Here is a 72,089-nt window from a genome sequence, read left to right as displayed (position 1 = left end):
ATTTATACCTGCCCATCTAGACCGAAGTCTACTCTGGGCAGCTAACAATAGTAGATAAAATGCAAACAATATAATAAAAGAAAAAACAACAGTAGTAATATAGTTCAAGATAGGAAAAACATTCAAGTGATGACAGGAGCGAAAGCCTGCCTAAAGAGCCAGGTCTTAAATTTGTTCTTAAAAACACCCAGCGAGGGAGCCAGACAGATCTCTGGGGGCAGACTGTTCCAAATGCGAGGGGCCACTGCCGAGGAGGCCTGGTTTCTTGTTCTTTCTCTCTGGGCCTCCCTTGGCATTAGGCCCCTCAGCCACCCTTCCTGGCTAGAATGAGTGATTCCGGCAGATCTAGGTGGGAGGAGGCGTTCTCCTACATATCAAGGTCCTAAACCATCATTAATACTTTGAAATCCATGCGGAAATGAACAGGCAGCCAATGCAAGGCAGCCAAAATGGGGGAAAATATGCTGATATTTTCTCACCCCAGTGAGAAGTCCGGCTGCTGCATTCTGCACCATTTGAAGCTTCTGCATCAATCTCAAAAGTAACCCCATGTAGAGTGTGTTACAGTAGTCTAAACTTGAGACTAGAAGTACATGGACCAGAGTGGTAAGCACCCCAACATCAAGATAGGGACACAGCTGGGCAATACGCCACAATAGGAGGAGCGGACCACTGACGCTACCTGGGTTTCCATGGTGATGGCTCCCCAAGCTGCGAACCTCACTCTTCATGGTGAGAGTCACTCCTCCAAAAAGAGGGCTTTCCCCAAACCACAGCTGGAGGGGCCACCTACCCTCAAGACCTCCATCTTGTCTGGTTCAACCTCAGTCCATTCTCCTCTGTCCGTTGCAATACAGCCTCCAAGCAGTGCTGAAGGGACGGAATGGCATCCACTGTGGTTGGAGAAAAGGAGATATAGAGCTGGGTGTCATCTGTATAATGATGGCACGAAGCCCCACACCCCCTGATGACCCCACCCAGCAGCCTCTTATAGATATTAAACAGCATTGGGGAGATAATCGAGCCCTGCAGAACCCCACAATTGAGATTCCATGGAGCTGAAACACACTCCCCAAGATGAGGACAGTCCTCCAAGAAGGATCAGAGCCAGGCAAGTGCCAGGCCACTGATTCCCAACTCGGAGAGCCTCCCCAGGAGGATACCGTGGTCGATGGTATCAAAGGCGGCTGAGATATCGAGGAGGACCAACAAAGACATTTTGTCCCTGTCGGCCTCCCTCAGCAGGTCATCAAGCAGGGCAACCAATGCCGTTTTCATACTGTGGCACGGTCTGAAGCCCAACTGGAATGAATCCAGAGCATTGGTTTCATCCAAAAGAGCATGGAGCTGGCCAGCCACCACCTTCTCTAGCACTTTGCTGAGGAAAGAAACATTGGTGAAGGGCATATAATTGCAAATGCTGCCTGCCGCCAAACTTGGTTTCTTCCTTATGGGCCTAATGAGTGTCTCCTTGAGAGCAAGGGGAACTTTGCCCTCCTGGAGAGATGCATTAATTATTGCCATGGCCCATTCGGTTGTTATAGGCCTGGCTGCTTTGGTTAGCCGGGCAAGGGTCAAGGGAGGAGGTGGTGACATGACAGCTGTCAAGTGCTTTGTCCACCATAGCTGGCATCACAGGCTGAAAGAGATTGAGTCTCATCAGGCAAGGTGGAGCGCTGGACATCTCTGCTCGATCTACTGTGTTCATTGAGCTCCTGGCAGATGGCCTGCACTTTAGATTTAAAAATGCTGCAAATTGGTGAGGTGAAATACTAGTAGGAGGCCTATCACTTAGACCAATTCCAGATAGATTGCAGACTATACAGAAAAGTTCCGCCTGTTGATTTGAAGCTTCACTTATCTGGACAGCAAAGTGAGCTCGGCTGGCAGTCCTCACTTTAGTTAGTCATGATCCTGACAGCTTTCCGATTATATTCCATCAGGTTCCATCTCCAATTGCACTCTAGCCTTCTCCTGTTTTGCTTCATATCTCGCAAATCCTGCTTAAACCAGGGTGCTGGGTGAGCTCTGCAACAGAGAGCGCATTTAGGAGCTATTGTGTTAACAGCCCTGGTGGCAGCAGCAAGCCAGCCATTGATCAGAGCCTCGACAGGAGTGTTTGGTAAAACCACCAAAGTTGGAATAACTCCATATGGAGGTCACCAGATGACCTTAGATAATGTTTTGTACCTGACCTACCTCCTAGACAGAAAAAAAAGTCAACAGCTGATGAGCAAAGTGTGGTGCAAGCAAAATAGGAAGAGAGAAAACAAGTTAAATGGTTTTTGGAATGTGCATCTGAAAAGGCTATGCATTCTGATGTGAATTTGAACAGGTATTGCCAACTGATATGTTTCTAAAGGCCAGGGACGTGGTGCTGCTGCGGGCTAAACCGCAGAAGCCTGTGCTGCAGAGTCAAAAGACCAAGCAGTCATAAGATTGAATCCACGCAACGGAGTGAGCTCCCGTCACTTGTCCCAGCTCCCACCAACCTAGCGGTTCAAAAGCATGTAAATGCGAGTAGATCAATAGGAACCACTTTGGTGGGAAGGTAACAGCGTTCCATGTCTAAGTCGCACTGGCCATGTGACCACGGAAGATTGTCTTCGGACAAACGCTGGCTCTATGGCTTGGAAACGGGGATGAGCACCGCCCCCTAGAGTTGAACACGACTGGACAAAAATTGTCAAGGGGAACCTTTACCTTTACCTTTACCTTTACTTTATGTTTCTAAAGAGCACTCAGAAAATTCTTCCTGAGTTAGGTCATCCCAACTCAGTGATGTACACTTACAAGTTATTTTTACATCCTGAGACACTGGATGACTCTTTTATTTTCCCTTGCCTAGTTCTTTGTATTGTGTGGAAATTGTCTCTGCACAAAAACAGTGCCTTTTTCTCCATTTCATGAAGCAAAGAACGTGCATACACCAAATGTAGACCTTCCTCCCCACAGTGTTTCTAATCATTAAAAGTCCGTGCAGCCATGCATTTTTCATCATCATTCTGTTCAATTTGTCTCATTTATGGTAAGATATTGTTTGTATTATTTGCATCCGTCACAGAATTTAGTTACAATTTTTTTCCTGCCAAAATCAGTCTCATACACCTTTGTTGTCAGGAGCACCATGAAACACCTTGCTCTCTCATGGGGTGAGAACAATACTTTTGCATTTCTTTGTCTTCATAAGTGATCATGAGACATGTACTGAATAGAAATGGGCATGACTTAAGTAACCCTGGATGATGAAATTAATTGGTGTGACACCAGAGGTGCTGCATGTTCCTTCTCCACACCTTACGGCCAGGAGCCCCACTCACAAGCCTCCGTGTGCCATGTGGATCATCCTGTGTTGATGGCTGCCCAGTCCAGGAAGATGCTCAGGCTTCCCTTCCCAGCCTCCTCCAGCAGCCAACCACTCAGATGAGGAGGTGAGATGGGGATTCTCCTTCCACAGCCATTGAGTAGTTGGCTCCCAGAGGAGTTGGGGAGGGGAATCCCAAGCTCCTTCCTGGACTTGGGCAGCTGGCAACAGAGGGAGACTTGGGTGGTGCACAGAGACTTGTGAGTAGGGCAGCTGGCCTGGAGGGTGGGGTGAGGGAACATGTGTTATCTGACAAATGTCATCACCACAGGCCAGCTTAAGTCATGTCCATCTCTAGTGATAAATTTCATAGCTATTGACCACCATAACTAGTACATGAAGGTAGTGACTAGATACTTTTGCTTGTGCAGCTGCTTTGCCAAGGAAGAAACTATCAAGGAGCAGGCGTGTGTATGCATTGTTATGTAAGTACTGTACTGTTCCCAGATTTTCCATAGATATCTGAGACTATGTAAAAGCAAACTGCAGGAATAATGGAGCAGGTTTTGCACAGATGGATGGACAATGTAATTGAAGCTACCAACATGAATTTGACCAAACTCCAGGAGGCAGTGGAAGACAGGAGGGCCTGGCATGCTCTGGTCCATGGGGTCATGAAGAGCTGGACACGACTTAAGAACTAAACAACAACAAAATGTGAAGTCAGCCTGTACTTCAGCCAGACTCTTTGTGCTAAAAGGTTATGATTTTTTTAAATATTATGGCTTGTAGCTTATGATATATTTATTAATTTATACTATTTTCATTTTTTAAAGGTGCAGACAAAATGGTGTACATCTGCTTGCCTATTTAACAAAAATAGTATTTCCATCCTATTATTGTTTCTTCCTCCTCCTCTTCTTCTTCTTTGTCTCCTTAAATTAACTGAAATGACCTGCAAGGTTATTGCTATCTGCTGAATAGATCGGAGAGTGGAGGTAGAGCACTACAATCTACTTTAATCCCATTATAGCCATGTCACTCCTAGGCCTTTGCTGTGATTAGACAATTAGATACCAATGGCTTTCTAATGGATTTACTACAAGGCATTAGCTGATGAAAACCCTGCAGTTTTAGCCTCCTGACTTTAATGGGGGGGGGCAAGAAACACTGTCACAGGAATTTGTTAATCTAATAGCCTTCATAACAATGTTAGGATTGGCTAGAAATTAAGGAGTTGGCATGACCAAGGTTAGCATTTTCCATTAGTCAGTGTTGTATCAGTTCTAAAATACATTTCATCAGCTAATATATGGATATATGATTCTATATGATCTCACGGGTCTTAGAAATATCTAGCCTTTGCATGAACCCCTAAAAAAATGGTATTCAGGGGTGCTCTGAGTCGAACATTGTCCCAAGGAATTTTGATATGTCAGTAATTTATGAATTTTTCAGATTTGATTTTGCCGCTGTAGATATATTTTGTTAATCATTTCTGGACACACTTGGCTGTGCAGTCAAGAGTTGTCAAATCTCAGGTTTTCATCAAGGGACTTCAGTGCTGTCCCTTCCCATAGGGAAAACAATCTCAAAGCAAAAGGTGTTCACAAAGAAGAGTTTGACTTTTGTTATGAGGTGGCTTTAAATTGTAGGCCTAGATCTTCAACCATTCTTTGCTGGCAGCAGGTCTCACTGGGTCAACCTTAAGTTGTTTTTATCTGTGTTTCAGTTGTGCAACATCAGCAGAGCAAAAAGCAAGAAAGAAGTGATGATGGCATATTCTGTGTTGCAGCACCACAGACAGCTCTCAGGGATCACACCGCCCCAACTATGGCTTAAATTGAACTGAATGAACTAAGACCTCTTATATTGCTGATCCTGGAAGAAGGAAAGAGGTGACTGTGTCAGGATTTGGTTCTGTTTAAGAACAGGGAGTTAAATTTTAATATTGTAAATGTAGTGCAGAGACACGAGTGTAGTAGAGCGAATGCCAATGTAATGACTTACAGCATGCAGGTGAAACAGGATGATGTACTGCTTGATTGTAAATAAGACCAGCTGTGAATGGGAAAATGGGATTGGCTGTCCTTAGTATAAATCTAGCTGAGATAGTACAGACATTACCATTCAGTTGTAAGTCTGGTGGTCATATACTTTCCATGTCTATGCTCTGAATGTTACTATGCCAAAGGTTCCTTACTCTGTATATATGTAAATATGTTATGCCATAATCAATATAATATATTCTAAGTATCAAGAACTCTCTCATGTTCTTTCTCCACACATCTTAATCTCTAAGTCACACTATCTCTCAGTCTCCTGCTTCTGCTAGCGTTATAGTGGGATTTAAACAGACTCTAGGAACTTTTCTAGAGGCCTGTGTTTTGTTTACACTCCAGAGTTCTGGCCCCATGCCGACAGACTGGGCGATGGTGGTTGCTGAATCAGCAATTTGGACTGTCAGCCCTCTTCTTGCATGCACAGTGCAAGAAAAGTGCAGAATCTCACCTTCACATAGTTGTGAGCTTGGAGAGATAGGGCCTAGCAGAACCCGTCTCGGAATATCAAAATTTCCCTTTAAAAGTATGTGCCTGTATGAACATAAGAAAAGCCTGGCAGGCTTTCCAGAATATAAGAGAAAGACTCAGAACAAAGACTCAGAAGAAAGAAGAGTGGCTGCCATTTTCCTTTTCATCTGGACACCAGTAGTGCTAAACTAGAAAGCAAAGATAGTTTCAAGGCACTTCTGGGGAAGGCAGCTATAGTGCTGGGGATCCCCATTGGCTTGGTGGCTGGGAGAAGAGGCTCCAGCTGGCCAGAAGGCTGAAGTTTGTGTACCTATTAGTGTGTGATTGGAACTCTAGATTGGGAACAGATATGAGAGAGAAATGAAAAGAAAGATGCTGAAAAATCCCCACTCATGCATCCTGAAGTGAGGATGGGGAAGGCATGCTGTCAGACACACATATCTTGTTGCAAGAGAGAGGACAAAAGAGAAGAGGTGAATCAGTTGACACTAGACGTTGGAGTAACATGCCTTTTTCATTTGTGTTTGCTCTGGGAGGGTGTTTTACTTCTTCAGGAGAAAGGGCACTGCTTTAAGTTCTATAACTCAATTGTACACGACAAATCATTCTTACACACCTGAAAATGAATCAAGAGTGGCTCACAATGCCTTACTTCATTGCATTGGAGAATGTTTCATTGCATTGCTTCCTTCCCCCCCCCCCAAAAAAAAGTCAAGCAATGATTTACATCACTAGCATGTACGTTATTTCCTAGCAGAATCTCTGAGAGTCTTTGGTGGCAGAGGAACCTTGGGTGGTAGGGACCAGAGGCACATAAATGGCTCAGATAAGCTGCATGCAGCTTACAGCTGCCCCTCCCCCATGTAGCCTACATAACATAGGGCTTAATAGTATATTTGTGCAACATATTTTCCATGCAAATCTTGGCATATAGACTATTTAGACTCACTGTTTCAGTCCAGAGATATCTCTCTGGTGAAGGTAGCACTGAGGCCAACTTAAGTGTTTGACTTCATAAGGGAGTCTGGGGAAAGCTGACCTTGAAGCCAAACATAAAATAAGGATGCTGAAGCTTTTATTGAACTAATGTCTGTAGGTTGAGTTGATCCATAAACAGTCCTCACCTTGCCTGCTTTATCTTTCTTCCTCTCTAGGTCAAACATGGCAATAATTCTCTCTACTAAACTAAAATACAAAAGAGCTATGCTGACTGATTCATTGTTTATTTCTTTTGTGATATTTTATGGATAATAGTTGCAACAGTGACTTCAGCCATGAAAACAAAAGGACAGACTGGCAATTGATACCTCACAGCTTATAATTTTTTTGTCTATGTCATTCACACTTAGGACTATTAATCAAAAGATCTCACTTCTTTAGAGAAAGAGAAAAGTTTTGTACACGATATTTGGCAAGAATCCAAGGGACATTAAAAAGAGTTCCTTGACTTCTATAAGTCCAGTGTGTTCCTGATGATGAAGAAAATACTTTTACAGATGCTGTTGGTTAGAGAAGGGTTTTTTTTTTGTTAACCCTCCTCTCCTATCATCATTCCTATGTGGGGTAGGCCCCTCAGCATCCCCCAGCTCTCCTTTCATCATTCCTATCCAGCACGAACACTGTTCTTCTTCCACCACATTCTCTTGTCATTTTTACTTCCAGAAGCAAACCCATGTCTTCTCCAACTTCTGTTGTTGCAAGTCCTGTTCTTCTCCCCCAGTTCTATCATTTCTTCTCTCCCCTGGCCCCAAATTCCCAGGCTGCTCTTTCTCCTCCCTCATCTTGCCTCACTAGGTTGTTTAACAATAGAAATCTGAAGGGGAAATCCAAAACAAAAACACACTGAAAGATTCAGGTGTTTGGAGGTTTGCAGAAAGGCCTGGTACACATAAGGCCTCCAAAATGAAAGAGGAGCCCCTCTGAAAGGCCCCAATATGAAATCAAACCAGAAGTTTTCCCTTGAACATCCCTGGGATGGCTAGGAAGAACACAATATTCTGCAGACAAAATGTTTTCTATATTTGCAGTCCACCTGTGACAGCTCTGTGCATTGGAAAGAAAAGTGTCGGTCATCACTTCCTAAAATGGGAACCAAACAACAGTTACAAGACAAACTATCAATCATACATAGTGATATTATAGACTGCTCTTTGTCACACCTGGGGATGGAAAGATTACTTGTTGGATTCTTCCCCCCCCCCATTGATCTATGCTCACGATACAATTATATGCCTCAACAAGGAGTTTAAACACTCTGCCAGATTCCTGGGCTTCAGACTGAACCAACACAAAAAGACTAGACTCCCAAGATCTTTGCAACTTGTGCATAAACAGCTCTATAGTGCTTTCTCTCTTTGAGAAAGAAAGCATATGCACACAGATCGTCTGATTGTTAAGAAGGATGCAAATAACCCATCCACTGTTTCAGATTCTTAAATAAAGCAGCAATTACTGTAGGTTTGGGTAATTTAACTGATGATTCATACAATTCATTTCTCACAAAATGGTCTATTTTGCGGCAAAAACAGAGGGCATCTATTTGTGGAAAATGGTCAGTTTTGGACAGAACATCTTTGTCAAGACCCCCTGTAAAATTTAACCATCTTTGCAAGAAGGAAAAGAATGCCATAGTTCTTCGTCTCCACATTAAAGGAGGAGACAAATGAGCACTTACATGCCTAATTGGGTTAGAGCAGTTGTCCACCCAGTACAGCAACATCATCTGTTCTAAGTAGCATCACCTCTGTCCATATTCTCACACCAAGGTATTTCTTTTACATCAACTACTCTTTCACCCTTTCTAACTGGAAAAGGCTGAGGACTGAACCTGGGACTTCTTGTGTACAAAGCATGTCCTTTACCCAATGAGTACGGCAATTCTTTATTTGTATCTTGCATCAAGAATCTCTCTTTTAAAAAAAATCAGGAGAGGGAAAAGAGAGTTCATAAGCTGAGCAAGCCTAATGTTTGTTGCAGAGAAATCTAACATTAGAGTTTCAGTGTCAGTGAAGTAAAGGCCATAAAAAAACCCTTGCAACTGCTATGAGTTGGATCTTCCAAGCATGGAACATGCTCTCAGTCCTTAGAGATGGTTATTCAGTTTCTCAAGGACAAGAGGATTGCAGCTTTATTCTGTGACAGTAAAGTCAGTTTCATGATAAAACATGAATAGTATGTAGATAGGGCTTGGAAGAACACTTTTTTTGTCTATAGCTCCTACTGATTATGCAGTTGTAGTCCAAAATCTAACTTTTCCAAATCTGAAGGCATCCTTCAGTCTCGAGAGACTATGGTAACATGCTCTGAATCAAGGAGTGTCCTCTCCAGAGCATGAAGCCTGGGTAAGGTAATATGGAGGATAGGCTATTACCCAAGCAGCAGATCCCCCCTCTCCACATTGCTGAAATGGTCCAATGGAAAGGCAAGAGCCAATACAACTGGTTCCAGCAATGTCGCAGGAGTTGGCAGAACGACACATGCTGCCTTCGGGACTCCAGCTCCAGATTTTGCCTTGAGGTTAACTCCTGAAACCTTTTCCATCAGTGGATATAGCCACAAGGCAGTGGAGGTTTGAAATTGGAGTTTTCCTTCTCCTAGATGGGCTGCCTTCCATGGCTGACAAGCCCCACCTACCCGGCAACTTTTCCAAATAGTGCATAGACATTACACTGAGATGCCAGCAATGAAAAACAATGTTTTGATTTGGATGGGAAACAAATTTTGTACATCGTAATTTCTAAAGGATTTGCATTTCTGCTTAAATCCCTCTACCTGTTGTGGGTGCCTACGAGACAGTGTTGTTTTACCACCAAACTGTGCCTCACCCTTAGAAACCTAGAGGCTCAAAACTTTCTGTAGGTCCTGATGTTAGATCCAATGCAATGGGGTGAGGTGGGGTGTTGGAGCCTAGGCAGATAGAGTGAGGTTCCCTGGACCCCTTGTCTATTGCACAAAATGTATGTCCTTATGCTATGCTCCCTGATTTGTGAGGTTGGGTATAGAAAATAAAGGAACTTAATGCTTAGAAACATGCACAAGAACAACAACAAAAATGTTTGTTTTATTTTGGTAAAATTACTCAAAAAATACCCAGAGGCAAACAAGTCTAACTCCAGCCCACACACGCACACAGAAGAAAACAAAACAGTCCCCCAAACTCACCAAAATATAAGCCTTTGACAGAACAAATACATAGTAAATTAAGCTAATAAAAAATTAAAAATCAAACAAGCAGGAGAGGATCACCACACAAACATACATGTGTGCATGCACACACACATATACACACAGAAAGAGAGAGAGAGAGAGAGAGAGAGAGGAAGAGAGGAAGAGAATTTCTTCCCCAAAAGCAAACTCTCTCTCTCTCTCTCTCTCTCTCTCTCTCTCTCTCTCTCTCTCTCACACACACACACACACACACACACACACACACACACACACACACACACACACACACACACACACACACACACACACACACACACACACACACACACACACACACACAAAATACTTTCTCTCTTCCCTTCCTCTTTGGGTCAAGCAACCAGTACAAATAATCCAAGGAAGGAAAGGACCAAGGGAGGGAGGGTCCTTGAAATAATAAGTGGGGGACAGGTTGATAATGCCTGGTGGTGCCAGCAACAACAATCCAAAGAAATATGTGCACCCATGAAACTCTACAAAGCCTGGTTACAGAGTTTTTTTTAAAGGCTAGCCACAAAATTAAAATACACCTGCTTCCTGGGAGGAAAGCAATGATAAACCTCGACAGCATCTTAAAAAGCAGAGACCTCACCTTGCCGACAAAGGTCATCATAGTCAAAGCTATGGTTTTTCCAGTAGTGATGTATGGAAGTGAGAGCTGTGTGACATTCGCTCCTCATGCCCCTTGCTTGACCGTCAAGATTCAGAGCACAGGAAGGCAAACAATCCCCTCTTTTACTCTGCTGCCACCAAGTGATCACTAAATCACCATTACTTCAGGAAGATGAAGATGAAGATTCAGGTCCGCACTTCAAAGTCTTTTAAATATAACTTTTGTTTATTGATTACAGAAATTGATAGTGATTCATGAATATCTTCTTTAGGTAAATTTATTTTTAACAATAATCTTCTATTTGATAATACACTCCTAACTCTAATCACACCTCAGATTTATCCAAACTCCATACTGTATCCCCTTCTCCACTCTCTCACTCTACTCATACTCTGACTACCTCTGACTGTCTAACTAACTCCCTCTCTCCGCCTCTCAGCAACATGAATATGCATGAACAATTAACAAAATAAAACATGAACCATTGACATCATAAAGGGGAACGCTACAGTCATCATAGTCAAAGCTATGGTTTTTCCAGTAGTGATGTATGGAAGTGAGAACTGGACCATAAAGAAGGCTGACCACCAAAGAAATAATGCTTTTGAATTGTGGTGCTGGAGGAGACTCGAGAATCCCCTGGACTGCAAGGAGAACAAACCTATCCATTTTGAAGGAAATCAACCCTGAGTGCTCACTGGAAGGACAGATCCTGAAGCTGAGGCTCCAATACTTTGGCTATCTCATGAGAAGACTCCTTGGAAAAGACCCTGATGTTGGGAAAGTGTGAAGGCAAGAGGAGAAAGGGACGACAGAGGACAAGATGGTTGGACAGTGTCATCAAAGCTACCAACATGAATTTGACCCAGTGGAAGACAGGAGGGCCTGTCGTGCTCTGGTCCATGGGGTCACAACGAGTTGGACACGACTTAACGACTAAACAAGAACTGCATTTCAGGGTATTAAATATTACAGTTTTCCCATGGAACTGAAAACAGAACACACCACTCTACTTGCATTTAGTGGCTCACTGACAATATACTCCAGGCTACACTTGACTGTGCTTAGACAACTTACCCGTCCCACCCCATTTAGGCACCATTGTCTGAATCACAGAAGCTTCTGGCAACCATAGAAGCCATTCCATTAAGCCATCTATTAGAAATAGATCATAACAAATTAATTTAAATTGGAAATATATTGCAAAGACTTAGCTCTTCACAGAGCCATGATATAGTATGTGTTTGTGATAAAGTATCACCTATCCTGTGCTGTTCTCCTCATTTCAATAGGAATTCTTTGTCTTTTAAAGTGTTTATGCTAATCATTGCATAATGTAAAATCACTCCAGACTTGCAATTATCAAACTACAAAATGTTGCTTTACAGCAAACTGTACACAGATAATGCAGAAATGATTAATCTCAGTAGTATTGTTCATTTGTTGCTATGGAAATACTGTTCCTCCACAAAGCTCTTAGTAAACATTATGTTGGGGATGAAGCCAATGACAAAGACACCCAAGGACAGCTGGAAAATTGAGGGATGCATTATTTATTTTGCTTTTATAGATATATAGATTTTAAGCAAATTAATACAAACACATTGTGGATACCAAAATATATGTGACAAATCTGATTTCATGTAATTGCCAGTGATTATACGCAGATAGGGGACAGCTAAAACTTTGCTTGCCCCTATTTCTCCAGCAAGATTAGGATTTAAATTTAGAGCAGTCTGTGTTGCAACAATCACACTCACTACCAAGCTACATTGACCTTTCCACTATTTAAGTGGGAAGAGTAACACAGTAGAAAAAATTAGATAAAATAAAAGTGTCTATAAACTAAGCAATCTCTAATGCAGAAATATCAAATAAATTTTTTTTGTGGAATAATCTCTTTGTTTTGTATGTCTGCCACTGGATCTCTAGTATTTTAAATAAGGAGACAGAAATGTTCACACCCACACAAAGGGTTTTAAAAGGGATTTTTAAAGCACTTATGGCTTGTGCTACACTGACTCTCTGATTTACCTGCATTTTAATACACATGCCCAAGCACTCGAGGAAACCCTTCCAGGTCCAGCTAATGTAAATGTACCTGAACGATGGGAACACTTCAAGAACACTGTCTACAACACCGCCTTGTCCACCTTTGGCAAGAAGACCAGAAAGATGGCTGACTGGTTCGAAGCCCATTCGGAGGAGTTAATGCCAGCCATTGAGGATAAGAGAAGAGTTCTAACAGCATACAAAACCTGTCCTAGTGAGTACAACCTGCAAGCTCTTCGAGCCGCTTGTAGCCAAGTCCAACAGGCTGCCAGGAGATGCTCCAATGACTATTGGCTTCAGCTCTGCTCTCAGATACAGATAGCAGCGGACACAGGTAACATCAAAGGAATGTATGATGGTATCAAGCAGGCCTTAGGTCCATTACAGAAGAAATCTGCTCCCTTGAAGTCTGCTACAGGTGTGATCATCCAGGACCGAGCACAGCAGATGGAATGCTGGGTGCAGCACTACTCCGAGCTATATTCCAGAAAGAATGTAGTAACCGAAGAAGCATTAAATAACATTGAGTGCCTGCCTGTCTTGGAAGAGCTGGACAGTGAACCAACCCTAGCAGAAATAAATGTGGCCTTGGATTCCCTCACCTCCGGCAAGGCACCTGGAAGGGACAACATCCTGGTTGAAGTGCTGAAATGCGGTAAGGAGATCATCATCACCGAACTGTATGAAATCTTTTGTCTCTGCTGGAGGGAAGGTGGAGTACCACAGGACATGAAGGATGCAAACATTGTCACATTGTACAAGAACAAAGGTGACAGGGTTGACTGCAATAACTACCGTGGTATCTCTCTTCTTAGCGTTGTAGGGAAGTTGCTTGCCCGTGTTGTGCTGAAGAGGCTCCAGGTGCTTCCAGACAGAGTCTATCCAGAATCACAGTGTGGATTTCGAGCTAATAGATCCACCACTGACATGGTATTCTCCCTCCGACAGTTACAGGAGAAATGCAGGGAACAACAACAGCCACTCTTAGTGGCCTTCATAGACCTTACAAAAGCATTTGACTTGGTTAGCAGGGATGGCCTTTTCAAAATACTTCCCAGGATTGGATGTCCACCTCGTCTCCTTAACATCATCAGGTCCTTCCACGATGGAATGAAAGGCACTGTAGTTTTTGACGGCTCAACATCAGATCCCTTTGACATCCGAAGCGGAGTGAAACAGGGCTGTGTCCTTGCACCAACGCTTTTTGGGATCTTTTTTTGCTGTCATGCTGAAGCATGCCTTTGGAACTGCAACAGAAGGTGTCTATCTCCGGACTAGATCAGATGGAAAGCTCTTTAATCTCTCTAGATTAAGAGCAAAGACCAAAGTCCAACTGAAATGCATGCGGGACTTCCTCTTTGCAGACGATGCAGCCATTGTTGCCCACTCTGCTGAAGAACTCCAACAACTCATGAATTGTTTCAGCAAGGCCTGCCAAGACTTTGGACTAACAATCAGCCTGAAGAAAACACAAGTCATGGGCCAGGGTGTGGACTCACCTCCCTCTATCACCATCTCCACACAAGAATTGGAAGTTGTTCATGACTTTGTGTACCTTGGCTCAACCATCTCTGACACCCTCTCTCTAGATGTCGAGCTGGATAAACGCATTGGGAAAGCAGCTACCATGTTCTCTAGACTCACAAAGAGAGTATGGCTCAATAAGAAACTGACAACACATACCAAGATCCAGGTCTATAGAGCCTGTGTCCTGAGCACACTCCTGTACTGCAGTGAGTCCTGGACACTTTGTGCCCGGCAGGAGAGGAAGCTGAACACCTTCCATATGCGTTGCCTCCGACGGATTTTTGGTATCACCTGGCAGGACAGAGTTCCAAATAGAGTAGTCCTAGAACGAGCTGGAATTTTCAGCATGCATACATTACTGAAACAGCGACGTCTACGCTGGCTTGGGCACGTTGTGAGAATGGCTGATGGTCGGATTCCAAAGGATCTCCTATATGGAGAATTAGTGCAGGGAAATCGCCCCAGAGGGAGACCACAGCTGCGATACAAGGATATCTGCAAGCGGGATCTGAAGGCCTTAGGAATAGACCTCAACAGATGGGAAACTCTGACATCTGATCGTTCAGCCTGGAGGCAGGCGGTACATCACGGCCTCTCCCAATTTGAAGAGACCCTTGTCCAGCAGGCCGAGGCAAAGAGGAAGTCACAAAGGAAGCAAAACCAGGGAGCTGGACAGGGGACAGATTGGATTTGTCTTCAGTGTGGAAGAGATTGTCACTCTCGAATTGGCATCTTCAGCCACACTAGACGCTGTTCCAAGTCCTCCATACAGAGCACGCTACCATAGTCTTTCGAGACTGAAGGATGCCTACAGTACACATGGCATCCGAGTCTGACAAAATTTTAAAATGGCCTTTGGTTGACTCTGAATCTACTCTGAACTGCAACACTAGGGCAGTATTTAATTGATTATATTGAGAGTTTCCACCATTGCTAGATGAAACCAAAATACAGCAGCCATATTGCTAACTGGGACTGATTACAGAGAGCATGTAACCCACCCACCCCACAACTGTTACAGCAGCTGATTGCCAATCCATTTCTGAGCACAGTTCAAAGTACTGGTTTTAACCGATAAAGCCCTAAATGGCTTGGGTCCTAACTATTTCAAAGACTGTGGCTCCCTTTATGAACCTAACTGGGTGTTAAGATCAGCAGGGGAGACCTTTCTCTCAGTTGCACCACCTTCACAGGTGCGTTTGGTGGGGGCACGGGAGAGGACCTTCTCTGTCACTCTGACTCTGAAACTCCCTCCCATGATAGACCAGGCTGGCTCCATCTTTGCTGTCCTTCTGCAGGCAGGTGAAGACTTTCTTTTCAGGAAGCCTTTCTCTTATTGACTTTCTGAAAGAGATCTTTAAATGGATTCTTATGCCTTGAGTTGTTTTGAATGTGTTTTTGCTTAGTATGTTATTTGTTTGGTTCTTTTTAAAATATTTGTATACCTTTTTTTAGCTTTTAAGTATTGTCATAATGACATAAGCTGCCTTGGGTCCTTTTTAAGAAGTAAACTGGATAAACTATTTAATTTTTTTATTATTTAATAAGATATTCCTAACACAAAGTGGACATCTATCTATCTATCTATCTATCTATCTATCTATCTATCTATCTATCTATCTATCTATCTATCTATCTATCTATCTATCTATCTATCTATCTATCTATCTATCTATCTATCTATCTATCTATCTATCTATCTATCTATCTATCTATCTATCTATCTATCTATCTATCTATCTACCTACCTACCTACCTACCTACCTACCTACCTACCTACCTACCTACCTACCTACCTACCTACCTACCTACCTACCTACCTACCTACCTATCTATCTATCTATCTATCTATCTATCTATCTATCTATCTATCTATCTATCTATCTATCTATCTATCTATCTATCTATCTATCTATCTCTACAGGATTTTTAGCTACGCCATTACCAGTGGTCTCTGAGTGGCATACAACAATATTAAATTTTTTAAAACATTAAAACCATTAAAAATAGGCAATATTATAATAATACTCTATATTAAAACAGCCATTAAAACATTAATACAGTAAATCCTGCTGCTCATATGGCCAGCTAAAGGATACTATTAAATTAAAATGCTGGCTAAACAGAAAGGTCTTTGCCTGGCACCAAAAAGCCAAAAATGTTGGAGCCAGGTGGATCTCTGTAGGGAGGGCATTCCAAAGTTGGGGGGGCAACAGCTGAGAAGGCCCTTTTTCAGCATGCCATCCCCTTCAATTTAACTTGACAAAAGACAACAGTATTTGTTCCTTCCTAATCATGGTATGCATATTGTTCATATTTAAATAACCACCCGGCATTAAAAACAAGTGGCTTTAAATGTTTATTTATAATGTACTTATTCCCAAGAAACTCCCTGAGGAACACAGCATCATGTTTCTTTAGTTCTCCACAGTTAATGGCAGATGGTAGAACTGAAGAAGCTGATTGGATAGCTCAGTAGTTTAGGTATCTGCAGAGTCAGAGGTTGGGAATTCCATTTCCCACTGTGACTCCTGAGAGAAGAGCCAGCTCATATAGCCACAGGCAAGCCGCACAGTCCCAGGATGCCCCCAGGAGATGAGAATGATAAGCCACTTCTGAGTACTCTCTACCAAGAAAACTCTGGAAAGGGTTGGCATAAGTCATTAATAGCACACAATTAGAATTAAAAGTTTAATTAGAATTTGAGAAGTTTTAACACTGGATATTTTCCACAGTGATTTGTTCTCTTTTCACTTTATTCAAATGAACATTCTACTCCAACTGTCATCTCAATGTAATTTTCTTCCCCTCCTCTCTAGATATGGGGGGGGGGGGAGTGGGGCTGCATCCCTCTCAAGCATCAGGTGCACAGGAGCTGCAGAAAGGAAGGGAGATTCCCCTCTCCCAGTTTCTACTGGCAGAAGGCATTCCATCTGCAGAACCACTCCTTTGGATTCTGGTCTATGCTTTTTTACTATCTGTAAGAAAATACTTACTTTTTTCCCCAGAAATAACCCATTAAATACTAACAAATCTTTCAGATCCACTTCTTAAAATGTTCACTGTGTTAACCTTGTTAGATACACCATCCAATATAATCCAGTTTGAGAAACATTTGTGATTCAAGATTTCTGAAACTCATTCCTCATGTTATAGTACTCTGAGATGCTACAAACTAGATAAATAACCTTACTAGACAAATCCAGTTTGCCATTTCAGTGTATAATTATGTTGCCATTCCATTTTTTTGAAATTGTAATAGATTGTAAGTTATCACATTTTTATTGAAAGAGGACAGTATATATAGATCTAGTTTAGAATATTTACCTTGTTTTCTTGTTATAAACAGTAAAGAGAGACATACTAGTGACATCTTGGAACACAACTCATTTGGCTACATCATTATGGAAATGTTGGTCATAAGCTCTTAATTACAAGTTCCATATGGACAGGATGGAAATTCATGATTTTTGCAAGACATCAATGATGCTCCATCACATATATTACTCTATAGAGAGAATCTGTAGTGTGTTGGAATAAACAGGAAAAAAAAAGGGAGAGAGAATTGGAGGATAACTTGGCACTTAGATTTCATATTTAACATGCAAGAAGACTTTTCAGGGCAAAAGCGATTGTTGCTTGAGGCAAAAGTAGCAGCTGCCAGTGTGTTCAGCTAAATTAAAACCTTTTTACAGGCTGAGAAAAATCCCTGCTAGTCTTAAAAGCTGAAATATTGAAAATGCTCTTCCATTGGTTGATGAATTAATAGCAGTTGTGACCTGCCTTAGGCTGCTCAACCACAAGAATCACAGGGCTAGCGATCACTTGCTATTTGCACTTCTCAGCTGCTATAAGCAGGAAAAAGAGAGCAATCAGATATTTCTAAAAGGTACATCGTTTTATAAGAACATTTCTCCCGCAATATCACATTATTGCTACATTATAGGCACCTTGGATAACACATCAGCATTTATAGAGAAAGCCAAACGCCCTCGTAGGATATTTTAGAATATCGGAAGTCAAATCAAAGAAAAATGAGGACAGTACCAATGCACCTGCAGAAAATGGGCTCCTCTTAAGAGTGGTGATCTGAAGCAAGGTCAGGAACAGATTTCTCCAAAAAGGTTAATGGGTACTTCCACCAAGATGTGGCTGCTTGGGTTGTAATTTGCTTTCCCCATTTTGTAAAAGATTAATAGAAATGAAGTGAAAAAACTGCCCAAAGGCTTCAGGTTATCTTTCTCCAAATATCTGCTGCAGGCAACAAAAGATCTAGGACTCCTGAAGATGATCTATAGATTTTGTGTGAATAACGAAGCAAAGAGTAAGTGGGTTGACTTAGGAATGGTGTGCACAACTTGCTTCCCTCTGGATGCTGCTGGACTACAGGTCCCATCATCCTGAAATGGCAGAGTCTGTGGCGAGGGATGAGATGGGGAATTGGCAGACCACAAATATGTGGAAGCCCACAAGTATGGCCATAGTATTACAGAATTTAGACGCTATACGCTGTTCCAAGTCCTCCATACAGAGCATGTTACCATAGTCTCTCGAGACTGAACCTAACCTAACCTACAGAATTTAGAAAATATATTGATCCACTTTTCTGTTCAAATGGTCCCAGCCACAGAATGGACATTTTAACATACTGGAACTGCATGGCTGGCGTTTGCCCTCCCGATTCTGGAGGATGTGAGGCAAGCTCCAGTCACGTGTTAAAAGAGGGAGGGCGAGCGGCTATTTAAAGGTACGCTCACCCCCGATGCACCCTCTTTCTTGTCCAGGCACCCACCCACCCACCCTCTTTCTAGTGTGGTTTTTGGTCTCCTTTAAGGGGCCGGATAGGAATTTTTGACCTTTATCCTTATTGGCTATTGGATGGAGGGATTTTTCACCTATCCCACACTGGAGAAGGGTTTGTTGACACTCGATTGGTGGTTATTCTCGGTCACACTGGCGGGTAATACGGAAAAAACAGGTTGTCTCAGTGTGTCCCTTTGGTAATTCTGGTAAGCCAACAGTGCATCCGACCTCCCAACTCTGCGAATTGTGCGATTACAGGGCTGGCGGCAGGAAGATGCGCTGGGCCACTTTTGGACCAACAGTCATCAAATAAAGATGGCTTGAGGTCTGGGGTGTTTATTAGAGGCTGGCCCGGTTCCTGCTGTTGTCAAGACCACTGGAACCTGGGGCCTGGGACTCGCCCATTGACTGATAAGGGTATCGTGGATGCCCTGCATTTACCTGTTTTCGCACTACCACAGGCCCCCTCATTTGATGAGGCCAGCGATATCTATAATTGGATTTGATCTAATAAAGTGTGGCCCATATTTAATCCATATCACTGTATCGTGTCTTTATTCCAGGAAAAGAGAACTACTTAAGCTATTCTGAATTGTAAACTTTGAATAACTTGGAAAATGCGTAGGTTAGAAGGCATTCTCATGAGTTACTATGTTGAAAATCCTGTGATAAAAATGTAACTGCTTCAACTTTTCAAGAACAAGCAGCAGGATGCTATTTCCCTGAAATGAAATTACTTTAAGTAAGAGATCAATACAGTGAGAATTTGAATGACATTGCAATATAATGAATTAGTAACTGACTTAATATTTTAAACCCACTATTCTACCACTTACAGTATTGTAATGAGTGTTAATTCCTTGAGCATTTTGTTTCCAAAATTGTCACCACAGAACCAGTCTCAAAGCTGGGGGTGGGGGTGGGGATCCAACATTATCTTCACAGTTTATTGATCAGAGTATTGAGATTTTTTTCTTCTAATTAAAGTACACAAATTCTAGGAAAACAACTACAATAGATAGCTTAATAAGAAAAAACTATACATGGTCAGTAAGCCATTTCATGAGGAACTGCCATAACTGTATTCATTTCAGGCATTTTTAAAATTAGTACTGGCTTATTGGAAGGTGGTTTGGAATGATAGGAAGCCATTCTTACTACGTGATAAGAATCCAAGATGATTTTCGTTGTATCCTTTCATTCTGTACTTGAAAATAATGAATGGACAATGACAAACAAAAAGACTTCTGTATTATCATACAGTGTACATAAAGTTAAGGATAAACTGTTCATGGAAGTGGAGATTGCATCATGTTGTGAGGAACAAATGTGAAGGGTTTGGTGAATTACTTTTAAAAATATTTCATTCCAGTTATCAATCCACAGTTGTTAGCTGCCCAGAGCAGACTTCAGTCTAGATGGGTGGGGTATAAACTTAATAAATAAATAAAATAAACAAATAAAATACATATAATTGCATTACAATTTCTTAAAAGTAACTCTTCGCTTACTCATCTTTCAGCAGTAACTGACATGACTGGTTTTATTTATTTTTTAATCTGAATACTATATGTAATTGGCTTGAAGTACAAACCACACCTAATTAACCTAATGCAACATTTAAAATGAACACACACACATAAACAGAATACAATTAAACATACAATTAATAATATATCATAATATTCCTTACACCCAGTATGCCTAGAGACTCTCCACTCTCCTGGAATGATGCCCAGGCCAGGAACAATGAGCAATAATATTGAAAAGTGTTCTAATTATGTCTCTTCTATGTTTTATCTGTTGCCTAGGAAAGGTGTGCCAACACAGCATTTCTAGATCAACTTCATTGCATCTGCTTGGTACTCAGATGAAATGGTGAAAAGCCACACGAGGAATGATCCAAACCATGCACTTACCCAGAAGTAGAGATAACTGGATTATTCAGCAGCAAAACAAAAGCCATTCATTTGCAGGCCTTCTGTTATGTGACCTTGACCAGCCACGCCGTTGATTGAGCAACCAATCTGAAAAGTGGCACAAGGCTGGACATGCAAAAAGGGAGCATGGCAGAGTGGAGGAAATGCTTACACCCTTGCCTTTCTGTGGTTGAACAACAAGACAGGATACTGTCCATTGAAGTTCCAACATGCCCTGTATTTTTAGGGAAAGAAAAATGGGTAAATTATTTTGGGACTGCCTTCCGGAAGAGTGAAAAGGGCTCCAACAGAGAGATTCAGGCTGAATGTAGAACACAGCAATTAAATCATACCTTTCCGTAAAGTTCCAGGAGCTTCCATTAGGGACATATATTTTCTTCACCAATGATTGCTAAGATAATAATTATCCATAAATTGTTCTTATCATTGTATTCTTGGGAGAGGCTGTGGTTCATTGAGAATATGTGAGAAAGAAAATGTATGGTCTTCCTGAGGTGTGAAGGAAGGATAGCACAGCAAATTGCATCAAAGCTTTACTGTAAACATTGCCATTTTTATGTGTGCCTCTTGTGCAAAATTCCACACAATTAGTCCACTATTGATATCACAGCCAAACAAGCCTCAGTAGGATGCATAATATACTCTCACACATCTTACTGATTGGGAGTAGATTCCAAAGTCTGAGCTTCTAGTCTGAGATGCACATACTCTCGCTCCCTTATGAGAGCACTCTGAAAATCCACCATTTTACAGAACCAGAGGGTCTGGTACATTTTTCTAATACGGAATGGGAGGTGTCAGTAACACATCGTTGTATAAGAGTTTGTGCTCCCTTTTTTGTAGCAGAAGGTGCAATAAGCTTGCCTGTCATCAGTTGCTCGTGGTGAATAGCTGACATTTAGAAAGAGCATGTTGAATGTGTAAAAATTGCAAGCCTACTGAGAAAGCCATCTTCCTTTAAAAAAACACTTTTCAAAAAATTGAATCCCTCCTTCCCCTGAAGGACTGATTAACCACGCAGACTCGCAGACATCCACCGCCATGAAAAACCACACCACCTTAGCAAGAATGAATGTGTGTCTCTTTATGTGGTATTTACTGTAGAACTATTAATCACAGACAATTGTCTCTACATTCATTTGAGGGTGATGTGAAATCCTTGAGGATTTGTGTTGTAATGTGGTAATAATTAATTTCCACCTACAGTCACCTTTTTCTTGAAACCAGAGCAATCACTTCCAGCACTTTAAAGCAATGTTACCTGGTATGGGGTTTCCCTCCCCCGTTCCTACTACTGCTGTGATTTTCCTTTTCTTGTTTCTGTATAATACTTCAGTCTCATTACACCTGGTAATCATCAGGTTATTTTCAAGAACTTGCAGATGGTGACACCAAGGACTAACATTGTTCATACTGTTACTCAGACCCAAAGCAATTTAAATGCAATGTACACCCCATGGGTAATTTGAAAGAACTAATCCCTCAGAAGCAGCACTGATACTGTCTCCTTGGGGAGTGTCTTCATTTCTTCTTAGTATTGCAGAGGCACATATAGTTTGACAAATGCATTACAAAGAAACTAGTCACTACAATTTCCCTATACTGGAAAAGAAAAGAAAAATAAAGAAGAGAAGAAAAGGTTGTTTTTCATCAGCATTGGTGTACTCTCATAAGTGGTGACAAAAAAAGAGAAAGGCAACAGTTTTTCACAAACTTGAGAAGGAGTGAAAACATGTATACAAGACAAGAACTTGCTCTTAGATTTCCTTCCAGAGTTACTTAACCAGCATGGCAGACATTGCAGTCTTCCTTCCTACTGTACATCTTTCAGAACAGCACATGGAAGGAATTTGGCACCACTCTGCTACTTTGTTGTTTCTCCCAGGATGCCCCCGGAAGAAGGGAAGGGTAAACAACATCTGAGCATTGTCTACCTGGAAAACCTTGAAAAGGGTTGCCATAGGTCAGAATTGACTTAACAACACATAATTATTATTATTATTCAAGAGTTGGCCAATGCTGGAAAGGGAAGCTGTCATGCCCTGAATTTGTTCAGCGTGACTCTGTATGTGCAATGGATCTCACTACTTCCTCTACTGAGATTGGAGGTTGACCTTGGTCTCTCCTGCTATCTCCTGTCCTGCTCAGGAAATCTGGGAAACTATATGGAAAATATTGTTCCAGCTCTACAAGGCACTTTAGCAGAGATGGATCCAGCATTTGAATATTGTTACAGGATGTGCACTCATTTAATTCAGTGGTTCTTAACGTGGGCGATAATGCCCCCCAGGGGGCAATTTCATTTTTCAGGGGGGCGGTAGAACAAAAAGGGGCGGTGTGGGGGCGCTGGAGCATAAGGGGGGCAGTAGGGGGGCGCTGGAGCAAGCCAAACCTGTGAAGATGGCTGCAGCCTTTTTACAGTGTGCATGAATATATATTTTCCTCCAATTTTAATTTAGTTTCAGACTTTTTGTCTTGAAATTTTTAGTTCCTGCATTTGTTTTTATGCCCTTTTTATATTTCTTTTTGCGTCTTAAAATTCACTTGCAACTAAATCATTAAATGTTACTTTTTGGGGGGCATTTCATTTTCTTGGAATTTAATTTTGTTTTCAGGGGTCATTGGATTTAAGTGTCTTAAATAAATAAATAAATAAATAAATAAATAAATAAATAAATAAATAAATAAATAAGATATCATCACTGCGGGGAGGGGGGTGATGATAACTTCCTCAATGGCTCAAGGGGGCGTTTCTTTCAAAAAGGTTAAGAACCACTGATTTAATTGATCCTGAATGGAGTGAGTTCTTTAGTAATGAATGATCTTTCGGAGATATTCCCTTACATGGACAGTGGTCAGCCATTTCTTAGAAAATGATAACTTTTGAATACACAGAAGAGAAAAGTAAAGTACAAATTAGGGAGTCACTCTCTATATAAGAGGTGAGATTTATGACAATCTTCATTCTGTGGGTTATATTAAAGGGTTCCAGATCATTACAACTTCAAGTGATGGAAATCACCTATGCTGTGCCTCTTGACACTTGCAGTTTGGTTACTAATGTAACCTGCTTGATGTTGGAGGCCATAACTACCAAACTGGGGCCTATTTCAGGCTCATATACTGAAATAACTACAAGTGTGATGCCTGTATAGGGATAGCAATTGGTATGTGTACTCCTATTGAGTTATTTCTTTAAAAAGATCAGTTTGAAAGAGTAAGGAGAGAGGTCCAGAACCAACCTCCACCCACTGGTGTCTCTCATGAAGAAAGACAGTCTGAAAAAATGTCAGAAGCCTCTCGACATTATTAGAAACATTGATTTATTGGGCTTTTCAACAGGGTGGATAGCTTTCATATATAGCAGGAGTTTTCCTCTTTAGACAGTCCCTAGCCCTGTTGAGACTGTAACAGGCAAGAGTGGGGCTAGAATTATCTCCCTGATCATATTTTCAAATTAATCATTTTTAAAATGGCTGATTAAGGCTTCAGTCTTCTTGCAAATCAGATTCAAATACACCAAACCACCCCTTTTCATTTTGTGAATGTGACTTCTTAAAGCACACTTATGGGTATATTAGTTTGAAAAGCATGTGCCCTGTTTTCACACAAATGTGTAAAACTGGCCTGAATCAGGAGCCTTTGTTTGATTTCAGGGTTGACTTCATTTAGAATGGATAGGTTTGTTCTCCTTGCAATCCAGGGGACTCTCAAGAGCCTCCTCCAGCACCACAATTCAAAAGCATCAATTATTCAGTGGTCAGCTTTCTTTATGGTCTAGCTCTCACTTTATTTATTTATTTATTTATTTATTTATTTATTTATTTATTTATTTATTTATTTATTTATTTAATACCCCACCTATCTGGCCCACCGGACCACTCTAGGCAGCTTCCAAATATAAAATCAAATAATAAAACATAGACAAATACATAATAATCAAACAAGAACAGCAGTGAAAATAAAAAGGAAAAGTAAGAAAAAATCAAGAGTTGGCTGGAGGGAAGGCCTGAATAAACAGCCATGTTTTTAATTGGGTTTTAATGGTGCCCAGCGTGGGGGCCGCGCGAATCTCCGGAGGGAGATTGTTCCAGAGGCGAGGAGCCACCGCCGAGAAGGCCCAGTTTCGTGTCTTCTCCTTCCGGGCCTCTCTCGGCGTCAGGCTCCTCAGCCTCCCTCCTGACTCGCGCAGGTGATCCGGGTAGACCTTGGTGGGAGGAGGCGTTCCGCCAAATATCTTCCATACATCACTACAGGAAAAACCATAGCGGACTTTTGTTGGCAAGGTGGTGTCTCTACTCTTAAAGATGCTGTTGAGGTTTGTCATCGCTTTCCTCCCAAGAAGCAGGTGTCTTTTAATTTCGTGGCTGCTGTCACCATCTGCAGTGATCATGGAGCCCAAGAAAGTAAAATCTGTCACTGCCTCCAGAAGCTGAGACTTCAATATCAAAACTACTAACATGAATTTGATCCAACTCTGGGAGGCAGTGGAAGACAGGAGGGCCTGGCATGCTCTGGTCCATGGGGTCACGAACTAAATGACTAAACAACAACAAACCCTGGCAAAATGAAGAAATGCTGTTCATCCCTGAGGCACAGCAACATCCCAACAGATTATTCTTATTCCATTTGGCATTTGGAGAGTGAAAGATGGTCTGTGACATGAATTGAATAAGAGTGCTATGAATCCTGGTACAGTCGTGCCTCGCTTTACAATTGCCCCGCATTACGACGAAACCACATTACGACTATCTTTTTGCGATCGCAATTGCGATTGCAAAACGATGGTCTAAATGGGTTTTTTTTCGCTTTGTGATGATCGGTTCCCTGCTTCGGGAACTGATTATTCGCAAAATGACATTTTTTAAACAGCTGATTGGTGGTTTCAAAACGGCCGCCGGATAAACAAAATGGCTCCCTGCTGTTTTCTGGAATGGATTCCTCGCAAGACAGGCAGTGAAAATGGCTGCCCTATGGAAGATCTTCGCTGGACAGTGAGTTTTGACCCCATTGGAATGCATTGAAGGGGTTTCAATGCATTTCAATAGGGTTTTTTTCGCATTATGATGTTTTCACTTAACGGCGATTTTCCTGGAACGGATTATCATCGTTAAGCGAGGCACCACTGTATACTGAGTCCCTGGCACAAAGGAGAAAGTAAGTGAAGCCTAACCCCCTCCATATGAAACCCATAAGCTTGAATGATTTGGCTAAAAACCCTTTTTGTTTTGGATCTTATACATATGTTTCAACTTTAGATCTTCCTTCAAGCACCAAATGATATCTTGCTGCTCACTTCTCCTTAGCCCACATTCTCCATCTGAACAGAGTTGTTTTAAGGCCCGGCACTTGGAAATGCTTTAAAAGAAACTGATGGGAACTATAGCTGATTCTTTTAAATCAGCAGCACTTTTAGGAATTTCTTGGTCAAGAGCTCAGGACTGGGAAGTAGGGGGCCTATCTGAACTTTTGTATAGGCTACCTGTATTACAAATATTTCATCCCTGCAACTCAAGAGGCTCTCCAGTATTAATGGGTAAAAACATATTCATCACTTGTGAATATCACTGAGATGTAGCTTGGTGCTCCTTGGTATACAATGTAAGGTTAGCTATCTATATATATTTGCTGTTTCTTCATTTATGTATTTAGGATGTTCCACCTTGTATCCTAAGATCTCAGGGCAGAGTACTGCAATAAAAACAATATAAAAACATTCATTACTTTAAAACCATCTTTGAAATCATTTAAAACCATTTAAAATGTTAAAATTACAGACACATATGGTATTAAAACCGGCAAAAGGTATCCTCCACAACCTAATAAAGCCACAATTCTTAATTCCTGAAGGTCCTGGTAAATAAACATATTTTAACTTGGCAACAAAATAAGGTTAGTGTCAGTGCAGCCAAGACTTTATGAGGAGAGCAAAACACAGATGCTACAGTCAAGAAAGCTTTCCTTCATATCTCTGTATAGTGGATTATTCTCCATGGCAAGACATGGAAAATGATGTTTTAATGGGCAAAATCCGCTTTACGATGATCGGTTCCCTGCTTTGGGAACTAATTCTTCACATTACAACGATCAAAATAGCTAATCATCGGGTTTTCAAAATGGCCGCCGGCTGTTCAAAATGGCTCCCCGCTGTGTTCAGGATGGATTTTTCACTGCACAGACATCAGAAAATGGCCGCCCTATGGAAGATCTTTGCTGGACACTGAGGTATTTTGCCCATTGGAACACATTGAACCAGTTTTCAATGCATTTCAACAGGCTTTTTTATTTCTCTTGACGAGGATTTCGCTCTACAGCGATTTCGCTGGAACGGATTATCCTCGTCAAGCGAGGCACCACTGTAGGTAGGTAGGTAGGTAGGTAGGTAGGTAGGTAGGTAGGTAGGTAGGTAGGTAGGTAGGTAGGTAGGTAGGTAGGTAGGTAGGTAGGTAGGTAGGTAGGTAGGTAGGTAGGTAGATAGATAGATAGATAGATAGATAGATAGATAGATAGATAGATAGATAGATAGATAGATAGATAGATAGATAGATAGATAGATAGATAGATAGATAGATAGATAGATAGATAGATAGATAGATAGAGAGGTGTTTCCTCAAGTAACTAAGTCCCAAGCCAGTTAGAGCTTTGTTGGTCATAATCAACACCTTCACCTTGGGCCAGAAGTATATTGGCAGCCAATACAATTCTTTCAGAACTGGTGTCATCTGAACTCTGAAAGGTATTAATGCTAATTGTGTTTTCAGGACAGAACTTCACTATGTGCTCACAACAATACTTTCTTCCATTGGTTTAATATAATCAGTATTGATTGATTGGTTGGTTGGTTGGTTGGTTGGTTGGTTGGTTGGTTGGTTGGTTGGTTGGTTGGTTGGTTGGTTGGTTGGTTGGTTGGTTGGTTGGTTGGTATCCCACCCATCTGGTCTATTCGACCACTCTGGGCAGCTTCCAATGAACAGATATACAATAAAAACACAGAGATTTTACATAAACAATCTGTAACAAATATAATACTAAAAACAAATAATAAAGAAAGAAAGAATAAAGGAAAGTTAAGTATTGACAGGAGGGAAGGCCTGAGTGTACATCCATGTTTTAAGTTGCTTCTTAAAGGTGCCCATTATGGGGGCCGCATGAATCACCGGAGGAAGGTTATTCTAGAGGCGAGGTATACAATCAGGGCAGTATACAATCAGGGCACATAATTCATAAGCCAGACACCCTCCATGTGATCTTGGCTGGCCCTTCTTTTTAGGGCTGCAGTAGGGTTTTGAACTCCCAACCTTGGCCCTCCAACTCAGTGAGCTATATAGTATATAAGTACAGCTTATCAATCTATAGGATTTCCAGTACAGAAAGTGCAATGTAATTTTCTGTGGTTATTATCCTTGCAATAGCCTTGGATAAGGTGCCTTGCCTGTCGAAAAGACTTTCCAAATACCAAGGAGGTGCTTGACTTGCATTGCCAAAGCAAAACCTACAGTTCAGTGGTTTCAGCACAGAGAAATTCCCAGACTGATAAAACTGATAGTTTCATCCTAGTCCTGTTTATTTTATGCTACAGCTTACTCAGCAATTGGTTTGCATTATTAAATCCCCTAAGAAGCCCGAATGAGCTAATGCTGAATATTTGTTTTCTCTGCTGAGTGCAACAGGAAGATCATTAATGCCTTATTTAAACTTTTCCCAGCATTTACAGTTCAGCTGACTTCAACCACACCATCATTATTACTCAGAGAATGAACAGAAAACATAGATGTCTGTAATGCAGTCATGTATTCAATGGCTTCTACAATACAACAACAATCTCTTTGGGCCATGTGGAGCTTCTGAAGCTGTCCAAAAGATAACAATTTGTCAGAAGTACAAGAACAGATTTGTGGCATGGTAGGCTTATTTGAAATCATAACAGAATCACAGACATGTGGCGGCATGTCTGCAGCAAACATAGTTATCATCACCAAAGGGCTCTGCTCACCAATTAATCTTCATTATTTATCACAGGTGGTAGGAATCTGACAGACAACAATGAGTGTGCAAATGCAGGATAAGCTGTGAGGAGCAGTGTTTGTCAGCCTTTTTTCCCCCCAAGTAGATTCAGAATCAAATTTATTCTGCCAAAATGGAAGCATATTCTTTGCCTCTTTCCTTTGTATATGGGAGGAGACGTCTTCAACATGGGTTATACTCTGCCACCGCCACCTCCTTCACTGCTGCCACTGCCACTCCATCCTCCTCTGCCACCAACACTGCCATCTCCAGAGACAGTGAGCTAACTTCCCTTGCAGGAGCCAGGCCTGCTGCCTCTGTTCATGGACCCACCAGCCAACTGATCAGGGCAATCAGCTGGAGGTTGGGTGCATGTGCAGAGGCAACACCCGGGCTCCTTTCAGGGAAGCCATGCACTGCCTCCGCCCAGCTGATGAAGGCAGCAGTGGCAACAGGATAATGATGGTGATGGCAGTGGTGCAATGGAGGCACAACGGGAGAAGGTAGGCCCCCTCCACCAGGCACAATCCAAAAACCATACCACAAACCTGTTGTTTTTCTGGTTGGATCATGGCAGGTCATGGTTTGCAGTTCATGGCTAACCACGAACCATAATAAGCCACCATTTTTCAGGTTAATTCTCCACTCTATTTATATCCTTTTCTGATGCAAAGAACAACAGTCCCTTAATATCTGCTATATAACATTTAAAACCTGGCTGGATAGCTCAGTAAGTCAGATAGAGAAATTGGGAATTTGATTCCCCACTGTGCCTCTTGTGAATAGAGCCAGTCTGTGTGACCATGGGCAAACTACATTGTCCCAGAGCACTCCCAGAAGAAGGGAATGGTAAACTACTTCTGACTATTCTTTACCGAGAAAACCTCAGAATGGGTCAGCGTAATTCAGACTTCACAGCACTCAATTATTATTATTACCTTTTAGAACTACAGTGGGGTCTCGACTTACGAACGGCTCGACATACGAACATTTCGACTTACGAACCGCTGTCATAGGAATATATGGACTCAACTTACGGACTTAGATTCGAGTTACGAACTCTCTTTTTTTCCTTTTTTTTAAAGCTAAGTCATCTTAGGTTAGAAGGAAAAAAGAAAAAAATATCCCCCTCTAGTGGCAGAAGGCGGAATAGCAGCTTCCCATTAGTTTCTATGGACGAAAAGAGCAGATACGGATTAAATGGTTTTCAATGCATTCCTATGGGAAATGCAGATTCGACTTAAGAACTTTTCGACCTGAGAACTGCCTTCCAATACGGATTAAGTTCGTAAGTCGAGACCCCACTGTAAAAGCAGTGGGAAAGCATTTGTAATTACAGAAGAGAGTGTTTCAACAGAGGTGACCTTTCAATATGACAAGAATGGCATGGTCTTTCTTTGGCGTGTGGGTCCCATCACAGTAACATTGTACTTTTTAATAGTCCACAGTCATATAATTGGATGGAATCAAATGGGTTTTCCTCTTTGAACTGGCACTCAGAATGTAATAAGATGAGGAATAAGACTCATCAGACATGGGAAAATTCTGGTCCTCCACATGTTCGGGGATACACCTCCCACGATCCCTTTCACTAATCATGCTGAGTGTGGTTAAGTGTGGCAGGGGAGTTTCCTCCCCACCCTCATGTGATCAGATTATGTGAATTTAAACTTTTAAAGAGTCAGATGAGTCACGAAGAGTCAGACACAACTTAATGACTAAACAACAACAAGCTTTTAAATGTTATTGCAGCTTTGCAAGATGTACTAAAGTTAAAGTTGTTCCCAAGACAGTGGGATAGGGAAAGTGAAACTGAAATGATTCATCATCTGCCCAGAGGCCATGGCTGGCCTTCATAGAACTGTAGGTGTGGCAATTTTGTTCGTCCACATGGTTGACAGCTGATAAGGCTGCAAGTGGTCGTTTGCTGTTGGGATGGGAGGGGGCATGCCAAATAGCACATCAGTACTCCCCCCAGCTTCAGCAGACCTCTTGTAGTCCAAGCCACCCAACACCCAAAACGGTTTTGGACAAATTCTTACCAAGAGAGGCAGTTCCTCCCATAGAGACTTTTAAAGAAGGTTTAATTTGTTACTTATTGCCTTCCAGGAACAGACAATGTGCTGTTTTCCTTCTGTGTATCTGTTAGTGATCTGCACCTACCATTTTTCCTCTTCTGTGACCCACCATGATTTCCAATGTAGGATACATATCCTGAATATTGCAACTCTGGGCTTTAAAGACATTCACAAATATATTTTCAGTGTCAAAACCATCTTCAGGACCCACTGCTTCTGGAACTCACTATTGTGGAAACAGTATGGACTTTATTTTTAAGGCTAACTTTCAGGCATCAAGTAAAGCTTAGGGAGAGAGTGGAGGTGATAGTATTTTTAATTCCTGCAATTATATCTGTTCTAATTTCATAGCATGTGACCTTATCAGGTCTTCTATTATCCAGAGATCAATTCCTTTCCAGACATGATGCACTAAGTACTTTTGCAAACTTGCTAACTCAAACCTATAATAGGTAAACAAGAATAGTTTTCCATCACAAGCAATATCCACAAGATTGTGTATTAAAGTTTGAGGTCAATTGTGTGAACATAGTGATTTACCTTGAAAAGAGTGGAAGAAATGATGCTGCCCCTCACTAGTACATACATATAATGGGTGTGACTAATATAATGGAAATGCCAGTTTGTTCACGCTGTGTCTGTCATGGCTTTGAGGACTGATTTATGAGGCTGCATGAGAAAAGAGGCCAACATTACTGAATCTTTCCTGATTAAAGGTGTTATTACCAGAATCAGTTTTCTAGCAGTAAAATGTTATATAGTTATAGGGTTGAGTACAGAAATAGGAATAGAGTAAGAAACTGGAACTAAGTTTTGAAAAAGCTAGCTCTCAAACATATATGAAATGAGGGATGGTGGTTTTTGAGGGGGAAGGCAGAAGAAAATGGTAAAAGAAAATTTTGTATGACTTTTATTTAAAAAAAACAGAAAGTCATAATTGCTAATTTAATTAACAAAGCCACAGAATCATACATTTTTATTTTTATTTTTTTGAGAAAGAGAGAGAGAGAGAGGCATTAGTGAGAATAAGGACAGCTTCTTTTTCTTCATTTAATTTTGGTCAATTGAATGCTTTTATACCTGTTTTTAAAAAGAGAGACCACCAAGGAAAAGAGATAGAAAGTGATGAACAAATTGAGCAGAGAGCTGAAACAACTTCCCTAGGGGAAAGAATTCTGATGTGTGAGACTATTTGTGAACACATAGCTTTCACAAGACAGAGGAAAAGAACAGAGAAATAAGGGGAATGTGACAAGAGGTCTTACCAAGTTACAGTATGCACAGTGTGGAGAACATGGATGGAAATATGTTTTTCTCTCTCTCTCATTATACCAGAAGCTGAAGGAAGGTCTTCAAATAAAGCTGAATGATGGGAGATTCGGAAGAGAAAGAGAAAAAGGAAATGATTCTTCAAACAAGGCATAGTTAAACTGTGCTATTTGTTTTCATAGTTAAATGATGGAATTAGATTCTAAAAGATGTTAAAAATGACAAGGTCTTGCTCACATGCTCTACATGCAAGTAGGATTATCTCCCTTGCAGACTTGTTACCTTCCATGTGTAGAAAGTGAAAGCAGAGAGGCAAAGGTCCAGTGCTTCCCACTGAATATTGTGATCTTATCTCGGTGGGGAAAAACTGAATAGGGCCTATAAACTTAAAGTGGACCAAGTGTTGTGAATTTCAAACTTCATACAACCTTGTGTAGGTTCTTGGTTCTGTGTTGCCTGCTTCCACTTTCCTCTTCTTTTCTCTCTTTCTGGAAAACAATGATGAGTGAGCATGCAACTTTATCTCTTGCTATAGGTGAAAAATTAACTAATTATGGCTATTGGAGAAAGTGAGTTCAAGGTAGAGAATAGCATTCTGTGGCTAAAAGCCTGTTGTTTAGCATAATAAACTGCACTGGAGTCAACCCATTAAATCTGTGAAGATTTGGTGAGTTATCTCCTTTATAGGTTCAATTGATTTAAATGAATTTGCTTTAGTTGTGACTTACTGTCCATTTGAATCAACTGAGGAGCTGACTCACCAAATCTTCACTGATTTAATGGGCCTACTCTAGTTCAACTTACTACACTAAGCAACAGAATTTCAGCCTATAAATTGTAAGGCAACAGAGCAATAATATGAAAAGGGAATATCCAGAAAATCTTAACTATCCATGTCTACCCTATGGTCTCCCACAGGCATATAGTTTACATGTATGAGCTAGCTGTACAAGCTAAGGTGAGCAGAAAAGTAGATTTGTACATGTAGCTATTTCTGCTTGTGTCTAGTATACTCTTGTTTCATATATATATAAATATAAAACAAGATAGATAGATAGATAGATAGATAGATAGATAGATAGATAGATAGATAGATAGATAGATAGATAGATAGATAGATAGATAGATAGATAGATAGATAGATAGATAGATGGATGGATGGATGGATGGATGGATGGATGGATGGATGGATGGATGGATGGATGGATGAATGAATGAATGAATGAATGAATGAATGAATGAATGAATGAATGAATGAATGAATGCTGCATTTCTCCTCATAGAGGCCCAAATGCAGTTCACAATAATTAAAGCTGAACAATAATAACCTTTAAAATACTATACAAACATGAATCAATAATAAAACCAAAATTAAAAACATTTTAAAATCTCTAAATTTCATAAATATAGTGTTCCATAGACTTCCACTTATTGCTTAAAAGCACGCCTGAAAAGGAAGGTCTTTGTGTGAGGACAGGAGGACAGGAGGGAGGAGACCAAGTTGGCTTTTAAGGGCAGTGCATTCCAAATCCTGGGAGCAGGCCATCTCTTGTGTCTTCACCAAACAAGCTTTGGAGTGTTGAAACTCAGCTATTGTAATAAGGGATATGCATGCTCTCTGTAAGCAGTGCCTGTCAGTTGTCTGGCAGCAGCATTTTGAATCAGCTAAAGTTTCCAAACACTATTCAAAGGTAGCTCCACATAGAACATATTGCAGTAATCCAGGTGAAATATGACTAAGGCATGTGTCAGCTTTAACTGGGAAAAGTTTACAAAATGTTAGATGCAATTGGCCAAAGAACTGTGATCAACTTGTAACTTCCAATTTGGAACTGATGTAGATCTCAAGGTGAATATGAGCCACCAGTGTGACATCACTGCAAAATAAACAAAAGCTATTTTAGGCTACATTAACAGAAGTATAGTCTCCAAATCTCATGAGGTACTAGTCCCCATCTATTCAGCAATGGTTAGGCCTCATCTTGAGGATTGTGTCCTGTACTGGACAAGGCACTTTAAGAAAGATGACAACAAATTTAAAAGGGAGTTTAGAGTTTGGCAACAAGGATGATCAATGGTCCTTTTTAAGAAGAAAGGTGGGATAAAAATATTTTAAACAAATAAATAATAATAAGCCCTATGAGGAAAGACAGAAAGAACCAGCCATGTTTAGCCTCGAGAAAAGAACACTGAGGGGAGATATGATAGCACTTTTCAAATAAATGAATAGTCATTCAGAGGAGGGGCATAATCTGTTCTCAGTCATTCCATAGGGTATGACATATAAACATAGGGTCAAGTTACAGGAAACCAGAACTCCTTAACTGTTAGAGCAGTACAACAGTGGAACCAAAGACCTTGGGAAGTGGTGAATGCTCCAATGCTGAGGTGTTCAAGAGAAAGTTAGGCAACTATCTGTCAGATCTGTTTTGATTTGGATTCCTGCATTGAGCAGGAGTTTGGACTAAATGATCTTATAGACACCTTCTAACACAATTATTCTATGATCTATGATTTAACATTCTTGTGCCTTCATTCCAAGAAGGTGTCAAACCAATTGCATCCTAGGTTTCACACTAGAAATACAAGTCCAGTAATTAGATTATATTTCACACTTCAAAGAACTTCCTTTTAGTGAACATACAATAAAAATTGTGAAACTTTGATCTGAACTCTTGCAGAAACAAAAAGAACTCTCTGGATAGACATGATAACAGAGCTTGACATGACATAATATTAAATAAATGAGATGGTTTTCAAAACACACAAAGAAAGAAAGAAAGGCAGAAGGAAGTAAAGAGTTGAAAACACCAAAACTTGAGTTTTATTTCTCAGCAGCTAAAGGAACTTGAAGGCTGTAGACGGAAATAGCAGACATACAGGTCAGGAACAAAGGTTTGAATCTGCAGTGAACTCTATCTTCCCACTGGACCATTTTGATTTCTACAGTCAGATAGAAACAGCTGGTCAGACAAAGAACTGTCTACAGACAGACTTGAGGTAATTCTGTTAAAAGCTTCCAGCTGGGATATTAAAAAACAAAATGATAGCAAAAACTTTGGTTGATACATGAGAGACGAAACCGTTTGCTTCCGCATTGATTTCAAAGTTTTAATGATTACATATGAAGCCCTAAATAATTTAGGATCTCAATACTTGATGGAATGCCTCCTCCCACCTACATCTACTCGTATTACTCGCTCGAGTCAGGAAGGGGGGCTGAGGAGGCTAACGCTGAGGGAGGTCCAGAAAGAAAAGAAAAAACAAGAAGCCGGGCCTTCTCGGCAGTGGCTCCTTGTCTTTGGAACAATCTCCCCTCTGAGATCCATTTGGCCCCCTCACTGGGCATTTTTAAAAGCCAAATTAAAACCTGGCTATTTAGGCAAGCCTTCCCTCTGGGCACCACTTAACTTATCTTTGATTCTCCATCTTGCATGTTTGTTTATTGTTAAATTGCTGTGAAATTGTACTTATATGTCAATTGTTTTTATTCTGTCTGTTGTGAGCCGCCCAGAGTAGGCAATGTCTAGATGGGTGGCATATAAGCCCAATAAATAAATAAATAAATAAATAAATAAATAAATAAATAAATAAATAAATAAATAAATAAATAAATAAATAAATAAATAAATAAATAAATATTTTAAAAATCAACTTAAAACATGGATGTTTCAGCAGGCCTTCCCTCCAGTCAATCCCCGATGCCCTCTTTCTTCCTTCTATTTGTCTATTTTATTATGTTTATTTTTATGTAAAATTGTTTTATATATGTTCACTTTTCTATTTTATGCCGTTAGCCGCCTAGAGTGGTCTTAACCGACCAGATAGGCGGGTTATAAATGAATGAATGAATGAATGAATGAATGAATGAATGAATGAATGAATGAATGAATGAATAAATGAATAAATAAATAAATAAATAAATAAATAAAAAACAAATCACGGGTGGTTGCAAAATTTTGCTATCTGAAGATTTTTGGTTTCCTGATGATCTAGTCTTTATTGGCCTAAAGCTGAATAGGTCAGGGTCATGTGGGCAAAACAACACACAACAATGACAATCAGCTATTCCTAGGAAGGAAAAAGAAATATTTTTATTTGGTTAGACCAATGGTTTCCTGGTCCAATTTTGGGAATAAATTCAGTGCGTTGGGAGACTTGAGTGCCTCTGATGAGAACACCACTCCTTCAGCAGTCTGCTGTGGGTTCCACTGAAATTGATAGTCCCTTGGACATCACACAGGTGTACACTACTCAGTGGTTTGCTGTCACCCAGGGACAGGGACTTGCCTATGGCCCTTGAACTAGGCCAGACCAAGGCACTGCCCCCAGCTTCCCTTAAGGGACCCTTCTGTAACTGAGGGGCAACAGGCTCCCATCTGCCTCCCCAACACTGCCTGGATCCACACCAATTCCTCAAACTGCCAGAAGAGCTGGACATCATTCAGCTCCCACTAGACAACTGCAGGTGCTACAGCTACAGCCTCCTTAAAGTTCCTCAAATATACAACATGTCCCCAGTCTGATAAACATACTCCATTTTCATGGACTTGTAGCAATAAATATATCTAGTGGTCCTTGGAAGGTCAGCTGGTGCCACAAGAAGGGCATCAGATGGTTTCAGTATATGCCTCTGTGAGTTTAGTTGAAAATGGTCTCAATAGCAGTTTTACTCTTGGGCTGGTTGATGGGCTGTGAGAAACTGGGAATCTTATTCCAGCTGATTGGAAAGTTTTGGTTAAAGCAATGCTCACTCCTGACCAATATGTATTGTTTATTCAGGAGTGGAAAGATGCCACTGCTATTCTGGCCATGGATAATCTACAAAACAATATTGCTATGTCTGCAGATATGCTAAATGGAGATGAACTCTTTGTCACCATAGCACAGCAGATTACCATCCCTAACAGGGGATTGGCACAAGTGGGTGACATTGTGAAAGCAGCCTGGTTAAAAATCCCAGACAAAGGTACCCCCTTGGGGTCTTTTGCTAACTTGTCCAGGTCCCATCGAGGACTATGTGTCTTTCATTAACAAATTGCAAAGAGTGATTGGGCGGCAGGTGGAGAATACTGAGGCTGCTGATATTTTGATAAAACAGCTGGTGTTTGAAAATGCTAACATAGATTGTAAAATGGCCCTTAAGGCTATTTACAACAAACCTGAGACTGACATTGCTTCCATATTAAAATTATGTCAGAATATTGGGGCAGAAACTCACAAAACACAGCTTTGGCCACAGCCATGGCTACCTCCTTGAACCCTGCCCGAGATCGTAAATGTTTTTCCGGTGGCAAGGAAGAGCATTTCAGATGGGAATGCAGATCAACCCCCCCCCCCCAATAATGAACACCCTTCTTAAAACATGTCCCCAGTGTCAGAAAGGTTATCACTGGGCCAATCAATGCCAGTCTGTTCCAACACCAGGAAACTCCAAGTCGGGTGGACCTTCAGCCCGGGTCAAGTGGGGGGAACTCAGTGAATACTACCCCAGTTCAAGAAATCCAACCTGCTACTGTTAAAAGTACCGGTCATGGTCTGATCGCAGCCGAAGGGGCTGGCTATCAATTCCCTCTAGCTGTCTACAAAGTCAGAACAGCACATCATGGACCAATACTCAAAGACACTGTGGGTCTCATTCTCCCCCATTCTAGCATCTCTGCACAGGGCTTATTTGTTGTACCAGGCATCATTGATGGGGATTATGAAGGACCCCTAATTATTCAAACCTGGTCTGTTATACTGCAAGTCCTTCCTGCGGGTGAATCTATCACTCAGTTGTTGTTTCCATTAACACAGATGGGTCCTTCTACCAACCCTAATAGTGGGGTTTTTGGTTCTATCCAAGTTGCTGCCTTAACTACCATTGAACACTCGCAGCACGACTCCCTCTAAAAATGGGATTGCTTGTCCTTAATGGCCTGATTGATATGGGAACTGACGTTAGTGTTATTGCAAATAAAGATGAGCCAGAAAGCTAGCCCACCCATCCAGTGCACAACATATGGGGAGCTGGAGGCTATGAGCAAGCCCAGAAAAGCCTTCAGCCCACTGTTCTGGAAAGTCTAGGTGACTCTCTTAGACAAATCACAATCACTCCTTACATTTTGCCTATTCCTTTTTCCATCTGAGGTCAGGATCTCTTGAAAAAGGTCAATGCAAAATTGCTGACAAATTTATAATACAGGCCTCTACACACTCACACAGCCTTGACATTAACGCGGTTCCCTGGACTACCTGTCTGGGTTGAGCAATGACCATTGTGTAAAGAAAAGCTCCATACAGTGGAGGCCTTATTTAAGGAGCAATTAGATCAACGACATATAGAGTATTCCACCAGTCCATGGAATACCCTCATTTTCACCATCAAAAAGAAATCTGGGAAATGGCATTTGCTACACGACCTTCAGGAAGTTAAAAAGCACATTCAACCTATGGACCTATTGGCAGCTTACCTAATCCAAATCCAATACCCCAACACTATCAGCTGATGGTAGTAGATCTCAAGGACTGTTTTTGCACTATTCATTTAGCACCACAAGACAGGGAAAATTTGCTTTTACTGCCCCTGTGTACAACAATTCCCAACCTACTCAAAGATATCAGTGCAAAGTCTTGACTCAGAGAATGTTGAATTCCCCAACTTTATGTCAACATTTTGTGGATTTAGCCCTACAGCAAATTTGCTTGGAACATCATGAATTGCTTGTATATCATTACATGGATGATATTTTGGTGGCTGGGCAATCCCTCCCCACTACTGTCTATGATTCTCTAGCTAACTGCTTGGAGAAAAAAGGCCTTCACATAGCTCCAGAAAAGATACAAACCACACCTCTGTTTCTTTACCTAGGGCACAAACTGTTGCAAACTACATTCTTACCAGAACTAAAAACTCCATCTCAATTTACATTAGTGCAGTTGCAACAGTTCCTCAGGCACTTGTCCTTTTTTGTGCCTTCCTACTCATGAATTGCAGCCTTTGTTTAATGCACTCCAGGGACATCAGTCTCCTGCTGACTCCATACACATCACCAAGGCTATGAAACATGCCATACATCATATTAATGCAGCTGTGTGACATACTGTGGTCGGACACATTCCTTCTCTTGGTCCCTTGCAGCTGGTTATCTTGAACACTCCCCAACTGCGTACTGGGTTGTTGTGCAGCCCAAAGTATGACAAGGCCATTTCTGTAGCAGAATGGCTTTATTTATCTAACACTCCTCCCCAAAATATTTACTCCACTCTAAATGTGATTACATACCTTGTAATCAAAGGACACCATTGCATCAAACAACTCACAGGTTGGAATCTTCTGTGTTGTTACTTACCTATTTCCAAAGCTGACCATGATCACTTAATGTCTACATCACTAACTTATCAAATTGCTTTTGCAGACTGTGTTGGTGACATACATTTTAATCCACCCAAAGATTCTTGCTTAACATTCATTCAGCAAGTACCCCTTCACTTTTCCTCTCCTTTCACTGCTACTCCTCTCCTTGATGCACTAACTATTTTTACTGATGGTGCGTCTACTACAAGAGGTGTGATTACCTTTCAGCAACCTTCTGGACTTTCTTTACTTGTACTCAGACATCTACCCAGCATGCAGAACTTGCTGCTGTCATCCTTGCCTTTCAAATGTTTCAAGATCAACCTTTAAATACCATTGTAGAAACTAAATATGTATTTAACCTTCTCACTCATCTGTCACATGCCTATCTTTCTCCTGCTCTGGACTTTTCCTTACTTTCCCTGTTTTGGACTCTAAAAAACCTCCAAGCTACCAGATCACAAGCTTTTTTGCAGCTCACATCTGATCTCATACTGGATTTCAAGATGCTATCTTGGAGGGAAATCATCATGCTGACTCTGCTCTTCATTTTTTGTGCCCCCTCTTTTCCAATCCTATTACCAGCCATTCTTTTTTGCCTCAGAGTGCTAAACAACTCCATAAGCAATTTTTTACTTCACTTTCTCAAGCTCGAGACATCGTCTCTTCCTGCTCTTCCTGTTCCATGTCTCCCATTTCCTTCCTTTTGATGCTGTTAATCCATGAAGAACAGATGCCAATCAGCTTTGGCAAATGGATGTTACCCATATTCCTACTCTTGCACCTCCTTCTTATGTTCACCTAACTATTGATACTTATTCGGGATACATGTGGACTACCCCTTTTTGTGGTGAGACCTCTCGCCATGTCATACAATATTGTTTACGTACGTTTGCAATTATGAGCCAGCCTCGAGCCTTAGAAACAGACAATGGTCCTGCCTATACTTCTCACACCTTTACAACTTTCTGCAATGAATGGGACATTCGAATTTCCCATGATATTCCCTACAACTGCACTAGACAGGCTATTGTAGAACGAGCACACCACTCTTTTAGGTTTCTCCTTTCAAAATTAACAAAAAACAGAGGGATTGAGCCCCAAGATGTTCCAGATGTAGTATCAATAGCATTATTCACATTAAATCATTTAACTGTATCTGCAGGTTAGCATAAGTTGTCACCAGTAGAGAAATACTTTCGTAAAGAAATCCCCATGGAAGAGCCACTGGTGACTTATAAGCAACCTCCTGACCCTCAATGGGAGGGTCCAGCACCTTTACTAACATGGGGGTGTGACTATGCTGTTGTCCTTACCCCCACAGATCCCTTATGGATCCCAGCTTGGTGTGTGAGGCCAGATCGTGTGAAGAATGAGTAGGCATTGCAACTTGCAGAACCCGAGTCTGGAATTCAACCCAGCAATGGCCCTGGAGCAGGATCAGAGGACTGCGTGTCACCAGAAGCGCTGAGCCTGAACTGAAGGCACTCAGCCCAAATTACCTGGGGGATGATAAAGACACTGAGGGCTGATGCAAAAAGAACTCTAAATCAGCAGCAGATTCCGGAAACTCCTGAAACTTTTCTAGCAGCCATTATCTCATGGCTGAATGCCGCCCCAAGTAGATGCTGTCTAGGGGGGCAGGGTATAAATCGAATGAATGAATGAATGAATGAATGAATGAATGAATGAATGAATGAATAAATAAATAAATAAATAAATAAATAAATAAATAAATAAATAAATAAATAAATAAATAAATAAATAAATAAATAAATAAATAAATAAATAAACTCCGTGATGCTGTTGTGTTGTGTTCTTGGAGCAGTTCCAATAGGTATTGCAGAGGCTCAAGAGGATTTGCATGCCCGTCTGCAATTTAATTAATGGGAAAGGTTGGTGGAAATTGCGAACATCTCTCACTTCTGTCTGCAGGAGGCATGCATGGATTACTAGGAACTTGCTTAATTTCTGTCTGTAAAGAACCTTACAACATTACTAATGGTACTTGGTGAGGACAGTGGTTGAATGCCACTGTCATTAAGTACACTAATTCTCCTGACTGAGGGCGAACAACAAAAATACTACCCATTGATGCCTTTTCCCTCTACACTCCTTTTGTAGCATTTAATGAAAACACTTCATGTGCCAGAGTCATCAATTGTTCCTCTGACATGTGCATTTCTACAACCAAACCACATGGAATTGTACCCATGCTGTCAACATTTCTCATAATTTGCCACATATCATCCTACCTACAAGGTGTTTTTTTATATGCGGTCAACGTACATTGAGCTACATTCCAGCCAATCTGTAAGAAACACAATGCTGTCTTAGTAGATTAGTAATCAGTTTAATGCAACCTTTTGCCTTGCAGAACTCCTCGACTTGGCTGAGACAAGAAAGCTTATCTCTTGATAGTACTTGTGATCGTAATGTTACTTTGTTATCCAAAGCAGAATATGTTTCGCTGGCTGTATCGCTTTGTTGGTGTCCCTGGCCTTACTCTTCGTAATTCTCACTCTCTTGCCAACATTGCATGCTCCTTAGCTAGAGCCATTAACCACACTTCCACTGCTATTGCCCTGCTGAATCAGGAACAACAACAACTATGTGACGCTATTTTAGACAACTATACAGCATTGGATTTTCTCATGTTGCATAATCACATCGGTTGCAAGTCTTTTGCCGATCTCTGTTGTTTTAATTTATCTGATAATAGTTATGCAGTAAAAATCACCTTGCTCAGCTTAGATAATTTGACAATAACATACAACAGGACATACTTCCTTCCTGGTGGGAAAGTTTGTGGTCATGGCTACCCCATTTTGGATGGCTTTGCACTGTGTTAATGTATGGAATTATGCTCCTCATACTCCTTTTAAGTTCCGGTTGCTTTATTCAATGTATACCAACCTCCTTTTCCATGAACTACCTGTCTCAAAGCTTCGCCCTCAGGTCTTCGCCGAAAAGACTTATATATAGTTTGCAAATATATGAAAGAATATGTGCCTTTGCTTAACAAACAAAAAAAGGGGGGGGAATGTGGGAAACTCCTGCCTAAAGATTGTAGCTGCATTCTGTTCCAGTGATGTGCATACACTCCTGGCAGGATGTGGCAGCTGCCATCAGGTGGGGTGACCTCTTTTTCTGCCCTTTCGCTTAGAGGTAGAGCATAAAATCAAAGGGTTATTTTAGCCAATCCTAGTTACAATTATGTAACTAGTATCCTATCTGTTTCTCTCATAGCATGCTATGGAAGCATGCTAAAAAGAGCCCTTAGGGCATTGCTAGTAGGCTCCACTGGCTCGGACAATCGCTGTTGACTTCTTTGTTCTCTCTCTAAGACAATTAGCCTTCCCTTTGTTCTGTGATCACTCACACCATGTCACATCCTACTTTTCTTTACTCTTCAGTCTGTTCTCAAGTCTATCAATCTGCTTAATGCCAAGAGTGTCCCTATGCTCCTGCTTTTATATCAGGGAGACAGACCAGATTTAAGCCTGCTCCAGTCAGATCTGTTTGCCACAAGCCTTCTTCCTTTAGCCCCAACCAACCAATGGGAGGCTAGGCTGCTGTGTGATCCTGGCAGCTGGCCTCCCAGCATCCTTGATGCTTGTGGGGAGCACATTAAGGCTTCCATGCTGCCAAAAGCCGGTCTCACATCCTGTCTGGGCTACTGCTCCAGTCACAAACCAAGGGCCAGATAAGTCTGAGTCCCTCCATTTTTACACAGCAGTAGTGTTCCTTTTTATTATTTGTATACTAAAAACAGTAAACACCATTATATGCACATTGTTTCCAGCTTTAAATAATGTATTTCAACTGCCCTCGGTCCATTTTAGGGAGAAAGGCAGGGTAAAAATGTTTTAAACAAACAAACAAACAAACAAACAAACAAACAAACAAACAAGCTTACATTTATTTCTAGGCTTTGTTTCAAATATTCTTTCAGTATAGTTTGCTGAAATCTTTGGCTAGAATCTGTTCATCATTGTTTAATGTAACATTATGCTTGAGGAAATTTGCTGGTTGTTATGCACAGGCAGTGCAGATTGCACAATTTGAGTGTGCAACTGCTCATGAAGTGCCCATTGCAACCAATTGTGCAATGTGTTTGCAGAAGTAATTTGTGAATAGCACTCAGTCTTGGCGTGATTACACCTACCACTTGTGTAATGTTGAGAAGCTGCTCAATAGGATGTTGGCTTTTGTGTCACATCCCCCATCTGCTTAGTTTCCTTGATTGCATTGGTTAAAAACCTGTGAAAATATAATAATCCTAATTTCATAGTGTAATCACGTTAAGATTCCTTTGTGCATAGTTTTAATCGAAGTTTGTAGGCACTCATATGCACTAGCAGGTAGTAAAGGGGAGAATCACAAACTGGAAACTGGCAACTTGTGCATTACATATATTCCAAATTAAATCTAAAACATCTACCAATTAAACTAGGAGGCAGGCACAATGGGTGACAAATGGAATTTGCAAGACAATAGCAAAAGAAACCAGGGTGCATTCTCTCAATCCTACATGAAATTCTTTGGTTTACTGGCTCCTTCAACACAAAGAGTATCTGAAAGACCTTGGAAGATGTAAGGAACCCACCCTTACATGCCACTGCGTCATTTAATATTATTTTCCCCTGTTTTAAAGACATCACAGACAAACTTCAAAGCTTGTTCAAGCCTTTCAGCTTGAAACGTTAAGAGCTTTACAAAACAAACATGTTTTCATCCTCAAAGAATGACATTTGAAAGAACTGTCTTAACGGCTAATGGCACATTTAGATGTTTGCTTATAATTTCTAGGCCAAACAGCCTGTCATTTTTTGTTGTTGTATTACAGCAGCATAGTACAACCTTTTTTGGGAGCAATCCACTGGGAAAGGTTCCTCCATAAGCCTCACTGAAATGAATGGAAGATGTAAAAAATCAATTATTGTGCGAACGAATTCCGATGGATTTTAAAAGTTTGCATAGGATAACTCTATGGCTATTAGCCATGACAATTAAACAGATCAGCCCATCTCTGATGAACAGAAGCCAGAGGCAAACAACTTGTGAGCCCCAATGGTGTAGCAGTTAGAAGGTTGGACTTAGGAATTGCTAAACATTGGTTCACATCTCCACTGAGTCACAAAATTTACTGAATAATCTTGGGCCAATTACATTATCTCAGCCTGATCTACCTGGCAATGCTGTGAGGGCAGATTAGCAGGTAGAAAAGCCAGATCCACTGCCTTGAGTAAGTTAGTGGAAGGACGGGCTAAATATTTAATAAACTTACAATAAATAGGTTATTAGTATCACCAGTTCATCTGGGTTTGGAGCTATCCAGGAGGACCTCTCATTTCACACACTAGCAATTTTATGCTCAAAATCCTACAAGATAGGCTTCAGGAGTATGTGGACCAAGAACCCCCAAAAATACAAGCTGGATTTCGAAGGGGCAGAGGAACTAGAGACCAAATTGCTAACATGTGCTAGATTATGGAGAAAACCAGAGAGTTCCAGAAAAACATCTACTTCTGCTTCATTGACTATGCAAAAGCCTTTGATTGTGTGGACCACAGTAAATTAAGGCAAGTTTTTAAAGAAATTGGAGTGCCTGACCACCTTATCTATCTCCTGAGAAATCTGTACGTGGGACAGGAAGCAACAGTTAGAACTGGATATGGAACAACTGTTTGGTTCAAAATTGGGAAAGGAGTATGACAAGGCTGTGTATTGTCTCCCTGCTTATTCAACTTATATGCAGAATACATCATACGAAAGGCTGGACTGGAGGAATCCAAAACTGGAATTAAGATTTCCAAAACAAATATCAACAGCCTCAGATATGCAGATGATGCCACTCTGATGGCAGAAAGTGAGGAGGAATCAAAGAACCTCTTAATGAAGGTGAAAGAGGAGAGCACCAAAAATAGGACAGGAAGCTCAACATCAACAAAACTAAGATCATAGTCACTGGTCCCATCACCTCTTGGCAAATAGAAGGGGAAGATATGGAGACAGTGACAAATTTTACTTTCTTGGGCTCCATGATCACTGCAGATGGTGACACAAATTTAAAAGCATGTTAAAAATTAAAGACATCACCTTGCCGACAAAGGTCCGCGTAGTCAAAGCTATAGTTTTTCCTGTAGTGATGTATGGAAGTGAGAGCTGGACCATAAAGAAGGCTGACCACCAAAGAATTGATGCTTTTGAATTATAGTGTTGGAGGAGACTCTTGAGAGTCCTCTGGACTGCAAGGAGAACAAGCCTATCCATTCTGAAGGAAATCAACCCTGAGTGATCACTGGAAGGACAGATCCTGAAGCAGAGGCTCCACTACTTTGGCCATCTCATGAAAAGAGAAGACTCCCTGGAAAAGACCCTGATGTTAGGAAAGTGTGAAGGCAGGAGGAGAAGCGGACGACAGAGGATGAGATAGTTGGAGAGTGTCACTGAAGCTACCAACATGAATTTGACCAAACTCCGGAAGGCAGTGGAAGACAGGAGGGCCTGACATGGGATCACGAAGAGTCAGATATGACTTAACAACTAAACAACAACAGAAGGTCCTGGCTCTCTACTCTGCAGAATGTTGATCTAGCATGTCATTGTTTTCTGCTCATGAAACGGTCTGTGCCATGCTATGTAAATGAAAGCATTTCTCCCTCATGCTACATGTTGGATTGTAAAGAATGGTATAAAAAAGAGTGGTATAATATACCACATGAGCAGGATATAAATCAAATAAATAAATAAATAAATCCAAGCAACTTCTTGGTAGCCACCGCCCCGTAGCACAATTTTTGGGGAGCTGGGGAGTCCCACACATCTGGAAGGTTCTGGGTTGAGGTAAACTGCATTAATTCATAATGAAACTTCACATGAATATCCTGTCATTTCAAAGCTTCTATTCTCACATGCTTGGTGACAAGGAAGGATTACCCTACTCCTCACAACATACAGTAATTGTAATCACAGTTTCAGACAAAAGCATAACATTTTTGTATGCATGTATACTCCAGAGCGAGTCCCATTGGGTTCTAGCATAATCCAGGATAAATGGGAATAGGATTGCAGTCTAAATGTATGAACTGAGGCACAGTTTGATAGACACAACCAATGGAGCAATAAAATCTGCCAGGTGCCAGACTTAAAGCATATTTTTCCTACTTAGATTGAAGTTAAGTTATGATATATGACAAAACCATATGCAACATTGTGCACAGTTTGACATAATGTGATAAGCCCCTGAAAACAAGTACTATAAATAATTGTTAGAGGTGATAAACTACAAAAATGTTTGTGCTGCTTTAGAATCTAACACATTTACTTTTACAGTAGGTGGGGTTCACTTGGATAAAGTCAAGAAAACATGGTATGGTAAATATAAAAAACCTGCGGTATATCATGTCCATCCAGCATGGTTCACAAAGTTTAGGGTCGGGCAAAATGTGACCTTATAGTCTCTATGTACACCCTAGGCCTCAGCGTCTGCCTCTGGTGTGACCCAGCACCTCAATTTTCCATTTAAAATATTTTGGTACAAAATCAGGCCTCTGGGGTCCAAGCAGACATTTTGAGCTCAGATTATAAAATCACATATGATCTGCCTCAGTAAAGGGAAACCAGGGGAAGATCTCGAGACTCCACCTGGACCTTCTCCCAGAAGCACAGGAGACTGAGAAGGTGCTTGGGCCTCCAAGAAAAGACCCAGTCCACCCAGGAGATGACAAAAACTTGATGAATTAAGAACTTTGTGCCTCAAGAAAGTGCTGGACATTCTGGCTCCCAGAGCACTCATGACAGCATAGGTTTTGTCAAAGTAAGGTATCTGGAGGAACTGACTCATTAGAAGAAGGAAAACATTCCAAACAAATGTACCATCCTAACCAAACCCAGACAGCTGAAAGCAATGTTAATAATCACATTCTGCGCTAGCCCTCCATGCTTCATATCAGCCTAAACCCCTGTTTGTTGAGTCAGTCTGTTCTACACCTGGTCCTGTTTGCTTTCTTTTCACCTTGTTGTATTGGTATATACTTGATTTACAACTTCAGGTCTCATTTCTGACTCCACCCTTGCATGCTCCTTGGATCTCAGATCTGACCAGTCAGCATATGACCTCGGCTGAGTGGCCCTTGATCATGTTTATGGATACTTGCTGTCTTTGAACATTACCGATGTACACCCATCTCCAGACATTGCCTACATCTGATCAATCAAGCAGTCAGTCTCCAAACATTCATGCCAAGATATTTTTCAGACCTCCTCCTAAATTTTTCCCCCCAAGAATGTTAAAGGAGCAAGTACTGGCAAAGTTAACTTGGGGATTCTGCCTCTGAAAAGGTTAGTAGGTCATACTTCTCATTTGGACAGAAGCCACATCCATATTTCTTATTATGTGAAAAGAAGAAAAGCCCAATTTATTATAGAATTACATTGAGATAGGAACAGAGCTGTCACTAGGGTGGGGTGACTAGGGTGTTGACACAGGGTGTCCACATTTAGAGAGAGAGAGAAATGCTGCTGGAAGAGCACTGACCCATCTGTTGGCATTTGCTGTTGGAAGAGTGTGAGCATCATCAACCCCAAGAATATCTGTCTGTGGGCCTGTCCAGACTGGCCATTTTGATGTGAGCTGGTTCAGGCTACAAAGGCTCAGTTGAAATCAGGTATTCCCTTCCATTGTTCTCCCTTCACTCTCTCTCTCCTTTGGAGTCTACAGCCATGATGGCAGTAAGAAGCAGAGTGTGGCAGTTGTTGTTAGGCTCCAAGCCATAGACCTAATGGACAAAAACAATCAAATTAATGAGCAGTTGCTCAGGGGTGTGTGTATGTGTTACTGCACTGGCAGTGAGATGATGAGGGATTACACAGCTGTACAGATTGACAGGGGGAGGCCACTCTCAGGGAAATGGCATGGGTCAGTCTCATGGGTCAGTCTCGACCCCTGTGCTCCCCTTTCCTCTCCCTTCCCCCCCTATCCAGCCCTATACCACACTTTTGTTCTGGGCTCAGGTACTTTTTTTCAACCACCTGAGAGGAGTGTCCCAAAGAATCAAGCAGCATAGCCAAATTTCCAAGTTGATGCAATGAATCATTTTGTTCAATTTTGTAATATATATATATAGATAGATAGATAGATAGATAGATAGATAGATAGATAGATAGATAGATAGATAGATAGATAGATAGATATAGATATAGATATAGATATAGATATAGATATAGATATATAGATATATAGATATATATCTATATCTATATCTATATCTATATCTATATCTATATATCTATATCTATATCTATATCTATATATCTATATCTATATCTATATCTATATCTATATATATATATAGATAGATATATATATATCTTTGCCTGCCTGTGTATTGCAGATCAAGAAACTGCCTGCAGCCATGGTTTCAACTGGCAATATACAGATGGGCATAGAAAAATATTTTTTCTATTTATTTAACAGAAATGGTGTGTTGCTTCAACAATAATCTAGCAATATGAAAAACTAATAACTTCACTTTCCTTGATTGTCTTCAGACAATCAGGGGAAGTGTTCAACTTCTGATGCCCTGAAGTGGCTCATAAAACATTGCTCAATTGACACCAGAAGGCGCTGCAAGACTAATTAAGCCCATTCCAAGTGACCACACTTCCTGGCAATGGACTTTACTCAAGTCTTGCAACCTGCACCAAAATACTAGAACCCACAGAGAGGGGGGAGACGGCTCTTACAGAGGACAGATAGATTGATCTAAAGAGAAGCACATGTAAATGCTGTAATTTGGTCTGATCAAAACTGTATCAACAGTAATCCATATATTGATATATATGCCAGTGTGGACAACCTCTAAGCTAAAGGAAGGTTAGCATAGGTCAGAACAGGTAAAAGGAAGTTGAGGAAACCTGAAGAGGTCTTTCTCTATAGGTATACTTACTCTATGTAAAGGCATGCATCCTTCTTCAGTGTAATCTGAGTTGCACCCACTGACCTTCAATACAGAAGAGAGTGACTAAGCCTGGGTCTTGTAAAATATAAAATGCTTCTTATAGCAGTACAGGGAGCTCACTAATTCTCAGTAAAGGATAACTTCCTTTCACACACTTTCAGAAAAGTATCTTATTTCCCTATTTAAAAAAACCTGTTTTTTTACACATGTACATTTGCAAAATGCAAACTAATCTAATAGACAACATATTATGTCACTAAAATCAATGGCAATTAAAACATATGGAAAGGCTTAGCTATCCTGCAATGATGTTCTGCCAGTCTAAGTCATACAAAATTCATTTTGTAGAGTTTGTAACTCAAATCCTGCTGCCTATCATGGCTTTTCATAAAATGTACAGTTAACCTCTCCTGCCTCCAAGTTTTTGACTATATGTAGCCAATCACAAGATTCTAATGTTTGCTAGCTTCATCAGAGTATACTGTCCTCCATTTTGAACTTGAGCATCTCTGAACCTAAACAAACAGGGATTTCAGCACCAGTCATTAATGATCTATGGAAGAAGAAAGCATTAGCGATCTATGGAAGAAGAAAGAAGACCATAGATATCAGGAGGCTGAAAAGTCCCAACCAGTGCATGGACAGTAGTAAGAATATGTGAAATTTCCAGTGCATCAAATAAAAGGTGTTTAGCCCAGCAACATGTCTAGATTAGGTTAAATTACTATATTCATCCTCACTCCTAGTCCCACAAAATTTCCCAAATACACAAGCTAGGAACTGGAAAGATGTGAACATCTCCTCTGGGTCAGCTCATGTATAAGATTGTTTGAGGCCTCCCTCTTCAAGTCATTAGAACCATCCTTTCCCATAAATAACACAAGTCTTGTGGGTCCCAATGATGGCAGCTTCCATGATCTCCCATTCTCTGAAACAGCTTGACATGGAACATCAAAGGAACTGTTATAGGCAATAGTCAAGAGCTATAGGCTCTGCTATCAAACATCTCATGTTATTGTGGCTGAATCATTGCTAATCATAGTTTGAAGAATGGTCTATGGATTCTCTTGGTGAGAAATATGATTACATGAAGCTTTAACAAAAATGAAAAGCTACATCAAGAATATACTACCCATAAATGAACAGGCTCCAAAATTGCTTTTTCACTGCAAGTTCTGTTTTTTCCCCCCTCACAGCTTCTGTTATATCAAGACTCTAGTACTTCAAAAAATAATATATTAATGATGTCACAGTCTGAGATAGAACTTTCTAATATACACCAAATTGAATCCAAAAACCAAGTCTACAGTCAACTGAATGATCTCTCAAGTGAACAGAAGAACAGCTGAGGTTACTTCTTCTTATTTGTCATGAGGATGGATTACTCCGAGAGATCATATTTTGCATTAAATTCAAAACTGAAGTTTGAGGGTTATATGATTTTGAGCAAACCAAGGGGAACAAAGTTCCTATCTCAATATGCCTATTCGATTGTTCTATTTTGGAACAACCCTTTGCCATTTTGAAAGCACAGGATTTTACTGTATGAAATTGTGTTTGGCATTGTAGCAACCCCAGACCTACTGGAGTATCCCACCCTGTAGTTATGCTGCCACCAACCATTCGCTCTATCAAGTCACCCAGACCAGGAATGGATTTTAATAAACAAAAGAACAAGGTTTATTGAAACAACAAACAGGGTAAATAAAAGGATCAGGTAAATAGGATACTGGAACTTGGTATAGTCCCAATCATACACATACAACAGATTGGTTCCCACGAAACACTTTAAGGTAATGCACAGACCCTGAACCTATCAGTTCTGGCTACCTAGATAGAAACCTGAACCTATCAGGTATGTACTATCTGACGAACAGTTGTACCCAGTCTGACCCACAGTCTGACCCACAGACTCCAACCCCACTTCTCCACATCCGCTCCAAATATATATACAGTACAGCTCCTCCCCCCTGATATCCCGCCTTCCACTCCCCATAGGATGGAACTTTCCCTCCAAACCCATGACAGACAGGTACCATGACAGACAGGTACCATCAGTGCTGTATGTGACACCTCCCCTCTTTATAAGTTGTTTTGCGGGGGAAAAGCTAAAGTGCTTTTCTCCAAAAAACAACCAGGATCAAAACACATAAACAGTTATACATTATCCTACAATCCCATAACCCATACTTACTCACTCTAGGTCAAACATATCACTTATGCATTTAAACATTAATATTTGCAATACATTAAGTTACCTTTATTAATACAAACCAAGCCTGTTCAATAAACAGGTACATTTAACTTTTGGTCACCAAAATATACACAGTCCATGGTTTCTTCGCCGTCTTCACTCGTCGGGTCTTCTTGACAAGGCGTCAGCAACACAGTTCATTGACCCTCTGACCACCTTCACTTCAAAGTCAAAATCTTGCAGGTTTAAAGCCCACCTCATAAGTTTACTATTATGGGTTTTCATTGTCTTTAACCACTGCAGTGGTGAGTGGTCAGTGCACAGAACAAAATGTCTTCCCCAGATGTAAGGTTTGGCCTTCTGAATCGCGTATACTATGGCCAGGCACTCCTTTTCCACGGTTGCCAAATGTCTCTCACCTTTCTGGAGTTTCCTACTCAGGTAGGACACTGGATGCTGGTCACCATTTTCATCCTCCTGGCAAAGAACTGCTCCTACCCCGCTGTTAGACGCATCGGTGTAGATGATGAACTCCCGGTCGAAGTCGGGAGCACGCCGCACTGGATAATGGATGAGCACCTCCTTCAACCTCTGGAACGCCTCCTCACAGTCGCTGGTCCACGGGATGCGGTCATCAGTCTTCTTCCGCGTCAGATCGGTCAGCGGAGTCGCCATCTCGCTAAACCTCGGGATGAACTTTCTGTAGTAGCCCACCAACCCAAGAAATGATTTGACTTTTTTCTTGGTGTTGGGTCTGGGCCAATCACGAACGGCTTCTATCTTGGCCTCTAGGGGTTTGATCACTCCTCCCCCTACTATGTGACCCAAGTATTTTATTTCTGGGCTACCCAGCTGACACTTGCTTGCCTTTACTGTTAGCCCTGCTGCACTTAACCTCTGCAGCACTATCTCCAGGTGTTTCAGGTGATCTTCCCAGGTATTGCTGAAGATCCCTATATCGTCAATGTAGGCCACAGTAAAGTCACTGAGCCCTGCTAAGGTCTGGTCCATCAGCCTTTGGAATGTGGCTGGTGCATTTCTGAGACCAAACTAAGGACTCTAAACTCATATAGACCGAAAGGGCTGCAAAATGCGGTCTTTTCCTGATCCCTGGGATCAATCCTTAATTGCCAGTAACCCTTCACTAGGTCCAACGATGAAATGAACCGACAACCCCCTATGGTTTCAATCAGGTTGTCTAGCCTGGGCATTGGGTAGGCATCAGGAGTGGTTACGCGGTTTAATTTCCGGTAATCTACACAAAATCTAATGCTCCCATCAGGCTTGTCCACCAGGACTATCGGAGAGGACCAAGGACTAGAAGAGGGGACGATTATGTTCTCCCTAAGCATCTCGTCCAGCTCCTTCCGCACCTTGTCCCTATAGGGTCCCGTCACTCGGTAAGGGGATACTGCTTGCGGGGTTGCATCCCCTGTGTGGATCCGATGCATCACTCCCTTCACTATCCCCGGCTTATTTGAAAAAACCTTATGATATTTAGTGAGCAGCATTTTTAGTTCTTGCTGCTGGTCTTGGGTGAGTGCAGGACTGATCTTCACCTCATCTGGGTTGTATTTCACTTCCCCTCTACCCTCCCAGAAGTGTAATTCAGCTTCCTCACTCTCAGCTGCTTTTATGGCAAATAAAACCCTTTGTTCCCCTCTGTAGTAGGGTTTCAGGGCATTCACATGTACCACTCTCCGTGCTTGGTGTTCCTCCTGTTCTATAAGGTAGTTCAGATCCGACATCTTGGAAATGACCCTGTATGGTCCTGCCCATTTGAGCTGCAGTTTGTTCTCTTTGCAGGGCCTAAGCCAAAGCACTTCCTCCCCTGGGTTAAAGTGCCTCTCCCTGGCTTTCTGGTCATACCAGGTTTTCTGTCTGACCTTCTGAGCTTGCAGGTTTTCTGCTGCTAGCTCTAGGTTTCTCTTCAGGTCATTCATTAAAGTGTCTATATACGTCACAACATCTTGTGGGTCATCCTGGGTGATCTGCTCCCAATTCTGTTTGATTAAATCAAGTGGACATTTTACTTTTCTCCCAAACAAAAGTTCAAACGGACTGAACCCGGTACTGGCTTGGGGCACTGATCGATAAGCAAACAAAAGGGATTGCAGCTTCTGGTCCCAATTGTTTGGATTCTCTGCCAAGTAAGCCCTAATCATGCGCATCAGAGTCCCATTGAACTTCTCCGTTAACCCATTACTTTCGGGGTGATAGGCAGTGGTTTCCTTGTGTTTAATTCCACAGATTTGCCATAACCGTTTCATGAGCTTTGATGTAAACGATGTGCCCAAATCTGTGATTATTTCTGAGGCAAATCCCATCCTGGACATATACCCCACCAAGGCATCTGCCACTGTGTTAGTTTTGATGTTAGTCAAGGGAATGGCTTCGGGGTACCTCGTGGCATGGTCCACAATGGTGAGAATGAACCGGTTCCCCCTCTTTGTGGCCTTGGGCAAAGGTCCCACAATATCCACTCCTATACATTTGAACGGGGTGTCAATCACAGGCAAAGGGCACAACGTCACTTTGGTCCTGTCACGGTTATTCCCCTGCCTCTGACACACATCACTTTGTTTACAGAACTCCTTGATCTGCTTCCCTATTTCAGGCCAGTAAAAATTTTGTGTGATTCTCTGCTGTGTTTTGTTCACCCCTAAGTGCGCAGCGAACATGTCAGAGTGCCCCCTTTGTAAGATCATGGGGCGATACTTTTCAGGCACCACTAACTGACTTCTGATCCCATCTTCCCCTTTTGAGATATTCCTCAGGGTCTCTCTATATAAAATTCCCTTTTTCTCGTGAAATCTCGCTGGGGTTTCAGGTGTTAGCTGGGTGTCTGTCACCTTTTCAAAACACTTTCAGAGAGTGGCGTCTGCCTTTTGCTCTTGGCCAAATTTGCTGTCCGTGGTTAAGGTTTCTGCCACAGCTTCGGGACTACCCTCATCTGCTTCAGCCTCGGGCTCTTCAGTACCCCCTTGAACTGTCCCCGTGGTAGCTTGTGAGCGTGTAATCACTAGCACCCGTTTCACATGTTCAGCCAGGTCATTTCCCACGAGCACGGCTGCTGGCAGAGTCAATGAAATCGCTAGCCGCCAAACTCCCCTCCAGCCTTGAAAGCTCACAGGTACCTCAGCTACTGGCAGTGAGATCACCTGCCCCTCAATCCCTGCCACCTTCAGGCTCTCATTTGGGATTATATACTTCCTAGGAATAATGTCTGGATGGCACAGGGTCACCTGGGAACAAGTATCCCTTAGCCCCCTATACTGATGGTCAAGTATTCCTACGTCCACCCCTGCGGTCTCAAACAATTGCGAATCTGTCCTAACTAGTAAGCAGCGCTTGACCTCCACAAGAGGACCATTTTCCCCAGCCTGATCAGCAGATGTAACTGGTCCAGAGTGAGTAGCCATGACAACAGGCTCCCTCAGTGGCAAGGAGCTTTGCTCTGTCTGGACACAGAACACAGCTTTTGGCTTGGTTCCACTCAAATCATGAGGCAAATTTCCCTTTAGCTGCTTTAATTTCTCACACTCTGAGATTAGATGGCCCTTTCCTTGACAGAAATAACATTTTCTGCTGTACTTGGAGTCTTTCTCATCAGGTTTTGGTTTTCCCTCCAAAATCTGAGGTCTTGGTGGTTTCATGTCCAAGGGCTTCCCTTCAACATGGGCCCCTCCCCCTTGCTGGTTTTTCCCTGGTCCCTGAGAGTACCTGCTGTAGGTTTCTTTGGGCTTACCCACAGTTTTCCCCTCAGCACCTAAGGGCATCCTTATTTGGGAAATAAAATCTGCGATCTCCGCCGCTTCTGTCACCGTTTTAGGTTTCCTCTCTCTCACATGGAACTTTAGTTCCCCATGCAGGACTGAATAAAATTGTTCCAGCGCTATCAGGTCTTTGAGCTGCTGGAAGGTCTCTGTCCCCTCCTGAGACAGCCATTTCTCTAGCAACCTCACCAGTTGGGCCCCCACTTGGGTAAAAGTCTGCTCTGGTTTTTTTGTGAGTGACCTGAATTTTTGCCTCAGCTGTTCAGCATTTATCCCATGCCGGGCAAACACCAGTTTTTTAAACTCAGCGAAGTCCTTCAGCAGTTCCACTGGCATCTCTGCATAGACTTCTGCCAGGCTGCCACTGATTAAAGATCGCATAATGGTCATCTTCTCAGTTTCCCTTACTGAGAAGTCCACAAACGCTCTTTCCACGAGGGAAAAGAACACCTCAGGGCAATCTCCATTGTTGTACACAGGGAATTTCTTCAAGTCAGTTCTAGACAGGCTGCCTTCCCCATTCCCTGGGTTCCCCTCATTATTATTGTTATTCCTATTTCTACTCATTATTTCCAGCTTCTTCAGCTCAAACGCCATTCTTTCTAACTCAAATTGTCTTTGTTTCTCCCTTTCCCTTTCCTCCATTTCCCTCACCCTCAGTTCATGCTGTTGGGCTAGGAGCATTTTTCTGAGTTCTGAGGTCAGTTCTCCCGTGCTCTCATCCTGCACTGAGCCAAATTCCTCCTCAGAACCTTGGTCTCCCTGTGGTTCTCTCACTTCCCCCATTTCTGCCATTTGGCTTCGAGTCAAGGGCATAATCCCCCCAGAACAGGCTGCTTTCAAAAGTCACGCCTCAAAATAAAACGACGACTTTTTTCCTTTTGCCTCAGAAACAGCCTTCTATAGACTGCTGCTGTTCCTCCAGCACCAACTTGCAACTGTTGCCAGGTAGAATCCACCCCCTCTGCTAGGCCTCTCAGCAGACAGGCTAGATCACTGTTACTTCATGCAGCTTTGCCTCAGCCCTTTCCCGCCACACGGGTTGCCTCAGAGCTCCCCAATCTAGTCCCCCAATCTGAGTTTGCACGTTCTTCCACTAGCCTACCTCCCCGTGAGGTAAGCCTAGAAGATTACCTACGCGCCCTCAGATTTTCCCTGACTAGACCCCCCTTGCTCTGGGCACACTTGCCAAGGCTTTGCTGGACCACTGGACAACTGGACCAGTCGTATCCCACTGCTGGACACCAATCAATGCAGCAACCCCAGACCTACTGGAGTATCCCACCCTGTAGTTATGCTGCCACCAACCATTCGCTCTATCAAGTCACCCAGACCAGGAATGGATTTTAATAAACAAAAGAACAAGGTTTATTGAAACAACAAACAGGGTAAATAAAAGGATCAGGTAAATAGGATACTGGAACTTGGTATAGTCCCAATCATACACATACAACAGATTGGTTCCCACGAAACACTTTAAGGTAACGCACAGACCCTGAACCTATCAGTTCTGGCTACCTAGATAGAAACCTGAACCTATCAGGTATGTACTATCTGACGAACAGTTGTACCCAGTCTGACCCACAGTCTGACCCACAGACTCCAACCCCACTTCTCCACATCCGCTCCAAATATATATACAGTACAGCTCCTCCCCCCTGATGTCCCGCCTTCACTCCCCATAGGATGGAACTTTCCCTCCAAACCCATGACAGACAGGTACCATCAGTGCTGTATGTGACACCTCCCCTCTTTATAAGTTGTTTTGCGGGGGAAAAGCTAAAGTGCTTTTCTCCAAAAAACAACCAGGATCAAAACACATAAACAGTTATACATTATCCTACAATCCCATAACCCATACTTACTCACTCTAGGTCAAACATATCACTTATGCATTTAAACATTAATATTTGCAATACATTAAGTTACCTTTATTAATACAAACCAAGCCTGTTCAATAAACAGGTACATTTAACTTTTGGTCACCAAAATATACACAGTCCATGGTTTCTTCGCCGTCTTCACTCGTCGGGTCTTCTTGACAAGGCGTCAGCAACACAGTTCATTGACCCTCTGACCACCTTCACTTCAAAGTCAAAATCTTGCAGGTTTAAAGCCCACCTCATAAGTTTACTATTATGGGTTTTCATTGTCTTTAACCACTGCAGTGGTGAGTGGTCAGTGCACAGAACAAAATGTCTTCCCCAGATGTAAGGTTTGGCCTTCTGAATCGCGTATACTATGGCCAGGCACTCCTTTTCCACGGTTGCCAAATGTCTCTCACCTTTCTGGAGTTTCCTACTCAGGTAGGACACTGGATGCTGGTCACCATTTTCATCCTCCTGGCAAAGAACTGCTCCTACCCCGCTGTTAGACGCATCGGTGTAGATGATGAACTCCCGGTCGAAGTCGGGAGCACGCAGCACTGGATAATGGATGAGCACCTCCTTCAACCTCTGGAACGCTCCTCACAGTCGCTGGTCCACGGGATGCGGTCATCAGTCTTCTTCCGCGTCAGATCGGTCAGCGGAGTCGCCATCTCGCTAAACCTCGGGATGAACTTTCTGTAGTAGCCCACCAACCCAAGAAATGATTTGACTTTTTTCTTGGTGTTGGGTCTGGGCCAATCACGAACGGCTTCTATCTTGGCCTCTAGGGGTTTGATCACTCCTCCCCCTACTATGTGACCCAAGTATTTTATTTCTGGGCTACCCAGCTGACACTTGCTTGCCTTTACTGTTAGCCCTGCTGCACTTAACCTCTGCAGCACTATCTCCAGGTGTTTCAGGTGATCTTCCCAGGTATTGCTGAAGATCCCTATATCGTCAATGTAGGCCACAGTAAAGTCACTGAGCCCTGCTAAGGTCTGGTCCATCAGCCTTTGGAATGTGGCTGGTGCATTTCTGAGACCAAACTAAGGACTCTAAACTCATATAGACCGAAAGGGCTGCAAAATGCGGTCTTTTCCTGATCCCTGGGATCAATCCTTAATTGCCAGTAACCCTTCACTAGGTCCAACGATGAAATGAACCGACAACCCCCTATGGTTTCAATCAGGTTGTCTAGCCTGGGCATTGGGTAGGCATCAGGAGTGGTTACGCGGTTTAATTTCCGGTAATCTACACAAAATCTAATGCTCCCATCAGGCTTGTCCACCAGGACTATCGGAGAGGACCAAGGACTAGAAGAGGGGACGATTATGTTCTCCCTAAGCATCTCGTCCAGCTCCTTCCGCACCTTGTCCCTATAGGGTCCCGTCACTCGGTAAGGGGATACTGCTTGCGGGGTTGCATCCCCTGTGTGGATCCGATGCATCACTCCCTTCACTATCCCCGGCTTATTTGAAAAAACCTTATGATATTTAGTGAGCAGCATTTTTAGTTCTTGCTGCTGGTATTGGGTGAGTGCAGGACTGATCTTCACCTCATCTGGGTTGTATTTCACTTCCCCTCTACCCTCCCAGAAGTGTAATTCAGCTTCCTCACTCTCAGCTGCTTTTATGGCAAATAAAACCCTTTGTTCCCCTCTGTAGTAGGGTTTCAGGGCATTCACATGTACCACTCTCCGTGCTTGGTGTTCCTCCTGTTCTATAAGGTAGTTCAGATCCGACATCTTGGAAATGACCCTGTATGGTCCTGCCCATTTGAGCTGCAGTTTGTTCTCTTTGCAGGGCCTAAGCCAAAGCACTTCCTCCCCTGGGTTAAAGTGCCTCTCCCTGGCTTTCTGGTCATACCAGGTTTTCTGTCTGACCTTCTGAGCTTGCAGGTTTTCTGCTGCTAGCTCTAGGTTTCTCTTCAGGTCATTCATTAAAGTGTCTATATACGTCACAACATCTTGTGGGTCATCCTGGGTGATCTGCTCCCAATTCTGTTTGATTAAATCAAGTGGACATTTTACTTTTCTCCCAAACAAAAGTTCAAACGGACTGAACCCGGTACTGGCTTGGGACACTGATCGATAAGCAAACAAAAGGGATTGCAGCTTCTGGTCCCAATTGTTTGGATTCTCTGCCAAGTAAGCCCTAATCATGCGCATCAGAGTCCCATTGAACTTCTCCGTTAACCCATTACTTTCGGGGTGATAGGCAGTGGTTTCCTTGTGTTTAATTCCACAGATTTGCCATAACCGTTTCATGAGCTTTGATGTAAACGATGTGCCCAAATCTGTGATTATTTCTGAGGCAAATCCCATCCTGGACATATACCCCACCAAGGCATCTGCCACTGTGTTAGTTTTGATGTTAGTCAAGGGAATGGCTTCGGGGTACCTCGTGGCATGGTCCACAATGGTGAGAATGAACCGGTTCCCCCTCTTTGTGGCCTTGGGCAAAGGTCCCACAATATCCACTCCTATACATTTGAACAGGGTGTCAATCACAGGCAAAGGGCACAACGTCACTTTGGTCCTGTCACGGTTATTCCCCTGCCTCTGACACACATCACTTTGTTTACAGAACTCCTTGATCTGCTTCCCTATTTCAGGCCAGTAAAAATTTTGTGTGATTCTCTGCTGTGTTTTGTTCACCCCTAAGTGCGCAGCGAACATGTCAGAGTGCCCCCTTTGTAAGATCATGGGGCGATACTTTTCAGGCACCACTAACTGACTTCTGATCCCATCTTCCCCTTTTGAGATATTCCTCAGGGTCTCTCTATATAAAATTCCCTTTTTCTCGTGAAATCTCGCTGGGGTTTCAGGTGTTAGCTGGGTGTCTGTCACCTTTTCAAAACACTTTCAGAGAGTGGCGTCTGCCTTTTGCTCTTGGCCAAATTTGCTGTCCGTGGTTAAGGTTTCTGCCACAGCTTCGGGACTACCCTCATCTGCTTCAGCCTCGGGCTCTTCAGTACCCCCTTGAACTGTCCCCGTGGTAGCTTGTGAGCGTGTAATCACTAGCACCCGTTTCACATGTTCAGCCAGGTCATTTCCCACGAGCACGGCTGCTGGCAGAGTCAATGAAATCGCTAGCCGCCAAACTCCCCTCCAGCCTTGAAAGCTCACAGGTACCTCAGCTACTGGCAGTGAGATCACCTGCCCCTCAATCCCTGCCACCTTCAGGCTCTCATTTGGGATTATATACTTCCTAGGAATAATGTCTGGATGGCACAGGGTCACCTGGGAACAAGTATCCCTTAGCCCCCTATACTGATGGTCAAGTATTCCTACGTCCACCCCTGCGGTCTCAAACAATTGCGAATCTGTCCTAACTAGTAAGCAGCGCTTGACCTCCACAAGAGGACCATTTTCCCCAGCCTGATCAGCAGATGTAACTGGTCCAGAGTGAGTAGCCATGACAACAGGCTCCCTCAGTGGCAAGGAGCTTTGCTCTGTCTGGACACAGAACACAGCTTTTGGCTTGGTTCCACTCAAATCATGAGGCAAATTTCCCTTTAGCTGCTTTAATTTCTCACACTCTGAGATTAGATGGCCCTTTCCTTGACAGAAATAACATTTTCTGCTGTACTTGGAGTCTTTCTCATCAGGTTTTGGTTTTCCCTCCAAAATCTGAGGTCTTGGTGGTTTCATGTCCAAGGGCTTCCCTTCAACATGGGCCCCTCCCCCTTGCTGGTTTTTCCCTGGTCCCTGAGAGTACCTGCTGTAGGTTTCTTTGGGCTTACCCACAGTTTTCCCCTCAGCACCTAAGGGCATCCTTATTTGGGAAATAAAATCTGCGATCTCCGCCGCTTCTGTCACCGTTTTAGGTTTCCTCTCTCTCACATGGAACTTTAGTTCCCCATGCAGGACTGAATAAAATTGTTCCAGCGCTATCAGGTCTTTGAGCTGCTGGAAGGTCTCTGTCCCCTCCTGAGACAGCCATTTCTCTAGCAACCTCACCAGTTGGGCCCCCACTTGGGTAAAAGTCTGCTCTGGTTTTTTTGTGAGTGACCTGAATTTTTGCCTCAGCTGTTCAGCATTTATCCCATGCCGGGCAAACACCAGTTTTTTAAACTCAGCGAAGTCCTTCAGCAGTTCCACTGGCATCTCTGCATAGACTTCTGCCAGGCTGCCACTGATTAAAGATCGCATAATGGTCATCTTCTCAGTTTCCCTTACTGAGAAGTCCACAAACGCTCTTTCCACGAGGGAAAAGAACACCTCAGGGCAATCTCCATTGTTGTACACAGGGAATTTCTTCAAGTCAGTTCTAGACAGGCTGCCTTCCCCATTCCCTGGGTTCCCCTCATTATTATTGTTATTCCTATTTCTACTCATTATTTCCAGCTTCTTCAGCTCAAACGCCATTCTTTCTAACTCAAATTGTCTTTGTTTCTCCCTTTCCCTTTCCTCCATTTCCCTCACCCTCAGTTCATGCTGTTGGGCTAGGAGCATTTTTCTGAGTTCTGAGGTCAGTTCTCCCGTGCTCTCATCCTGCACTGAGCCAAATTCCTCCTCAGAACCTTGGTCTCCCTGTGGTTCTCTCACTTCCCCCATTTCTGCCATTTGGCTTCGAGTCAAGGGCATAATCCCCCCAGAACAGGCTGCTTTCAAAAGTCACGCCTCAAAATAAAACGACGACTTTTTTCCTTTTGCCTCAGAAACAGCCTTCTATAGACTGCTGCTGTTCCTCCAGCACCAACTTGCAACTGTTGCCAGGTAGAATCCACCCCCTCTGCTAGGCCTCTCAGCAGACAGGCTAGATCACTGTTACTTCATGCAGCTTTGCCTCAGCCCTTTCCCGCCACACGGGTTGCCTCAGAGCTCCCCAATCTAGTCCCCCAATCTGAGTTTGCACGTTCTTCCACTAGCCTACCTCCCCGTGAGGTAAGCCTAGAAGATTACCTACGCGCCCTCAGATTTTCCCTGACTAGACCCCCCTTGCTCTGGGCACACTTGCCAAGGCTTTGCTGGACCACTGGACAACTGGACCAGTCGTATCCCACCGCTGGACACCAATCAATGTAGCAACCCCAGACCTACTGGAGTATCCCACCCTGTAGTTATGCTGCCACCAACCATTCGCTCTATCAAGTCACCCAGACCAGGAATGGATTTTAATAAACAAAAGAACAAGGTTTATTGAAACAACAAACAGGGTAAATAAAAGGATCAGGTAAATAGGATACTGGAACTTGGTATAGTCCCAATCATACACATACAACAGATTGGTTCCCACGAAACACTTTAAGGTAACGCACAGACCCTGAACCTATCAGTTCTGGCTACCTAGATAGAAACCTGAACCTATCAGGTATGTACTATCTGACGAACAGTTGTACCCAGTCTGACCCACAGTCTGACCCACAGACTCCAACCCCACTTCTCCACATCCGCTCCAAATATATATACAGTACAGCTCCTCCCCCCTGATGTCCCGCCTTCACTCCCCATAGGATGGAACTTTCCCTCCAAACCCATGACAGACAGGTACCATCAGTGCTGTATGTGACAGGCATATAAGCATAAAAGTGTGATTGTTACTTGCTATGTTTCAAAAAAGATGGTCCCCATGTGACTGATGAGAGGGAGCTCAAGGAATCTGGGGAATTCCTGAAGTCCAAGGCATGTTTTTCCAAAAAGAAAAGGAGGTCGGTGATGATCACTTCAGTCTGATTATAGATACATGTAAGAATCACACAGACATGGGGGGACGGGGGAAGGAGGGAGAGAGATTTTACCTGGATCAATGAAATTAAATCTGCTGATACGGCATTTGCTAAGATATATTGTTGTCTCTTTGCCTTGTTTAAAATAACCATTTTGAGTGAACTTCAAAATATCTGGGAGGTCAGTTCTGAGCAAGGAAGAAGATCAAAATCTCTCATCCTAAGAAAAGCTTATCACAATATATCCAAGTTACTTTAGCCTCTGTATCTCTCGCATGGATTGCCTTGATGATACTGAGCATGTCTATAACGTTCTCCAAAAGGCAAACAAGAGATAACAAAAGCTTCTCTTCTGCATCAGCTATAAAGACTGACCAAAAGCTGGGAAAAAAATCCAGAAGCATAGATTTAAACATAGTCAGTTCCTATGACACGGTTCAGAGTAACACTTGGCTCAGTTTTTCTGCACACAGTGTGAATGCCTACTTTCAAGTTCTTTTGTTGGAAAAAACCACAGTACATAATTCCGTCAGTGTAGATGTCATTTTGTGCTCCTACCTAGTTGTCATATGCGGCAAAATGGCATTTGCTCAAAGCAGTACCTCTTTATTTAACAATCCTTCTTTATTTAACAGACTTCTACACTGGAGCCAATGTGGATTCAATTCTGAGAGTAGCAGAATCTGCAGTTGCTGCTTCTTTTCTCCCATTCTTTCTTTACGTATAAATAGCATGATTCCTCAGGACTCTTTCTGCTGAACGTAGATTTCTGATCCACAGCTCCTATGCCATCTTAGATGTGCCTTCCATACTCCGTGCCTGCTGAGATGACTGAAAGCATCCTGTTCTGATCAGGAGCTGATGTTTCCACTCTTCATGTTCTATGGCTTGATTGAAGTGTGCAGTGTGGGCTGTGTTTGCATATGATGCAGAAGCTTCCATTGCCATAATATCTGGAGCCAAGCTGCTGATAGAGTTAAGCTCAGTAGAAATACATTACACACTCACCACTTGCATTTGATTCCCAATATTTCCAGGCACTATGTTAAGCAAGGGTTGGCAAATGGACAAGAGCTAAACCGACTGTGGCAGATGGGCATTATGGTTTCAAATAACTGGAGAGTACTGGGTTCCCTGCACATGAACTAAAAAATTGCATTTTCCCCCTTAAAAACCTTGGATGGCTTGGGTCTTACTTCTGTGGCTGTCTTGCCCTTTGTTCTCCATCACAGCCCTAAGTATTAACTGCCAACCTCTTCTTCACAGCACTGCACCGAGTGCAAACAAAACAGCACACTGGAAAAGCACTATCACTGACTGCCCTTTAATTGTGAAATGCTTCCTTTGAAGTAGAGGGGTATAACCTCTACTTCAGAGCCATGTCCATCATTGGCTGGTGTGTGAAGATCTGTGTGCATATGCGGTATGCACATGTACGTGTCTATTCACATAAATGGAGAGGTTTACTTTCCTGTTTAGTGGCACCTAGGAATATCTAAAGGTTGGTGAAACTAAATATTTTCCTTGCTTCTCATCAATTATCCCACCCCAATTTGTTCTTTATCATTTGTAACTAGCTGCTAACAGTGGGGAAATAGTTCACCCCAGGGAACATCTCCCCCAAGACCTCAGCTGATCAGATGGGATGCAGGAGAAAAGTGGGCAAAACTCCTGGATTCACTAGCCAAAAAGGAATCAGTTAAGACCTGCATTTGGTCCTAGGGCTAGGGATTGTGCACTCTTGGCTGTAAAGAACCACAAGAGTCTACTTCTGTATGCTCTTGAGAAGCCCTGGAAAATTCTCTTGGTTTTATAATCATTTAGGATTTCTTTTAACTTTTGGAGAAAAATCAAGGTGTATAATAAGTCAGCCTTGAAATTAAAAATTCAGATTTCAGATTTGTCTTGCCAAAATGCAGAAGCCTCTGCTAGAGCAGAGGAAAGCCAAATTGTTGCTGAGCCTGGCGACTTCCGCATCCTCGGTACAGTACCTATGTGGCTTCTCCCTCTGACTAGATTTTAGTAAGACAGTACAACAGCCCAAACCTCTAGGATCTAAAATGCAACAACAAAAATACAGCAAAAGTAAAGGGTTTTTTAAAGGAAAAAAATGCATGTGTGTGAGGGTCCCATATTTGCTTGAATCTTATGCATCAGAAGTTCAAGAAGTCAGTTTATTGTTGATTTTGCCCTTTTGCAAAGAAAAATGAAAAATCATCCTATGTAGTTATTTTCAGACATAGCATGGTAAAACAATGAATCAATAGGGAGGGAGGGAGAGAGTAGAACTATTCATTTGATGTTTGAATGCTGTCTTGAAGTCACCTTGGGTTCTAGACAAGGACAAACTTTCTATACTGCTTTCTATCTTCATTGCTGCTGCTTGTTGCTAATTTTCTTTTCTCCTATTTTCCTACAATGGAATCTTGAATCAAAGTAAAAAAGAAAAAAACCCTAGGGAAACATTTTAGCCTTTGATTGCACAGATAGGCCTCCTGTTCCCAGTTCTAAAAGAAAGCTGGTTATATGACAATTTGAAGGCTGTTTCCAAAAGGCAACAATTGGCTCTAGCTCCTCATAGTCCAAACAACAGCAAAGGGGAAGAAAGGACAAGGTTATGTGGATTATTGCTGTATATATCAACAGCATGGAAGAAAGTCAGAATGCTGTACCTGGGGGGGGGAAGCATAAGGGGTGGATAGATCCTGATGGTAAATGGAAAAGGAGGAGCAAATATTAATGGCTGAGGGATGTGCAAAATTGTTTAGGGAGGTGGAAAGTGGTTTAGGGGTGTGAAAAATATGAAAAAACAACAACTAGTTTTCCAGGTTTTACCATGCCAAAATTTTTTGCTAAGACTTTCACTTGCACCAGTGAGCTTTTTCTATTTCCTGCAGACTATGGTCTTGTTTTTCCATTTATTTATTCTACTTGTTTTTCACTTGTACTTTAGTACAAAAAACTGTCAGATTCTCCAAAACCCATGCCCTTTCTTTTGCGGCAGGAAATGACCATAAAATATCATAGAAATTCCACAATAATTCCCAAGAAAAACACTAAAAATGTTACTGCAAGAAGATGATTTCTCCCCCTCCCCTTCTAAAAAACCACGAGCCTCTGTGATTCACATCTCTAAAATGGTGGGTGAAAGATGTTAGGGCTGTAATTCTATTCAAGTGAGATTTTGTCTTACTTCTTTCCCAGGTACTTTTGCATGATTATCATCTTTACATAATTTTCCTTTCAGTAAGGAACCTGAGCCCTGGATCACTTATATTGAATCTATCCATTGAGAAATCCCTCTGAAAGTGCTCAACACAATGATCAAAAATGTGGTTTGCATAAGATTACCTCCATAAACTCTATTACCAACATCGCCATGTACATGGCTCTTCGGTAGATCTTGAACATGTTGAGCTTCAAGATTCCAGGAAAGTTTTAATTAAGTGAATGCAGCAGAATATACATACAAGCCTCTCTATAGTTAGGATTATATGTGCGGCTGTTCAGCTGAGCAGAATTTACACACACCAGCAGACCTTAGAAATCTATGATCACCAGACCAGTAGTTTCTCATTCATTGAGATTTGGGGGCCAAAACCAGCGATGAGCAGGTAGGCTGAAGGGCTGAATAAGGCAGTGCTTGCTGAACCTGGATTTTTTGGGAGGGTTACAACTCCTAATATTCATCACCATTGCCTATGCTGGTTAGGACTGATGGGAGTTATAAACAAACAAACAAACAAATAAACAGATAAACAAAACTCTGGAAGGCCAAAGTTGCCCACCCCTGATCTAGATCAGTGATTCCCAAAGGAGGGTCCATTGATGTTGCTAGACTTCAAATGTATGTAAAGCACAAGATTATGAATAGAATCTGGTGATGTATCAAAAAAACCAATGGTCCTTCAGAAGTTTTGCTTTTACTTTATTTTTGCCCACAAACAGTCAAATCTTCAGGATTCCGAAAATAGCTTTCACTTCTTTTTTTTTAAGTTGTAAAACTGAGTTTCCCTCATTTTGGTTTGTTATTTTGTTTCTAGTATTCTCCTATCTGGGTTAACAAAAGTCCCTCAAAGGCTCCACTAGTGAGCTAAAACATTCAGCCTTGCTTTTTGCCATTTTCATCATCAATCTTTGCTTTAGGACCTCTCTTCTAGATTAACCATGTGAGTAAGCCTAGCCCATCATGGATCACATAGTGAATGGGATGATGTCACCATACTGAGTAGTCAATCAGGTCTAGCCATGACATTATGTTAGTGAAGGTTAATAAATATGACTGAGAGTGAGACCAATGGTGACTAGATTAATCACAAGGAAGAGCCTGAGCAACTAAGCAAATAGAATGCTATTAATATGTTCAGATACAGTATGGCTACATAACAGCATCACTAAGCATCACAGCTAAAATGGTACAGGCCATCCTCTTATATCAGGAGTCTACAAACTGCAATATTTCTAGACTGTACAAAAGAAAGAGAGAACATACACATATGTAAGAGAAAAATGTTAATAAACTGTATAAGATGAGCCTTTATAATGCTACCCCAAGTGTTTCTGAAACTAGTTTCAGTTCAACATTGTTTTCTTCTACTCCCAATCTCTGTAGCAAAAAGGATAGTCTGCCACACAGTCATACACATGTATGGTTGCAAGAAATCCATATTTAATTCAGATAATTCAACAAGAATGAATCCATAAAAGTAAGTTGCAAAGAAGCCTGTGCTGTTGTAATTTACTGAGACCTGTGAAAATTCACATCCCTCCTAGTTTTGTGTGTGTGTGTGTGTGTGTGTGTGTTTATGTGTGTATACAGCCCAGTGGAGACTAATTTGCATGTTATAATTACCTTAGCAACTGCCTTTTAGAAGATAAAACAGAGCCATTAACCACACTTTAATGTTATCACAATTTCTTTGCTAAATAAATTTGCTTTATGGTATTGCTCAACAGTTCTTTTCAAGAATATGGCAAGGAAAAAAAATCATGCATCGTTAAACACAACACAGTGGACAGTTTTCAAGGTTTTAAATTTTGTGCAGAATAGTATACTACAGTAAAAGCCAGCTTAATTGTTATTTTTTAAAAAATAAAGCTCAGGCATCCATGGTGTGTTCTGATCTCCTGTTTGTTTTTTTGTTTATTGATTGATTGATTGATTGATTTAATAAACTACTGCGTTTAATAAAATTTAAAGGTTGAGTACAAGTGTAATAGAAAACAATTTAACAACTTAAAATATATAAAATTATTTAAAACCAATTCAAATAATTTAAACACACACACACACACACACACACACACACACACACACACACACACACACACACACACACACACACACAGAGGATTTAGGTAATTTAGAACAATTAAAACCATTAAAACTGGACACATTATAAAAGCTCCACAACTTCCACAAGCTAAAATATTTAATTCCTGAAGTGAACAACTATGTTTTAACTTTGCACTGAAATTGACTGAAACAAATCTAGTCTTCAGTGTCAGAATATTCTATAGCCAAAGTGCTAAATCCAAGATATCACCTCATTTCCTTCACATAGTGTATAATTCTCAGTGATGGGACATGGAGGAGGTCCTTCAGATCTTAATAACTGAGCTGGTACAGACAGGAGAGGCCCTCTGCAAAATGTCTATATCTCAAGCTGTTTTGGACTTGACCATCTTCAACACCTTGAACTCAGACTGAAAATGTATCAGCAGTCAGTGCAATTGTTTCAGATTTGGTGTCATATGGACTCTAAAAGATGATCCTAGGAACAGATTAACTGCCTTATATTGGACTCAATACAGCACCCATGTCAGCTTCAACAGTGCACTGCAGTAGTCTAACTACAAAGTTAGTAGTGTGTGAACACCTATGGCAAGGTTTTCACTATCCAGAAATAGTCTTCGCCTTGGTCTTTTTGGGATTCATCTCCAGTTTATTGGCTTTCATCCAGAGGTGGGCAGTTTGTGGACTGGGAGAGAAATATGTGAGAACAGCCATTCCCCTGCAAATATCCTCTTTGGGGGTAAGTGTGTGGTGGTTGGGTAGTTTCAGATGTTCATGGAGAAAACAGATGGTCTAGCCTGCTTCTAGTCTTGATTGCAGCCAGGTTTTTGTACCTAAGAGCTTTGGCTGTCCTGCCCTGGAGGGTTCAGGCCTGCTGACCTTCCTTGACCTATGGGTAACCTTTGATACCATTGATCATGGTATCTTCTTGGACTAGTTCCACAGAGTGGAAATAGGAGGCACTGGGCAACACTGTTGCATATAATAGCAGCAAGGATCTAAATATCTACCATAATATTTCGACAAGTATTACAAATAAATTATATATCCCCTTCACAGAGAGAAGGCAAGATATTCCAGAACTTAACTCAATGAAGTGGGGTAACAGAAAATGAAAGGATTTGCTCTAAATGATGAAACTGAAGAGTTCCTAAATACTAGGCACTAGAGGTGGGCGTGGTCAGTTTGGCAGTTTGTGCCAGTTTGTCCTTCAGATGAACAGGCATCTGATGGTTCCCAGCCCTGCTTCCTTCAATGGGTGCCCACTCAGAGGAGGTGGGAGCAGGAAAGCTGGTGTGCTGCCTCTGAGTGGGCACCCACCAGAAGAGGCAGGGCTGGGCAGTGCCAAACACCTGTTCATCTGAGAGACCAACTAACTGGCAGGAACCTCCAAACTGGTGGGTCGTGCCTATCTCTACTAGGGCACCATAAAAAAAGTAGAAGAGACTTTTATTTTCTTATCTGATGAAAAATTTACACTGAGAAGTATTATATCTTAGTTCAACCCTGTAAAAAGTTGCTTCCAAGGACCAATTCTGCCTTCCCACTTGAACACCCAATTATGTGCAAGGTTTTCCATTGAAATGGACACTGACTAGGTAATTTGGTGGATCTAACTTTTCAAAATTCAATTATTTATTTATATTGCCATACAAAAAAAGAAGACAGAAAAACAAGGGGAAAAATCAAGAAAGATGAAAGGATATAGAATATAGTCGTGGGGTAGGTATATACATTAATGTAAGCCGACCATATGTTGGAAAAACCATCTTGGCATCAGTAAAACACATTCATGGATAAAGTAGCTAAGATCTTGTGGCCACTGAATGATGGTTTTGGTTTTCCAAACTAGTAGAATAATTATTTTTGCTATGATATGGACATGCTTTATCTTTAGAGATAAAGACGCAATGGTATAGTCCACTTTCAACATTTAGACTTTCTGGAATACTCAGTACCAAAAGTAGGTACAATGAACCTAAAAGACACTGTCACATGGGGCAAAACAGTGATACCCTTAGAAAGCAGATTCACAGAGGGGAAAATCCTCTTGTGTAAAGTTACATCTTGGAAGCCACATGATGTCATCATCTGGTGCCAGCAATGTTTAATTTTAATGAACTGAAAGCTTCCTGTGCCCCATCTTCTGGCTCCAAGGCTGCCTAAGGCTCTCTTTTGTCATGGAAAAGCCTTTGAGACCCTCAGGATCAGGGGTGAGGAGAAGCCTTTAAGAATAAAAAATGGCTGCTGGATTGCCACCAGCAGTCCCAAACCCACTTTCTACAATATGGCAGCCATTTTTTGCTCTGAAAGGATTCTCCAGAACAAAAGGAGATCTTAGAACCTGAAACATCGTATAGGAATTCATTTAATTTAAATACTGAATGAATGAATTTATTTATTTATGGTCAAAGATCAAACAAATTGAACAGTATAAAACAGTAAAAGAACAAACAGTACAAACATTTCAACATATATGTATTTTATACTCTTCCTTCTACCGAGACCTTCATAAAGAACAAGTTCTAAAAATTCCTAGGAAGAACAGAATAATTTTACATCTCTCTGTTGCTTTCTGATAAGATCCCCCATATCACTAATAGAGTGGCCAAATTTTGTGCAGCTGCTGGAGCCTGCCACAGCTCCTTGATCACCTAGTGATTTTTCCCCAGAAAAGGTTTTGGATATTTTTGATGTAAATTAAATGTTCTTGTCCCCGCATGTGGATGTGCAGAATGGATTTTTGCCTTACTTATGAACTTTTCAGAGGCATTTTTATGTCCAGTGTTGGCTGACATGAGCAAACTAGTCTGACTGGCTAATGTAGTTCTGCTTTTTGGCAGATACTACAATGTTGGAAAAGAGCTTCTAAATAACTGTTCATGGATTTATGACATTATTTAATCCCATGCAGCTTCATGGGCTACATTTTTGTCTTTTATCTGAGCAACCTGATACCTTTGCTTCAAAGGTTACCTTGCTTCTTTAGGACATTTATGTATTGCCTTTCACAAATACTTATCATAAGACAGTTCATAATGCAGGTTAAAATGATGATGAAAAAAAGAGAGATGTATTTTGATAGTGGAGCCATGTGGGCCCAAGCTTCAAAAGGATTTAAAGGTTAAAACCAAATAATCCCTTCAATCTGCCCATAGATCAAAAATGTTTTGAAACCACTTGTATTAGTAGGCATCCTTCAGTCTCGAAAGACTATGGTATCGTGCTCTGTATGGAGGACTTGGAACAGCGTCTAGTGTGGCTGAGGAGGCCAATTCGAGAGTGACAATCCCTTCCACACTGGAGACAAATCCAATCTGTCCCCTGTCCATCTCCCTGGTTTTGCTTCCTTTGTGACTTCCTCTTTGCCTCAGCCTGCTGGACAAGGGTCTCTTCAAATTGGGAGAGGCCGTGATGCACTGCCTGCCTCCAGGCTGAACGATCAGATGTCAGAGTTTCCCATCTGTTGAGGTCTATTCCTAAGGCCTTCAGATCCCGCTTGCAGATATCCTTGTATCGCAGCTGTGGTCTCCCTCTGGGGCGATTTCCCTGCACTAATTCTCCATATAGGAGATCCTTTGGAATCCGACCATCAGCCATTCTCACAACGTGCCCAAGCCAGCGTAGACGTCGCTGTTTCAGTAATGTATGCAT

This window comes from Pogona vitticeps, chromosome 4 (genome assembly GCF_051106095.1).
Source record: "Pogona vitticeps strain Pit_001003342236 chromosome 4, PviZW2.1, whole genome shotgun sequence".
Taxonomy (NCBI): Eukaryota; Metazoa; Chordata; class Lepidosauria; order Squamata; family Agamidae; genus Pogona; species Pogona vitticeps.
Note: the sequence above shows the minus strand (reverse complement) of the source record.